We start from the raw sequence: 72089 nt of genomic DNA on the forward strand, positions 1-72089 counted from the left end.
CTCGCGGCATATTTAATTAACCAGCAACCAGCACCTGAAGGTCCCATGGCCCAAGCTCATCGGGGCGCCTTGGAAAGCCTCGCAATCCTTGGAGATAAACTAGTTCCACAGAAGGAAAAATCTGCGCTCCAAGCTACCGGTTCAAAGCACCGTTCGAGGGACGCTCGAGATGAAATTACTCATAGCAGGAACGATAGAGCTAGGCGAAGGCGAGCGGCAAGGGAAGAATACGACAGTGATGATTCTAAAGAAAGCCAGGAGTACGATGGCGAGATGAGGGGAGCCGATTGTTTAAGTTACAAGATCCGCGAGACAATGCCACCCAAAAGGTTCAAAGACGCCGCCAAATATGATGGGCAACAGGAGCCAAGGTCCTGGATAGACGATTATTTGCAGACCGTAACCTACGTAAGGGGAACCAAATAGCGGCGATGCAGTCTCTGCAGCTCTACTTGAAGGATTCAGCACGAGCCTGGTTAAGAGGTCTGCCGAAGGGATCCATCAAATCATGGGACGATCTAGTAGATGCTTTCATAAAAAAATTCCAGGCAACGTATAAAAGGCCAATCGGAATCGAGGAATTCCGTCATTGTCAGCAGAAGCCGAAGGAGTCGATCCGTACGTATATCGGGAGGTTTACCAAGCTCCTGAACGTTGTCGAAGACGTCTCTATCGACAGAGCAATCGACGCTTTCAGCGACGGCATCCGACGCGAATCTTACATAGAGGAGCTTGGACGTAAAAAGTCGAAGACCATAACCAAATTAATGGAGATCGCCAACAGGTAGGCTGATGACGAGGATAATGTACGAAAGCCTCGACCGCGCAGTGACGATGAAGATGACGATCAGCCGCGACACGATTCAGGTAGTCGAAGAGACCGCCGTAAGAGAAGAAAAGAGCGCGGATACGATGATACCAACATGGTAGATGAGATGATCGATACGATGACAGGCGGGATGATCGACAGGACAGCAATCGCGGGAACCGAAGTAACTACAAATCACGACCCTCAAGGATCCCAGAACTCCCTTTCGCCGAGCAGTTGAACGCTCCCTGTTACGTGCACGCTTATATCGATTCTAAAGATAATCAGAAGAAGTTGAGCCACCTACTCAGGGACTGTCGACAGTTCATCGAGATGCATAAGTTTATTCAGCAACAGCAGCAAAGCCAACCGCCACCACCACCTCCACCACCTCAGCACCAAGTTCAGCAAGTACAGCCTCGTAACCCTAACGAGTCTTTCCCTCCACCGCGGGGACATATGAGCATGATCCACAAAACTGGTGTTTCAAGAAGAGAGATGAAGAAGCTGACTCAAGAAATCAACCTGGCAGAAAGTACTATAGCAAACGTTCTAGAATATGCCGATTGGTCGTCTCAAAGTATCCTGTTCAGCAGAGCGGATCACCGGGGGGCAATCCCAAAGCCAAGACATGTTTCCTTGGTAGTTGAGGCGCAAATAGGAGGGTACAATATGAGCAAAGTTTTCATGGATGGCGGAAGTGGCTTAAATCTGATATTCGCAAACACACTCAAGAATATGAGAATTCCAATGAGGATGTTGGAAGAATCCGACATATGTTTTCATGGCATCCTCCCCACTTCACCAGCGTACTCTTGGCAGGGTTTTCTTAAATGTTGTCTTTTGGAAGCCTGACAATTTCAGGAAGGAAAAGATAGAGTTTGAGGTAGTAGATTGGGAATCATAGTACCATGCTATACTCGGGAGACCAGCTTATGCCAAGTTCATGGTTGTGCCGCATTATGCGTATCTCAAGCTCAAGATGCCAATAAACAATGGAACAAACATCACAGTCTATGGAACTTTCTCACGCTCGGATAACTGTGATTGCGAGTTTCAGAGGATTGCTGCAAAATTTGGGATGAAGCAAGAACCTGTCGACTTCCCCTCCAAATCGTTAGCACTCGACGTTAAGAAGGACGAGCGCGCCAAGAAATTAAAGAAGAAACCGGATGATCCTACGCCGAAAGTTTCGGCAGTTGGACCTTCGGCAGCTAATAGCAAGGCCTTTGTCAACGACGTAAAGGTCTCGCGCTTTCCGCAAGCACTTCTGATGGAATCATCAATGCCACCGAAGCCACCGGCTCTCTAGACAAGATCGAAGATAAGAAGAATCGTTCTCTTGGTGAAGATGGGCAGCACTATGCATTATTATTTTTCCCTTTCAATAAGACTTTTCAAGACACTTCGTTTTTAGCTTACGTTATTAATAAAGACTTAAGTTTTGTTTATCTGAAGTATTGCAGTAATGCGGGCCACCCGAACAAAGTTTATCGAGAACCTTTTTCGTATACTACAACGAACATTGGTTTACTCGAAATTTCACCTGAGATTGTCATCTAAAAAGCCTCTGAACTTACGAGTGCTACGAGGAAATACCTACGGGACTTTCACCCTTTGCTAGAAAAGCCTCAAAAATATACGAGCGCTGCAGATAGCAAGGGAAACAAATATACACTTACGAAAAGACCCATGACCGGTACTTTAAACTACAGAAGTACTCAAGAGCGACGGAGTCATTGGCAGGCTTAGTTTCATCGATTTGGTCGAGGGATGTCGCCAAAACATACATCGTCGGTTGAAAGCAAAGTTGCACTTACATCGGGTTTTACAAACTCGCAACATGAGCTGATCACTCAAAGAAATTTGCTGCCGACAAGCATACGTATACATCATAATACAGATGTAAAGCGAGTAATTAAGATTTACTCCATTCATACTAAACCCTTGCCAACGGCATTAGACATAATTACAAAAGGGAGGTACATATATACACCTTCCGACGAATCAGTTTAATTTTAAGCATCCGAACAATCAGATGCAGCAAGCATTGAAGTGTTTACTTTACAGCAGGAAGCATAGTTCAGGACTATTCTTTTGAAGCCTCCGTTTCTTCAGTTGCCTTTGAAGAGTCTTCAAGTCTTTCAATAACGATGGTAGCAGGAACTTCCACCTTCGGAAACAGAGGTCCTAAATCACCATCGGCATTTGCAATTGCCATCAAATCTGTGGAAGGATGACGCACGAGAACAAGAGCAAAAGCAGCTTTATCTCCCGCAATAAGCTACGCTCGAATCAAGCTTCGGATCTTCCTGGTGTTACTGAACTTTGACATCAAAGTCAGCAAAGTAGGAGGGACCTCGTTCAAAGGGAACAATGTCATCCAGATTATCCTTAACCCAGTATAGCACTTGTCAAAGAATCGATGGACCTGTTGTACCCGATCTTGAAACTTTGCGACAGTGGAAGCTTTTGATTGACTCCTCCAGAAAACCTCATCCACAGATGCAAGATGAGTCAACACATTCACGCGTTCATGAATACTCTTGTTCTCTTCTGATGGGTTCAGAGCTATGACTACAAGAAGCAATGAAGGAAGTAAAGCTAAGAGGATATCTTTATTATTACAGAAGTTAAGGAACAGAAAGTTAGGGCACTTAGAATTCAAACTTTCTGTGGCCTCGTGCAACTCAGTAAGAGCATATCGCTCTGCGTCGGTGGCTAGTTCGCCCTTCTTCTTAATAATAGCAGCCAAGGCATAAATACCACACATATCTTTCTCCATCTGGGCGATCCGAGCTTTCATGCGTTGGAGGCGATCACTTTCAGAAGAAGCACCCGAAGAATCTTCGGTAAAGGAGGGTACATGAAACACCTGCAAAGTCATTAAAAACACAATGGATTATATGGGTTCATCATTGGAATTCACTCCCATCGGGAGCATGCAATTAAAAGTATTATAACAAGAGGGTACTGGCAACATTGCCAATACAGAATTCGTTACAATCACAAGGTCCTATGATAGGAATTTTTTTTAAACAAGCAAGATTACAATTCAACGAAAAAGAAGTCAAGGAGCTTGGGTCTGATTTGACAAGCTTGGGACAGTGGTTGATTTGTTTGTCGAAACCAATTCAAGGAGTTGGCGAGGACACTTGAGCGCTGAAGTTTTATGAACACTTAAGTCAATAAGTCGTCCATCTTGTTCCTTTGGCAGTTTCTTGGTCATTTGTTCAATATTGGCTTTGAAGCCATGACCCATCATAAGCTGAAAAGCTAGGAGGGCGCCGTAGGTGCGTGAAGTCCGTTTGAATATACCTCGATAACTTCCTTCGTGTCGACAGCAAAGGCATCTGTTAGCTGTTCCAGAGTTTTGTTCTGGTCGACCTTGGGAAAAATCATCGAGTGCATCCTCGCCATGACTCCTTTATTCTTCTGGAGAAGGGCTTGACCAAGTTTGTGAGACTCAAGGGTCAACGACAAAGTGTTGGCAGGAGAATTATTCGGGAGCTTGTCCAAAGCATCAGCAGGGATATCGGCAGCTTCTGCAAAGAACGAAAAGGAAGAATTTGTTAACCACAAATTGAGTCAATAAAGGGAGAATAGGAAAGAAATCCAATGAGAATTACCGAGCAAGGCCAAAACAGATTGGCGAAGAAGATCATCCTTCTCATTCATTTGAGCTTTGGCAGCAAGCTTCGAAGTTTCTTCATCCTTCAGCTTCTCAAGTTCATCCTTCAAGGAATCAACATTTTGGCGGGCTTCGGCAGCCATTTTAACTGCGCCATCAAGCTTTGAAGAAGTAGACTCGACCTCTTTTTGCAGTCGAGCTTTATCAGTTTCAAGAGAAGTAAATTGGGAGGCGAAGACCTCCAGAGAAGAAATAACCGCTCGAAAATCCTAGGAAAATGAGAAAAGATGGCTATTAGAAAGCAGTGAAATAATTCTCAGAAAATTTATAATCTGTTGAAGATCCACTCGGGAGCTACCAGAGATGAACGTATTATCAAAACAGGAAAGGCTTACATGTTTCTCAGGAGGAGAAGCTATAGCCGCGGCAGTCGAAGGAATCTCCTTACCTTTGGAGAGGGAAGAAGCTGTTGAGACTTGAGCTGCTGGGGCTGTGGCAGGAGCCGAAGCCTCCAAGGCTGCCGGAACTGGCTTGCTGGTGCTCGTCTTGGCCTTCTTGGGAGGAGGTTCAATGAAACCCTCATCACTACAAGAATATGAATTAGACAAAATGAGAGTTGAATACAGATGAACTTCATCAAAATCTAACTTTGGAGTAAGTAGTAAGGACTTACAGATCAAAAAGATCGTCTTCATCGGCAAAGCCGCCGGACGATCTCTTTGAGGGTAACACGTCGGCCCTCTCCGCAGCTGCATCAACAAAGGCAGTGCGATCAGCGCCATCATCATGGATCTACCCTGCCGTATCACTTATGTCATCAGCGAGGGATTGAGTATCAGTGGAAGAAGCTTCAGGATTCATCGGATCGTCATTTTCATCTTCTGGATCTATATTTTCTTCAGCATGGGATTCTACAGGGATGGAAGAGTTTCTTTCTTCAGGAGCGTCATTCAACAAGTCTTGAAAACATTCGGGAGCTATGGGGATCTGTCGAAAGAATCGAGTAAGGATAATGGAAATTATAAGGTTGGAAGCAGCAAATTAAATACAAGCACGAAGGAGAAATTACCTCGGTCGGTGGATGGTCGACATCGAAAGGCGGTTGAAGGGATATAAGTGGAATCGAGTCTTCTTGGCTAAAATGAGTAAGGCGCCTAACTTCATCAAGCAGCTCCTTCTCGGATAATTCAACAACGTTTACTCTAGTCTCGTCCTTAGGGCCCGAATACAACCACATCGGGTGGGCCCTACACATAATTGGTTGGACCCGACGCTTCAAGAAAACGGCGGCTACCTCGGTACCTATCATGGTTTAGCCATCGGATTCTTTGATCTGAAGAAATCTCTCGAATAATCTATCGGCTGTTGGCTTTTCGTCGGGTGAAAGGATATTCTTCCAAGACCTCCTAGGCACGGCCTCCAGGAAATCAGTAAATCGAGGAAGCTAGGTGTCGGTTGCTGATGAATCTTTGATATAGAACCATTTCAACCTCCATCCTTGGACAGATTCCCTCATTGGAAAGTTAAAATAGTTAACCTCTTTACAGACGACAAATCCAACTCCGCCGATGACGAAAGACCCGCCACTGCAGTTATATCTCTTCACAAAGAAGATTTTTCTTCCACAAACCAAAATGAGGCTCGATGCCCACGAAAGCCTCACATAGGGTGATAAAGATATCAAGATGGGGGATTGAATTGGGGGTTAACTGCCACAATTGGATCTCATACACACGGAGGAGGCGCCGAAGGAATTCATGAGCAGGAAGGGAAAGACCCCGATATAGGAAAGATAAGAACATCACAGTAAAACCGGCGGGGGGATTGGGCCGCGAAGCCGCACCTGGGAGAATGACGTTCCCCTCGTCGGTAGAGACTATGCCGAGGCTCCGAGCCCTCTTCTCATCGCGCTTCGTGGTTGTAGAAACCGGCCAATCGCCGAGCGCGGGTCCAGCTGTGGAGCTTTCCGGCGCGGGCGGCGCAGGAGTTGGGGGAGGGGCATCCGACAAACCTCTCCTCAATGTGCTCGGTGAAGCCTTGGAGGCGGCGCCGCTAGTCGTGGCGCTGGCGGCGAGAGTGAGATTCCTCTTCTTCACCATCGTGAGATCTGAAGGAGGTCTAAAAAGCAGCGGTGGCGCAGCGGTTGTAAGTAAGGAGGAAGAAACGAGGAAGAAAGGATGCAAGAAGAAAGCGTGGAAAGGGTAAAATCTGCCCTCTGAGATTATAAACTAAAGGGAGTTTCAGATTGGGTGGCCACGTGTCGTTGCCTTTGATTTATTAAAGGATCTATTTTCATCATTGTGCGCGAAAATCGAGGAGATGTCTTGATAACTGCACAATTTCTGGTCATTTCCTAAACTGACCGCGCAGAAGTAGGGTGGACCTGTCATGTCACGTCCTGTCAATCAAACCGCAGCTGTTGCTACATCGCCAATGATGTCATCAGAAGTTTCGATTCCACATGGAGCATCCGAAGGAAGTTAAAGCTATCGAGTGGTTCTGCTTGAGTCTACACACATATGCAAGCATCCGTGCCTAGACTCGGGGGCTACTCCCATCAGGAGCGCTGGACGCACACCCGATATAATTTGGGCTCGAAGACTTTTATAATAAAGATTGCATCAGAAGTATCTGAAGAAAGGTTGAAATTTCCAAGTGATTTGGGCTAAAGTCTACACTCGGTTGCAAGCATCTGCCCCCAGACTCGGGGCTACTCCTATCGGGAGCACTGAGTGCACACCCGATAAAAGTTATGAACTCGAAGATTTTTGCGCAGTCCAGAATCATGCCCGGGGACTTGATTCTGTGTAGGGTAATGTTGTTTTACCATTGGCAGTTAACCGGTAAAAACCGGGCACGTTACTCAATATCCCTTACGTACTAAATCTTGTTTGGAAGAAATGAAGACCCGATAAAAGGAGATATATCGGATGACCATTTGAAGAAAATTTCGGCAGAAGAAAAACATTCGAGTAGTACAACTTGAGTCTACGCACGGTTGCAAGCATCCGTACCTAGTATCGGGAGCTACTCCCATCGGGAGCGCTGAACGCGCACCCGATAAAAGAAGATGCTATTGTTCCAAGGAGGTCAAGATTTATCAATTAAGGTGAATATTCGACAGAAGACATGCTTTAGTCCCTACCCGAAGTATCTTCGGCCAAGCACTCGGGGGCTGCTGATGTGGGCATTAACCTTCGGGTAACTAATGTTGCACGACCTCTTGCGGCCCAACCAGGGGCCCGTGAAAGCACTCGATGGCCAGGTGGGCCACTACATCGGTTTCAAAGAAGAATTCTTGAAGAACAAGACAAAGAGACAAAGAATACAAGGAAAATTTAGAACTAGGACTCTTTGTAACATAGTCTTACCCTGACAGATCTCTCGAGACCTGGCTCCCAATATAAGGGCCAGGAGAGAGGATGCCAAGGACACACGCAATCTTAGTAATCATAGCCACCGCAAGTCTAGAGCTAGGTCCCTGCAGAACTTAGTCTCTCGACGAGATCATAGCCGAAACCTTCGGCACCCCATTGTAACCCGATATTTTCATAATCGAGATCAGACAGGCAGGACGTAAGGGTTTTACCTCATCGAGGGCCCCGAACCTGGGTAAATCGCTCTCCCCGCTTGTTTGATAACCGATGTCTCGTGTCAGCCTACAGGAGATTCCATCTACCCTAAGCCCCTTACGGAGGGCATTGCCGAGGAGTACCCTCGACACCGCCCACGCGGCAAAGTAGGCAAGGGCAAGAACAAGGAAAAGGACGAGGAAAGTTCCGATGCGATGGATGAGGACGACGCTTCGCCGGATCTCAAAGAGGGTTCCGCAGCTAACAAGTCAAACCCCTTCTTCAAAAGGAGTGCTGGAGTATACCACATCTTCCTCGGAACTCCGACGGCAAAGGCCAACAAATCAGCTCTCCGGATCTTGAACGCCACGCTTCCGGCCGTGCCACCGTACGTCAAGTGGTCGGAAAGCCCGTGCACCTTCAACAGTACAAATCTTCCTACTATCGTCCCCAAAGAGTGCTATTCTTTGGTTGCGAGTCCCCGCATCGACGGGTTTGACTTCTCCAAGTGCCTCATGGATGGTGGAGCTAGCCTGAACATCATGTACCTGGAGACTGGAGAAGATGAACCTTACGAAGGAACAGCTCAAGCACAGCACCACTGAGTTTCATGGTGTGGTTCAAGGTTAAAAGGCAAACTCTCTTGGCAGCATCAAAGTCCCCGTGGCCTTCGGCAATATTTATAATTTCCACGAAAAGATGATCACGTTCGAGGTTGTGCCCTTCAAGAGTTCCTACCATGTCATTTTCGGCAGGCCCACCTACCACAAGTTCCACGCAAGAGCGTGATACATCTACAATAAGCTCAAGATTCCGGGTCCAAACGGTATGATCACATTATCCGGAGATTACAAGAAAGCTCGAGAATGCGAGGTAGGCGAAGCCACCTTTGTAGAATCTGTAATATCTGAAGAGGAGCTGCAAGGCTACAGAGTCGCGGTGGATCCGAGTGAGATGCATACCACCAAGAAGCAGGTCTCTGAACGGAAAACTTCATTCAAGGCCGCGATAGACACCAAGAAGGTTGAACTCAAGGTAAGCAACAGTTCCAAGCAAGTGTCTATCGGAGCTGGCCTGGACCCCAAATAGGAAGACGCGCTCGTCGAGTTCCTCCGAGCTAACATGGATATCTTCGCACGGCAACCTTATGACATGTCCGGAGTACCAAGAGAACTCGCTGTGCACTACGTCAACATAAATCCGGGTGCAAAACCGGTGAAGCAAGCTATTCGATGCTTTGGAGACAAGAAGTGCCGCGCCATAGGGATGGAATTAACAAAGTTACTAGAGGCAGGTTTTGTAGCAGAAGTTATCCATACTGAGTGGGTCGCAAACCCGTCCTTGTACCCAAAAAGAATTGTGAAATATTAAGAATGTGCATCGATTAGTCCGGCTTGAATAAGCATTGTCCGAAGGATCCGTTCCCCTTGCCGCGCATTGACCAAGTCATTGATTTGACAGCAGGGGTGGAACTTCTGTATTTTCTTGACGCGTATTCCGGGTATCACCAGATCCGGATGAATAAGTACGACCAAAAGGTGACCTCGTTCATCACACCCTTTGGATCTTACTGCTACGTCACCATGGCTTTTGGTTTGAAAAATGCAACTGCCACTTACCAACGTACGATGCAGCGGTGCTTGAAGGATCAAATTGGCTAGAACGTACACGCTTACGTCGATGACATCACGGTCATGACCCGGAAAGGATCCAACTTGATCAGCGACCTCACGGAAACCTTTGAAAATCTCCAACGGTACAAGATGATATTGAATCCGCTGAAGTGCGTCTTTGGCGTAACAGCCGAAAAACTCATTGGTTTCATTGTATCTCACAGAGGCATTGAAGTAAACCCGGAAAAAATCTAGGCAATTTTGTGCATCAAGAGGCCAACTTGTCTAAAAGATGTGCATCGACTAACTGGTTGCATTGCCGCAATTAGTAGGTTTGTTAGCCGTCTTGGCGAGAAGACGCTACCTTTGTACAAACTGCTGCGCAGACAGGCCGCGTGACCCTGCGTCTGGGTGGAGGTTTTGTCGAGCCCGCCTGGCAGCGACCCTGGCTCAATGCGTCTTCTCAGCCGCGCCAGTACTCACGATGAGGCGTCGCTTCGGCAGTCTGCGCCATGTTAATGATGATGCCTCGCATACCGAGCGGCCGCCGCTCACCTCTGCCAAAAAATTATGGCGATGCCACATGTCCGCGCCTCTCGGCTGCCACCGGTATATATAAAGATGGGTGCGCCCTCGTCTTCGTCATCCCCTCCTCCACACAAACCCTAGCCGCCACAACCATCATCGTAGCGCCGCCTCGCTCTTCCTGCGACGCAACTAGCCCCGTGAGGTACTCCATGGAGGGTCCAGGTGGCCGACAAGGTGGTCGAGGCCATGGGCTTGACCAATGAGGTGGAGCAGCTACGGCCCATGCTTGTTGTCGCTTGCACCGTCATCGCAGGAGGACCGGTGCTTCGAGTTCCTCCTCTGCATTAACCAGGATCCCCTCGACATCAAGCGGCTCCTGGACAAATTCGCCGAGTTCATCGACGATGTCGAGCCGGCCGAGTTGCAGGTATGGGAGGCCAGCTGCAACTTTTTTCGGTAGCCTGTCGAGGTCTTGTTTTGACTGGCAGTGCAAGATGTACCTGCACACCGGGTGGGACAAGTTAGTTCGTGACCTCGATCTCGAGCCCGGCTGCCAGCTCACCTTCGTCTACGAGGGAGATGGCGAGATGATCGTCAAGGTGTTCGACAACACATCCTAGCGCATACACTACCACACCGGCGATTCCGTTTCTTTGCAGCAAAGATGGCCACGGGACAACTGAAGCCACTAATGGAGGTTATTGTATGTTCTTCCTTGGTAGGAACAACAAGGCTATCATTGTCAGGTGGACTTTCCAGTTTGGGTGATTGAGAGTGCCCGAGAGTGTTCGTTCTTGGCAGCGAACAGAAGAAACTTGGGTGGCCAACACTGTTTTCTCATTTTGCAATGTTTTAACCATGTCGGAACCTATGTATTAGTTTGTGTAATGTTTGTATCTATGTTTGATGAAAAATAGAAAAAATAGTAGAAAAAATTGCGCTGGGCTGCTCGAGGCACTCCAGGCACAAACAGACGGATGGACAAAAACGGTCATTTTTGCGTCCGCGAGGTGGCACAAACAGACGTGCGGGAACAATTTAGGCATCTGAAATGCGTCGCGCCACTGGAGATGGCCTTATGAAAAATAACAAGCATGAATTTTGACTTATTTTGCAAAAAAACTGTATTTTTTGGTAAAATGACAATATCATTTACATACCAACTCGAAAAAATATTTAATAAATGAAAATTTATCTACGCGAAAAGTTATATCCGATTTCAATCAGGTTACCCGGTTAGCCAATTTTTAGATTCTCAAAGTGGCAAGGGGAAATATGAAAATGTTTAATAGATGAAAAATTATTTTTATTTATTTACTCAATATTATTATTACTTTATTACTTTTGTTTATTAAAGTAATTATTTGGAATTCAAAAAATATAGAAGTGTGACATTCTGACTAAGAGGTTAATATCATTAATATAATATTAATATTAATAACATGCACGAAAGGACTTGAAAGCGGGACAGAAGGAACTCAGAAGTTAAGCGTGCTAGTGTAGGAGTAGTTTGAGGATGAGTGACCGACCAGTAAGTTTGACACGAGTAAGTAATTTGAATAGTGATTGAGTGTAGTTAGAGACTAAACTAGTCAAATAACTCAAATATTAGATTTTCAAAAAAATAGAAAAAGTGAAAAAAATAGAAAAAATTCGAATGAAAAAAAAATACACAAATCGGCCAAACCAGGACTAAAGTTCCTCCGCCCAAGCGCGCGTCAGCCACCCATATAGAGTGCCTTTAGTTCCGGTTTGTAACACAACCAGAACTAAAGAGAAGGGATTTAGTTCCGATTTTATAGTTCCGATTGCAAAACCAGAACTAAAGGAACCTACCGGAACTAAAGGCTTGTTTTCTAACTAGTGTGCACCAGTAGGGATGGTACCCGCACGGCATGGGTGCGGGTGGAGCCACCCCATACTTGCCCACCACCCGTACCCATACCCGTCAAAGGGTACAAGTTTTTCCCATACCTACCACCCGGCAGGGTAAATGGGTACCCACGGGTTTAAATACCCGCGTTTACAACACATTAAATTGACCAAAAATAAGTAAGGAAATAAAACCATAATTTATAAAAACAACACATTATAAATATCAACACATAATTATGAACAAGAGCATATTATGAACTACAACACATCTATCTATTTTATATATTAAAAGCAGAATATGGGTTTATATTTTCGAGACACCACATTGATCCACATCATCTAAATTATTTAGACAGTCAGATGAATAATTTGCGGCTAAGATTTAATAGAAACATCAGAGTTACGTAACACATATAATTTAATTACGTGGCATATCATGCATAGCATGTCACGTATTTAATTCCTGCACTTAACATACTTGGTGCTAACTCCAAAACTGGCCGGGTGACTAAAAGGAGGTTCAAGGTGATGGGTGATTAAGAAAGTGTCAAAAGCTGATTCGTGATTACCGAAAAAAACTCATCGACTTAAGCTGATCGGTCATTATATAAAAAAATCCAAAGCTCATCAATATGTATAACATGATGGAGCGAAAAAGTTCGGCTGAGATCTACCATTTGAAACGAGAGCTCCAATACTAATCGATACATATTCATAAAAAAGCTGATCAATACATACAATCTGATTTCAGGTTCACCAGGCACTTGCGGGTTAGGATAGTGGAGTAGGCTACCCTGGATTAATAGGTAAAATAAATTACATGCTCTACAAGTACCAAGGAACATTTTGTTACAAATGTCAAATCAACCTTATAGCTATGTTTTGAAAATCGTATAAGATGCTTACTTTAGTTAGGAGAATCCTAAATTCATAAATTGTCCGAAAGATAGTGGTGTCTTCGACACACTCTTCGCAAAATGAATTGTCCAGCATCCACTCTATCGCCAAATCACCGGGAAAAAAAGAATAAGCCATGCGAAACAGTGGTTCCATATACTATTCAAAGGCTAAAATATGAAAACTCGTACAACTAGAAGGAGACATTGATGCTCTATTTCATATGACACCTTTAGTTGCTACAGAGGCGTGCATAATTCATATTTTCGCGATATTAATATATTTCACTTATCAAAAAAGACATTTTCACGATGAACATACTAATCTAATATACCTAAACTAAGCTAGGAAGATTAATTGTCAAAGGTACATGAACACCGCGGAAACTAAAATAGGTTCTTTTAGATGGGAAAGGGGAAGAAGAGGGAAGAGAAGATGTTAGAGGCAAATGGTATTCGGTATCAAAGAGGCAGCTAGGCTCCATCATGGACCTGTAAATTCCTTTATATTTAAGTTTATGAAGAAATGTAATTTTATATTTGTTTAGAAATTTCTAAATATCACATGGTCTGTGCCAAAGTAAGTCCTAATTAATTAGCTAATAAAATGTATGTTAAGCTTTCGTACCGATTTAACATCACATAATAATTAGTAGCAACCTCTCTCAGTGATCTTAATTTTATATAGCATTTTAATATCCTACACAAATGACACATAGGATAATGATACTATTTCTGGAAAGAATATTGTAGACCTTTACCCAAAAATAGCAGAGGACTAATGGTATTTTCTACACATGTGATATTTATTTCATGAGTGGTGGCTACAGAGGATATTATTTTCAATCGCACAATGTAATGACCATGAATCTATAAGTTCATGAACAATACTCCTCTATATATAAAACTAATAAATCCGCCATTTTATTTGCAAGAGTCACCTTGCTAGTTCCAATAAACAATAAGACTTGCCTATAAAGAGAAACACATTGGGATGTGATCATTTAATAATGATATGGACCGTGGCAGTCCCTTGACATAAGGTGAAGTGATCCTAGATAGGGATCTAATCCTAACTAACCTACCAGTGATTGTGCAGTATGGACACGTTAGGTTCAACCTAGGTACGTGAATGTGTGAATAGGGGGAACATTGGAATACTATGGCAGCCCGCTTATCAAATTTTGTATGGATAAATGGGTACATGGATATGGATTCTACAGTCTCATATATGTACCCGCTCTACCTGATGGGTATGATATTTTCTCATTTACATACTCATAGATAATTTTTTGTCCCATACCGGTACTAATAATGGGTTTTTAGCCAAGGAGTACACGAGTCAGTGGCGAGGCTCCCGGTAGGGCGAGGTCGGGCGTCCGCCCTACCTTGGCTCGCGACGAAGCGTTTTTTACCCATGTGCATCGTACGTATCGATCGACTGGGGGCGCTGGGCAGAGGAAAAATCAGGGGAAGGAAAAGAATTAGTGTACGTATCATGGATTTGACTATTGGGCCGTCCGGGCGTCCGGTCGTTTTGTCTTGGACCTACTGCCGAATGAGTCTGTCCTACTAGTAGCCTCAAACAGCTCCACTTCGTCGCTTCATCTAACCGCACGAGAGGAACCAGAGGACGGCAATCCCTGGTCGACGTGATACAAGTTGTTGGCGGCGGTGGCGTGATCTCCGAGCAGGGCAGATGATCGGCATACGGCCAGGCGTTGGTCGCGAAACGGAGGAGGCGGTGCTTTCCAAAGGGCAGCGGGCGTAGGTGGGCAGCAGGCCGACGACAGTGCTGAACGGCCGGCTGAGCTATAGATTGAAGATGAACATCACAGAAAGTGGCTAGAAAAGGGGAAAGGTAAATTTTTATTTAATGAATTTGGGAGGAACACTAGTGTTTGTAGATTTAGCATATACTTTGTGTCACTTTTTAGTGATTTGATGGTGTGCTACACGCCTACACCGACAGAGAATATTCAAAACCCTTAATCGTGGTGAAATTAAGAAAGATTTACCATTGCTTGGGACATCTAGATGACATTAAAGCTTTATTATCGATATGTTTGTAGGTTCTCCATCTGTTTAAATACTAAGCGATTATTGTTGTACTAAGTGATTATTATGTGTAAGATCACATAAATTATGAATTTGTCGACAATTTTGATTTTTTCATCAATTTTTTTTATATGTTATATAGTAGTGTTCGCCCGACCTTAGATTTTTTTCGTCCTTCGCCACTGACACGAGTCATGGGTATTCCTAAAATACGGTTCGTACGCTTAATGTAGAGGTTGAGGCTGCCCCGTTTTAAAAAGAAAACATGTCGTTGCACGTCAGTTTGCACGATCGATGAGATATCAACCGTACCTTTCAGATCCGCATTGAATATCCTAAAATTCCATAGCACGTTGGCGGCTTCAGAGGTACAAATGGAACATCGAACGTGCATATGGTCTCGTTGCTCAACCCACCTTATTACTTAGGATAACCATAATGCTAGTATTATAGCTAGTATTATGCACATTGGTCCCACAAAAATGCTGATGCGGTAGCTAATTAAAGAAAAGAGAGGAGATTAGAGTATCATAGCGCAAATAACGAGAAAAATTAATGCTATAGAGATAGTATCATGTAGTAGTATCATATACATGATACTTACCACTATGACCAGCCTTAGAGCATATCCGGCAGGCTGATTACAGTCATAAAAAATGATCGCCTATGTTTATTTATGTCGGGTTGCGAACATGAAAAAGGCTTTCAAGCCACGATTGACCGTTTACATTTGGAGATGCCCTAGTGGCCTGGCGCATTTTTTTCTGACCAGACCGGTAATGTGTTCTAGCCAAATACATCACAAATAGATCAATTCTAGCAATATTTAAGCAATTCAAACCATGGCATCAGTAACACGAATTACGCCTTACACAGTGGGCATAGTAGAGTACGAAATTAACTTCCCAAAGGGGAACACGAGGATCATGAGTAGGAAAGGTAGAAGGAGGCTATAGTGATGATGATGTAGACACGTGCGATCAAGCGTCCCGTGGTGGCCACTCTCACGGCTTGTTCGGCCTCTTGCTGGCTTTGCTTCAGATTGAAATTGGGGCGCCAGTCCCGTCGCTTGGCGGTCTGGACGTACTTATCCTCCAGCGTCAGCAGCTACTTCGGCACCTTCGCCTATTTAATGCGTCTGTCGGAGGTGGCGCGCTTTGACCCACCATGGGGGCTATCTCGTCGACGGTAGGGCGATGAGTGCGGTGGGTTCCTCGGCTTCCAAGGCAGCACGACAATGACGACGTCCATGGATGGGTAGGGGTTTTTTTGCCTCCACTCGAATATGATTTTTGGGAGTTACAGTAGTAGAAGTGACTTCGGTGCCACTGGCGGACGGGCCATGGGAGGACACTCGTGGACCTGTCGCAGCATTAGCGCAGACGCATTTTGACCTCAAATTTTGGGCCACGTTTGCGTCCGCGTGGACAGGCCAGTCAGTTTGCGTCGAGGGAGAGGCCGGTTAGTTTGCGTCGAGCCATTGGACTGGGATGCAGACCCATTTTACATTCGTTAGTGTCGGGACGCTGGAAATGCCCTCGAGCACCTCGACGCAAACAACCATTTTGTGTTCGTTTTAGTCCACATAGACATAAAATGGGTCTAGCTCCAGCCTAGCGGCCAGATATATAGTGACCAGTCTTCGTCAATAGTGATACGATCAGTGGTGATTTCATCAAACTCAAGATTTGTCGGCTCAGTTCCTCGAAGATGCTTATAGAGATATGGTGTGCTAGGGGAGTACGGAGCAGGGTGGCCAGGTACGTACGTAGCCCACCCTAAATTTTTTGATTTTTTTTATATTTAGTTATTTGGATAATTTTTTATCGCACATGAGCAGTAAAAACGAAAAATTATAAAGGTGTACCACCTATTATTGTGGGTCCACCACTGAGGTAGTGGGGTGTAGGTGTGTGCCTTCACACTTAAGGCCTCGTTTGGTTCTAGAGTATTAGCGGGGATAGGCGAGTATTATCCCGGCCCATTTCCGAATCCCCAGTTTTCCCCGATAGCCCATTTGGTACTAGAGTTTTGGCCCAAAAAAATCCCCGCCATCCCCGGAAAACCCCGTCCCCGATCCATTTTTTGCCTTGGGCTCAATCCACGACCCAGGGGTCGCGTATTATCCCCGTCCCCGATCCAAACCCTGCCGGCGGCGAGCGTACCGGCGGCGAGCGGGCACTACCGAGTGGAGGTGCACGAGGCGGTAGCTGCCGGAGGGAAGGAACATCTGCGGGGAAGACAATACCACATCACCGCTCCACATCGCCGATCCACATCGCCGCTGCCGCCGTTCTTGGGACCTGACCGGCGACGCCACCTCCTGGACTTCGGTATCCTCTCCGGTAACCTCCCCGTTCTCTCTCCCTCTCTCTTCCTGTCTGCCGGTCGAGGTAGCAGTAGGTACGTGGTGGTGGCGCCCTGCCTGGAATTGATACATGGCGTGAGTGGAGGAGGCCCCTTCCCCTGCGGCGCGCGCATGGCGGCGACCTCCGCACCTCTTCCTTGCTTCATGGTCCCTGGCCGGGTAGGACGTCCCCGACAAGGCTATGCCGGTCGATTTGGACAGAGTTTTAGGGTTATGAGAGGCTGCCACGCAAATTGAAGGGAGGAGTGGCCACAGCTGGGTGAGGCGGCCGCGCATCTGGACTGGTGTGTCATTCGCGGCGGTGGTAGCGATGGCGTGGTAGGAGGCGTCCCATCGGGGTCGAAAGGTAGTGTTCAGAGCAATGGTGGGGTACAGAATCATGCGCAGATAGATGTGCTTGGAGATGCAGGCAAGGGGGCTGGAGCTACTGATGCTACTGAAGGCTTGCAAAGGATGTGCTTACCCTGCTGGACACACTGCTGAAGATTGCAAAGCTATCCTGTCTTGCATCAACTAAGGTTTGAAGAATGGCCATTTGTCTAGCAAGCGTGGTATAGTGCCTAGGGTAGGAAGAGTTGTGCAACTGGTGGGATGTCCGCAGGATGAGCTTCAAATGCTTGTTGCTAAAAGTAGCAGGAAACCAGAAGAGGGGGACACTGATCAGCAAGTTACAGGTGTAGTGACAAGTGATTACTGGTAAAATTGATGCGTCGCAGCTTCGAGAAGCTTTCAACAGGCAGAGTTCCCTTGGGGAGCAGATTGAAAGTTCAGTACCCTCCATTTCATACTACTCAGCATATAAAATGGTGATTAAAGTTAAGTTAAACCTTGCCCAATTTGACTATGTAAAAGTATATTTTTATTTAAACAATTGAACAATATCATTAGTACCGTAATACAATATGTTATCACAACTTAAGATTTTATTATATATATAGATTGATATTTTTATCATAGATAGTTGGCCAAAGATTACAAAGCTTGACTTTAATCAAACCTCATATGCAGAGTAATATAAAATGGTGGGAGTATATGCACTATTTTACTATTTTTTACCAGTACTAAATGCTGTACTGAGTTTGAATTTAACATGTCCAGAACTTATTTCCAGAATTTAATATGTCACCCTTGTGATTTATTTCTCAATGTGTAGGCTACATGCTTCAGCTTTGAAATCCTGCCCCTGTTTTGAATAATATATGTGCAAAGTAGATGCTTTTGGTCATTCTTTTTAATTACTTACTCCCTGGTAGGTTGGCCAACTGAAATGCAAAGGCACTTAACAACTATATATGGTACCTATATGTTACATGGCATGGAGTAAATTTAATGTTATGCTAGTTGGATGCATTCAGCCTAGTTGGTTATTAAGATGATCGTTATTGACAGGACAATCTGGCATTTTCTGTAAATTTGCTGGTGTTGCGCCTGTGCTCTGAAGGTTACATCTATTAAATTGTGTTATGCATTTCTTGAATAGTGTTGTACAAGTTGGATACAGTCCTCCTAGTTGGTTATTAAGCTGATCGTTATCGACAGAACAATCTGGCATTGTATAGAGAAATGGTTAAGAAAGTACTAGTAATATATATGGTCCCATACATTTTTCGTCTCTCTGTGTGTGTAGGACATAATAATTCCGTATGTGTATCCACATGGAAGCATAATAGAGTATCTGTATCCACTGAAAGCATAATTCAGTATGTTTGGTGTTCCAGTACAAGTTACAGCCTTCCATTATGATTATCGTTTTCTAGTAGTACCATTAGTCCAGCACCACTATTTCCTGTCATCTAGTACTGTTACTACAACTTACAGCTAGAACACACAATGTACTCTTGTTTTTTTAGTTGATAGTTATGCTCGCACTTGCTTATGTGCACCTGACATCTAGTTCCCCGTTTCTTTCAGTATTCAGCTAAGCCAATACCTAATCCAACTCCTGGGTGATATTGCAGGACCTAGGGACAATGATACTGAGGCTCTCAAATTTTTTGTGTTGAATGAAGCTGAGAAAGCAGGAGAGGCAACGCTTCAAGATGAGTTGTAGTGTGCTGGTAGACAATGATACTCTGCTCAAGCAACTTTTGAGTACTGCTCGACCTGTTTAATTTTTGTTTGATCGAGTTGGCTTGTACCGTCTCCTTGCGTTTGTTGCTAACTTGGTATGTTACTACGTCAGATGCAAGAAGAATTTGTTGGTATGCTAACTTGCGTTTGTCAGGATGAGCTTCAGAGTTTGTTAGTGTGTTATTTGTCAATTTTAATGTATGCTGAACATCAAGTATGTTGCCATGTCGAGAGTTCAAGTCCAGAGTGGCCTATGATTTATTTGAAGACGGTTTATCACTTGATCTAGCTGATGTACTTCTTCAGGCCGTACTAGTGTTAATTTTAACATGTACTGAAACTCAAGTATGTCAAAATTTAGAGGTTTCGTGTGGGCCTATGACACAAAAACTGAATCTTTCCTTATGTTTGTTTATTTAATTGACATTGCCGTTGTGCACAAATCCCTGCACCAATCCCTGCCAACAAAAGCCAAATGGCAGTTTTTAGGAGTGGGGATTAGGGATTAGTGGAAATGGGGTTTTGTGGGGATAGGGTGAAGGGTGGGGATTCACCCAATCCGCTAGCGGATTATCCCCACTAATCCCCACTAATACTCCACTACCAAACAAGGCCTAATAGGGTGTTTATGAAGGTAGGTGTGTGTGCGTGCCTTCATAGTTCTTGAAGATGAGTTACTTGCATGTTTATCAGCGTCTATATTGCACTGTGTTTTTCTTTTTAAAAGACGTGACGAGACGACCGAAGGAGCGTGGTTAAAAAAGTGGTCGACTTTCATGAGCAGTGTAGAAAAGGTCTCGTACGTGCCAAATAGATAGCCATCGACCATGGGTCGTGATCCCACGTCCCCCGATGACTAGCTGCATCAAGCGGAGGACGGAAGAACCCAAAACCGTCAAACTCAGCTCACCGTCACAACAGCACGGTCGCCAAGTGCACAGCCCTGTTTGATTTCCCCCCAGCGCTGCACAGAGCACGTACAGATGCCATGTCCACACGCAGCAGAGAGGAAGCTTGGCACGCGTGACAATCCGTCCGCTGATAGCTCCAAGCATTCACGAACTGTCAAAGCAAGTCCCTGTCTGTCTCGTCCTTAAACCTTGCCCCATCTGGTCACCTCACAAATGACAAGCCTCGCGAGCTCGCAGAGAAATGTTCACACATCAAACTTACCTATAGCTATCAGATGATGTGCCGACAACGTCAGGTCTCAGAGTACGCACCTCAACAGATTTTCAGACTCAAATGCTTATGAGCATCGGCTAAATAGACACTGTGATGTCGTAATGTATAGGGTTATCAAGTACAAAAATGTGTGATGAATCGATGATACAGTGCGCGAGGATAAGCTGCCGCTGTAGCCGTATGTGCCACGATTCTGACAATAGTTGATCAGAAAAACTCGAGGGCACTTTTCCCCAGAGGGGGATGGTTACAAAAGGGTTGTGTGCTTGAAGAAGGTGTAGAACACGACCGCCCACGCCGCGAAGAAGCCCAGGAGTAGCAGCCAGATCTGCCACACTGCAGCAGGGGACATATCCTGGTAAATCTCTATGTTACAGGAACGCTGTTTACATATAAACATGCAGTGTTGTTGTTACCTCTCCAGTCGGCAGGGACGTCCAGCTTCGTTACCTCAGCTCCCCATTGGTGCGAGGTGGAGATCACGATCCTGAATTATCAGCAGGCACTCTAACAATTCAGATATAAATAAGAGCTTTCAAGTTTCAAGTTTCAACCATCAAATATCAGCTCACAGCAGGGAGTCTAGCCATTCAGAAATTAATTCAGAGTTTTCAAGCTTCAACCATTAACCTGTGACGAATCTGTGGCTACTGAACTATGAGCAAATACTTAACTGGTTACAACCATTAACTAGTTTTGCAGTGCCTCATATAAATTCCTGTTGTAGATACAGTAAGTGATCACTGTCATGCAGTTGGGTTCCTAATCTGGCCACGTATCAGTCTAGAGTCTAGACATTTAAGGTTTTGTCTTGCTTCTCGTTTCAGGGAATAATAATGATTATGATTACCTTTCGGTAGGGCAGAACTTAATAGAGGAAATTGGGGACCCAAGATGAACCTTCTTGATGAGGTGAGAAACTTGCATCGACTGCACATCCACAACACAACAGTCACCGTCGCGGCTTCCCCTAAATAAAGATGGAAAATGCATCCATATCAGTTACTCTTCACAGCCAAAGGACGATGATGCGTTGATGCAGAAGCCGCAAGAGATTTAGGCAAGCACGATAAATTTGATGATGACAAACTAGTACGACAAGTGGACACGTATGAGACATAAGCAGAAAACTTGGTGTCTTTTAATAAAATATTCATTTCTGAGCCTGATAATAGCTTAACAATAATAAGTTGGCCAAACAAACTGTTCTTTAGTTAATTGGACAGAATTCAGGTACTTGCGCTACTATATACTAGTGTATCTGCATAACGCTGCATTTCTCGTAGTGTACCAGAAATATCCAAATAAATATCAGTTGTGGTTCTTTCAGGTGGGTCATTTATCAGTATATCAAAAAATCTAGCAAAAAGTATACAGTCAACTGAAGAGAAAAGAAGAAGGAAAGATCAAGAAATTTTATGAATTCCGGGAAAGTAATCAATATAATCAAAAGCCTCGAACTTCAGAAATGAAGGTATGCCTAGAAATGCTAAATATATAAATATTTTGACAGTCAATAATATTGCAAGAGATCTCCACTTACAGTGCTAGATACTTTCCATCCAAGCTAACTGAAAGTGTGGAAACAGGTTTCCGCAGAAGTCTTTTGTATCCAATTCTCTTCCAGTTAGTTATGTCCAAAACCATAGTCAAAATGTCATTACCTATTTCATCAATAAAGATTTAATTAAATCTGTTCTATGATGCGTTTCTTAAATTATTGAACAGATTACCTCTTACAAGTGTGCAAAACAGGAAAGGTTTCTTTCCATTCCTGGAAAAGCAGCAACACTCAATGTTCTCATCCTGTAAAGCAGGACAGATGAAAAAAAATATGGTCAAATAACCAGTTCAGTTTTAGACTTTTAGTTATTGTAAAGGGGAAACTAAATTAAGCTAACACTGTATATACCGCTGATCTAGTTAAATTTACTAGTGGGACTCCCTCATCTATCTTCCATATTCTTGCAGAACCATCAGTGGATGTCGAGGCTAAGAACACTGAATCCAAGCTACATGAGAAAATCAGACACAATATCAGGATCAAAGGCCACCAATAAGATCTTAGTTAAGGGAATGGCATAGTCATTGCCCTCAATCAGTCATCTGTAACGAGGATATCATGTAGAAACTATCAACATACTACCTAAGTAAAGAAAAGGTTTCTGCCTTCATTCACCTGATGTCCATGTCTCGGAAGGATTTATGGGCTTTAGGTTCATCCAAAAGCAACCTGAGACTTGGCCAATGAAATATTCTGAGATGTCCATCCTGTTGTAGTGAAATTAAAATTGTAAATATTAGTTAAGAAATCAAAATTTTGTGATTTGCAGAAGCTGAAATTCAGAATCTAACGATATTCAGAAGAGTATAATGCGTTATAACTCACAGTCCAAGTTACACAAGTAAAAGAGACTTAACATGTGGCAGCAGGTGATAGATAATGAGGCATTAGCAAAAACAAACTCATGTAATAATACAATAAATATACCCAGAGAAAAGAAGATAGAATGGCCTGATACCTCACCACCAGTAGCAAACTTAGCACCGTCAGTACTGAATGCCAAACATCTTTGAGGCCCAACTGATTGGAGAGGTGGAGAATCCATCGCAATAAGGTTGATACTGAAGTCTTCAGAGACCAACTTGAACTGCCTGCAAGTGTGATATGATGTTGTGCTATCTCTAGATAGACTTTTCATGCTTAAATAAAGATTGAGAAAGATGGGAAATAGACTGGACTTGATATACAAGAAGAGAAAGGGAAAGGGTTCAATTTCTGATATCAGAAGCCTGAAGAATGTGTATGCTCTCCTACTGATTATTCCCTCGGTATAGTGTAACAGAACTTCAAATGGTTTGCAGGCAACCGCATACATAAATGAATGCAATTTCTGGTGCCAGAAGCCTGAAGAATGTCTATGCTCTCGTACTGATTGTACTCTCAGTAGTAATGAAGGCATGAAGCACAGCTTCCAAATGGTTTGCAGTCAATCGCATACAGCAGAGCAAAGCATGCACAAGAAGGACCAAAGCGACCAACACTGACCTGCAGCCTTTGGCGGTGGCGCAGACGAACTCGGCGCCGCCGGGGTGCACGGCTATGGCGCGCGGCGCGTCGTCGTCATCCTCGCCCATCGTGACACGCAGCTGGAAATCAAGCACACGATCAGAGACACGGTCACGCGTAGCAGCAGGCGCTGGAGACGGGAGCAGGAGCGACCGCTCACCAGGGGTTCAGAGGCGAGCGTGCACGCCCTGGCGTCGAACGTGAAGAGGTCCAGGATGGGCGGGGACGAGGCCGTGCCGGCGCGCCCGTACACCACCAGGAGGCGGTTGGCACCGCCGCCGCTCCGCCGTATCCACGCCGCGCAGGTCACCTTGCCGACGACCCCCCACGCCGGAGGCTCGTTGCCGCCGTCACCGCTCGCCATCGGGACCGGCAACCAACAGCCGCCACGGTGTTCGACACTGGCACGAGCTTCCCACGGGTTGCTCCTGGCGCGATTGTATATTTTCCTCGTCCCGCCGCGGCACGCGTTGGAGGAGCCTGGCTGTCACGGGTGGGCGGAGAGTGCGACGGAATCCTTTCGTCTGGAGCGGCGGGATATTCTCAGGCCGGCCGCACCTCCGCGCCGCCGCCTCTGCCAACTCCGCCCAGATCGAACCGTCGACATCCATGGCGGCAGGGCACCCTGCCCAGTTTGTGTCCTGTCCTGTCCCGCCGGCGCCGGCAGTTTGGTGGCCACTTCAGGTGGTAATTGGTTGGCGGCCACCTCGGAGTTCAGTTGCGATTGACTTCGGCAGTCCAACTTGATTCAAGAGTGTCTTCGGACACTTGTTTCAGGCTAAAATATGCAGACTTTTTTTTTGAAGAGTGTACAGTAGGTTTCCCCCACTGCATAATTTTTATTTATTTTGGTACTCCATAATAAAAAAAGTTGTACAACAAGGCCGGTGCTAGAGGATAGCACGTAAAGGTGGTAAAGAAACCAAGGAGCTATACAAACCTGAAATCTCGTTGGCGTGCGCGTGCCAAAACGAGGCGCCGAGCGGGCGGGCTCGTGGCCACCTGATCCTTTCAGGTGTGGGTTTGTCCGGGTGGTGCACGTGGGGTGACGTGGCTAGCAACCGTTGCTTCTCGTCGTGGGTCCCACATGTCGGTGACTGGGTTAGTGGTTTTTCACGTGAGAAATAACCAGCTACCGCTGTTCGAATTTCGGGGATCGTGCCCACTTCTCCCCCTCCGCAGTTTCTCTCCCCATTCCTCTCTCTCGGCAGCGGCGGAGAGGTTCCCCCAGCGCGGCGATGGCGCGGCGATTGGTGGTTGCCGGAGGAGGTAGGGGTTGGCGGGGTGGCGCTCCGCAACGGGGGCGACTGATTTGGAGACGCCGACCGCGGGAGCTAGTGCCGTGGCGAGGAGGCGGTGTGGAGCGATCTCAGCGGCGAGTAAATTAGCGCCGAGGAGGTGTTCCACCGCTGTGTCGCAGAAGTTCGTGAGCATCTACTGCTCCGGCGCCGCCGTGCACTTTCATGTCGCGGTAAGTACTCCCTCCTCCCCTGCAGCCTGCGCAGAATCATCGATTTGGTAGTAGTTAGCCTCTACCCGCAGCGAGGTGGTGCGGAACTCTAGGTTGAGGTCGACCGCGCCGAGGTGGTGCCGTAATGGAGGTTGAGGTCGACCGTGGCGAGGTGGCGCGGAGAGGTGGGGGGTGCTCGTCTTCCCCCGTTGATTTTGATGAGTACGTGGCGGATGTTGATGACGAGCGCGATGAGAGGGGTTGTGGGAGGTTGAGGTCGGCGAGAGGTCGTGGGCGAGAGGGGTTGTGGGAGTTTTGAGTGTTTGTGGATAAGTTAATGTCGTAGTTGTTTTTGTAATTTTTGTTATTGCTAATCCAGATGTGTTTGTTGCCTGTAGTGGTAGGAAACTTTCTTATGCAGTGTAGAAAACTTGCTTATGCAGTTATGCAGTTGTAGTGGTAGAAAACTTGCTTATGTAGTTGGTTTTTTGTTCCATTTTTTGTTGCTAATCCAGATCTGTTTGTTGGTTGTAGTGGTAGAAAACTTGCTTATGCAGTTATGCAGGTTTATAGTTTCAGGCTAGTAGTTGATATGGTGGATGTGTTTACATTTGTTTTGTTTTTCAAGCCTGTCCTTCATCCTATGTGCAATGGACATAATTATCTACATGTTCATATTTGTTGGTTGACTATGTTGATACAATTGTTCCTTGTCACACCTAAGCAGGTTCATAGTTTGAGATGATTAGGTGGATTAAACTTTTTAAGCCAACATTTGATTTCATACTTTTCTGTTGCTCTGGGTTGAAGGTCACCTAGGTTGTTTATTCATATTGAAAACATGAGGCCATGTCTTCCTAGGATGAAGTCTAAAACCAATCACGCTTTATGAATTAATTTAGTTTTGCTTCATTTGTGTATTGGAAAATAAAGGCTAGAACCTATACTTGAGTTTTCTTCTAGAATAAATGAAGAGTTGTATTGAATTTTTATAATTTTGGACTTGTTTTGTTGCTCAACTTGAAATGTTTGTTGCCTATACTGCTATGTTTTGTTGCATGTAGTGATATGTTTGTTGCATGTAGTGCTAGTAAAGTTGATATGTAGAATGAATTTCATTGTTTTGCATAGTTTGCTTTTATTTGGATTGTTATTGCTCAACTTGCTATGTTTGTTGCCTGTAGTGCTAGTAAAGTTGCTATGTAGTTTCACCTCTTCCTCTTTGTAAACTTCATGTAGACAAGGTTACCTACTTATCATTTTTTTTAACAAATAGGTGTGCTAAAATGGTAGGAACTGATCCGCCTGAAGCAGCTGGGTCATCTTCAGGTCAGCAGCAAGTTCAGGTTAGTTGTCCCTTTAATCTCTTGTTTTTGCTTTTCTGCAATTGTATTCAATTAAATGGTAGGGTCCTTTTTTCCTACAAAATTTTGTGTGTTTTATATGTGTGTTGACTTCCCAATGCAGCCTACTGGTCCTATTGCGATGAAACAGAAGGTTCCAGCATGTCGTGGGCAACCTCCAAATAGGAAGAAGAACAAGGTGGTACCAGAAAAGACTGGGGATGCTGGAGTTCAGAAGGAGACAGCAATAAAACAGAAAGAAAAGGAAGCTAAGAAAAAAAAGGATAGCACAGATGTAAGTTTACTATACTCACGATGCATCATTTCTTACACAGAGCATTTTTGTATAATTGTTTGTTCTGGGTAGGTTATTTTTGTAACATGCAGTAAATTTAAGAGTTGATGGGACTTTTAGGAGTAACTTTTTCTTTTATATTTTGTGCAACTTGGCTATGCAGGAAATAAGAAACAGGGCATCACCATCACGTTTCTTTGCTCTAAATGGTGATCTTGTTGCTGATAAAAGAATTGTCATACTTAAGATGGACCTAGGTGGTCTACTCAACATCGATGCATGCACTATGCCCGTTGATCTCAGCCAATGGGTGATGAAGTGTTACGATCATGTGAAATCAGAGTTAGTGATACCCAACAGGGGGAAGATACCAGTTGATATTGAAAGTGTTTCCAGAGTTTGGGGGCTACCGAATTCCGGGCTGAAAGTTTGTTATAAGATGAAGATGGACATCATCAAAATAATCAATGAGGAGTACGGTTTTCCTGGAACGAATGCTCCTGAAAAGACTGCATGGTTTAACATGATACAAGATATGAATGGTGCTGCTGATGACCGATTTCTCCGAGCTTGGGCTATCGTTCCTTTGGATTGCTTCCTTGCACCTACTACTGGCCTTAAAGTTAGCCCACCCTGTTACTTTGCTGTAAATGATATCAAGCTTCTTCCTCGGACAAATATATGCTAGTTTGTTGCTTATCAGATCGGGGTTGCTTTCAGCGCCTTGGGAAATAAGAAGTCTGTCTGTTGTTGCGTATTTCATTTAGTGGTAAGTGTAATTTTTTGCTATGATGAACACAATACAGAGAAATAGCATCTATGAGGAAATTTATTTGTTACATTCAAATATTTAGTTGCTAGTTTTGAGATATGACCAGCCTGTGTTAATTCATGTTTCCACTGTACTGATAACTGCAGTTGCTTTTTGCTACATCAATTTTTCCACATGTACTGCTGTTAGTTGCCTTGTTCAGGTCAAAAAATTGCCTCCCAACTATGCATTGTATAATCCATTAAGAGCTTTTTGCTTTTTATCAATAAATTTGTTGCCTTCAATCCATATTTAGTTGCTTAGAAATACAGTTTTTAAGTTGCCTCACATGAAGTTTGCATTTTTATCTATGATGTTTTTGTGTTAATTCAATTCTGTTTTGTTCTCCAATGCTTCCTTTGCCCCCTCACACACCCCCTTTTTTCAATGAACAGATGTTGTACCTTGATTCACTAGAAGTTGATGAGGTTATAAGTGACTGCAACCCTCGTGTTGATGTCTGGGACAGCTCTTTAATTAGCAAGGTGAAGAAGAAGGATAGGATTAGCCCTGGAGTTTTTGGCAAATTACAAGTATGCATTAGCCCATAAACTTATTTTCATTTTGCTAAGATAACTTTTTCATTTCTTAGAAAGTTCACGGTCTTCTTTTATTGCCCTTACACTAATACATTTTTTTCAATTATTTTTATGAATTTAAAAAAATCAGCTGAAGGAGAAATACAGGGACACTCAACAGGGTGGTCTTTTTGGAGGATTGCTAAAGGCTGAACAGTTTACTGCCTCTAATCTTCCACGAGACTACGACCAAAGTGTGAGCACCTAAACAATATGTATTTCTTAGCTATAGCATAGTTTTTATATCATTCTTTCCACATATTATAACTGATAAGAATTTGTTTCTTGTTTTCAATTGTTACAAAAGAAAAGAAAAATTGGTGCGTTGCTTTATGGCATGTGCTCTGAATTTGAAGAGTCAATGGTGAAGTTTGTCCAGGGGATTGACAATCTTGAGCAACGTACTACTGCTGGAAGCACTACCCGTGCCAATGTTGTACCAAAGGAAAAACCACAGAGGCCAAGGAAGAGGCAGTGTACGAGTCACGAAGAAGAGGCATCACTTCAAGATGATACCGATGACTCCGCGAATTCTGATGACGATGAAGCTGACAATCTGGTATTGAATGATGATGATACTGACGATGACAGAAGGCAAGTAATTAGCAAAACTCAAATGCAAAACATAAAACAATATAACAGGCAACTTCATGATCATTTTCAAGCAATTTTAATTACTATTACAGGCAACTAAAACTGCTTTATTAACTGCAATTTGCCGAATATTTTTTTCACTGCAACTATATTGTATGCAATTAAAAGAATAAAACAGGCAACTTCATTACCTTCTACAGCAATTTATTTATCAGTACATGCAACTAGAACTGCATTTAACTGCAATTTTCCAAATTTTCTTTCCACTGCAATTATATTGTCTGCAAGTAAACTAATAAAACCAGGCAACTTCATGACCATTTTCCAGCTTTTTTAATATCCATTACATGCAACTACAACCGTTCAAACTGCAACTTTTCCAAAAAAAATTATCTATGCATAGTTACTACCCACACAAATAAAAGCAAAGTTCTAATCAATATTTTTTTAGTGCCAAGTTCTTGATTCCCCTTTTTCGTGTCAACGGGGAAGAAGATGATGATGACAGTGAGAATGATAACAACGATGAAAACCAAGGCGACGATGAGGATGATGGGGAACAACGTGATGACGCTGATGGGGAGGAGGATGAGGTTGAAGGGAATGGGGACGATGATGAAGAGGAAGACGAACAGGGAGATGATGATGATTTTGATGTTAAAGGACGTGATGACTGAGATGATGACAGTGATGGTGATGGAGGCAACAATGCTGCAACTGGCATGCAGGGACGACAAAACGATGATATGGATGATGACGAAGCTAGCGATGATTGTTTGACCACTGCGCATTATTATCTTAATACCAGGAGTAAAAGGGGTAGTACAAGTTTAGGTGACAAGAGGAAAAAGAAGGATGATGCAGATGTTTTGCCAACAACAACAATGGAGGATGCATCATTGCCTGACTTGTGCAGAATTGAGAAAAAGAGTAAGCTTCAAGACACCCCTCCAACGGAAAAAATGTTGTTCTTGAGGAAAGGTCAGATATTATCAAAGAAAATGTGTCCAAAGAACATTCAACCCTCAATGATGCACATGAGGATGGATTGGATTTCATCAATGCCATGCAATGTAGCTCGGGAGCATACATGGAGTTTCTTGGTCCAACTCCTAGTCACAGGACAGAACATGTGCAACATGATGAGCCCACATTGGTTAAACATGCAAGTGCCATGAAAAACATTAACAATCAGCAACCAATAGACAGACATCCAACCAATGATGCGCGTGCACCACAGAATTTAACTACCATACTGGAGGCAACTACAGCTACACCACAGTCAGCTACTGAAGCTGTTCATGCAGCTTTGCAGGGAAAACATTCAAATGCCGGACTGAAGACAACCTCAATCACAGTTACTGCAACTTCCACTAGCATACAGGCAACTAATGCTGGAACTGAGGCAACTACAGCTAGGCCAGAGGCAACTGCAAATCCAAGAGCCTTACAAAGAACTTCGTCGGTCCATCTGCATCATCCACCACAGCAGGCAACTCCTACTACCATGCAGGGGAATACACTGAGGTGCCGCAGAACTCATGATGCCGGGGAGGCAACAGCACCTGGACCTGTTTGTACCTCACCAACTGTTCATGCAACAAGTGCTGCAAACAAGGCAACTACCAGTACATTTGGAGCAACTAGTCCTTTGGAACATGCAACTCTAGCCCTACAGGTGCCAGTTGTGCCCAGCAATAGGGTGCAGTTTAGTACTCCTACACGTCAAACATGCCCACTGCCATCTCCACACACAGCTCCTCGAGGGTCTTTGTCGCAGGATGAGGTATACAACTTGATCAACAAGAGCATCGCACCACCGGACATGCCCCAGCATATGCAGCGCAGCAAATCTGCTAAAACAAAGTGGAAGGAACAAAGCAATTATAAGATGAAACTCTCAAGGACCAGGTCTGGAAGTGAGCTTCAGGAAGGGTATTACAACGCGCCAACATTCAACCTTGGCCCGGAATTTGATTTGCCAGTAAATCAAAATGCTGCAACATGTGCATCCGCAGATGAAGATTATGATGCTTTGGCAGGAATTGATCCTGCAGAGATTGAGAGGGTTTGTATTGCGGCAGAGCAAGCATGCAGACCTGTGCACGAGCAACAAAGAACTGAACCGAATTCACTATCTCCAAACAGATTTCAAACACCTATCAAAGAAGCAGAGAACGTTGCAACTGAATCAATATCGGGTGGGTACAGGAAGCTCAACATTTCCTCATCAATTCCATAGGAGGATAATCAAGCTTCCACCTTGCAAAAAATCTCCATTTGTCAATGTTGATAGTACCAAACAGTTCAGGTGCACAGCTGAAGTGAACAAACTGTATGCTATGATAATCTAGTATGCAGGAAGAAACACTAGGCAACAGAATTCAGATGACAAAAGGTTTCTCCTGCCTACAACATGCACTAGTTTTTTTTCCATGAATCAATGATGCATGCTTAGTTGCAAAGACTTTTTATTGCAACTTATCTAATTTGGGTTGTCTTCTCCTTAAATTCTTACAACCCTCATATTGTGAACTTTGATGGCTACCATATTACAGCAAAGGAACTCGCAAACTCAATGAAGCCAGGTGGTTGGCTACATAGTGCAGTTATGGAAGTGGGAATTTAGGCAATCACAAACAACATGACACCATCATCTAACAAGGTCATCATGCCACTGAGGATAGGAGTAAGTGCAAGTCATATACATTAGGCAAACATTTTTCGTGTTGGACATGAAAATGGTGATTACTATTTTGTTTTTTGTTTCATTTGCAAAGACTTGGATGCAGAACCGCGACTTTAACCGCCCTGAAATGAAGGAGCTGTTAAGTTATGAAAGACGATTAGATAAGAAAGACATGGTATTACTTCCTTTTCTTTCTCCGGATTTTTTTAAAATTTCTTTTTGCGTGTATATGATTGGTGCTAATCATGCAATTGATGCTAAAACATGCCATTATGTACTTCATAAGCAACTTTTTTAACATAATAAGTAATTTCAAACCCATTCCAGGCAACACTCTTTTGTTTAAGAAGCAACTACTTTAATGACTCGAGCACTACTTATCACCAACAGAAACATTCCAGGCAACATTCTTTTCTTTGTAAAACAATAAGTAATTTCAAACCATACACATCCAACATCCTTTTACTACTATGTGCAATTTAGAACCAATTCAAGGCAACTACAGTAGCTATTTAATGCAAATTCATAATCAATATGTGCAACTACTAATTTTTTTAGACATGTTTGTACTTTTGGGGTTAAGATAGAATGAAATGCAACTTTATAACCAATATGGGCAACTACAACTCCTATTCATGCAACTTCACAACTAATACAGGCAACAAAACGCATGTCTTTCATGAAAATATTTTTAGTAACATTTTTTTCACTAAATTTTGCTCTGTTTATTTAAGCTCTAACCAAACAGTAATCATGTATGCCAAACTACCAGGTCATGATACCTGTCTGCGAACCACTAAACAAGAAGGCAAAAAATGAACCTCTTGTTCACCACTTTTGGTTGTTAACTGTCAACATGAGAGAAAAGAGGTATCAAGTGCTCGATTCACGGAGGACATTCAATGACAAAGCTCTAAGGGAAACTTACAAGAAGATCCACACTACTCTATCCACTCTATGAGAGGAGAACTACAAGAAGTCTAAAATCCAAATAGATGATTTCATGTTGCAAGAAATAGCAGTTCCAAAGCAAACCAATAAGTAATCAATACCACTTGTTTTTAAACTCTTTTTTATGCTTTTTCCACTTGTTTTAAGATTCTATGGTCTTTACTCACTGCCTTTTTATATTCTTTTTCTTCCTTGTCGCGTCTTATGGTGGTGCAGCCATGATTATGGGGTTTGCACAATCATGAACGCTGATGGCTGGGGAGGGAGATTACCACCAGAATATAAAGCCGAGGATATCCCAAAAATAAGGAAGTTGCTGATGCACAGTTGGGTTACTTCAGAAGATAACACAGAAAACTGGAGGCAAATTCTAAAGATTTAAAAAACAAGTATGCAGACATCAATTCCTTTTTTTGTTCTACTTTTATTAATGTTATCAATTCATGTTTTTCTACTTAGAATATAAAGCCGAGGATGTCCCAAAAATAAGGAAGTTGCTGATGCACAGTTGGGTTACTTCAGAAGAAAACACAGAAAACTGGAGGCAAATTCTAAAGATTTGAAAAACAAGTATGCAGACATCAATTCCTTTTTTTTGGTTCTACTTTTATTAATGTTATCAGTTCATGTTTTTCTACTTACATGTTATTATTCATATCCTACTTCAGTTTTTCATACTCGCCAGTACATGTGTGCTATCAATGTTTTTATAGTTGCTTCATTGTCATTGCAATTTGCTTGCACTAGTACTGTATTTTGCTTCGTTTTAACCTTAAAGTTGCCACAACACATAACAACAAAAAAGGTGTCATATTTCAGAGTTGCATACTAGACTACAATAAGGGAGGCAAGACTTTTGCAAATTTCAATCAGTGCTTTCTATTGTAGAAAACTAAAAGAGAAAAAAAAACTTGAAATCACACAGAACTACAAAGGACTTGTGTTCTGCAGTACTACAGGAACCTCATCTTGCAAGTTGCAGAATTGTGCTCGAAAGAACCACAGGTCTGGCACTGAACTTTTTTCTTTGGATGCAACTCAAGAGCTGAAACTGTACGGTGCACCTTAGTCCTCCCTTTAGTGGTTGTTTTTGCCGGGTCCCTAGGTTTAGTAGTCTGATCAGGTGCACTAGTGGATTGGACTGCTAACACAGGGTTCTTCTTCTTGAGCGACTTGTTCAAGTGAGATATCTCTGTTGCTGCAGCTCTCAAGTGTTTGTTCACAATGGCAGTAGCTGCATCTATTATACTACTAATACGGGCAAGTTTTGTGAATCCCATATTAAGGTTCACGTGCCGCAATTGCACTTGTGATTCTGGAGGCATAACATATGGCTGTTCAGCAACTGCTGCCGGCACATAACCACTCAAAGCACCTTGAGTCCACCTTTTTAGGATATACCTTTCTGGTATCTCATCAACACCAAGGTGGGTGAATATCTTTAAGATGTGGCAACAAAGTATACCATCCCTATCCATCTTGGAGCACTCACAGTAGTACGTCCCTTCTTCCTTATTAGCTATTACCAAGTAGGTCCTAGTACCATATTTTGCGCACCATCCCCTGTTTGGCTCATGCTTGTAAAAGTTGCAACCAAATGGTAACACATTGTACCTCCCAATCATCTCAAACTCGTTCCGAAACTTCAAATATATCTCTATGCAGTAAACTTTGAAAGCATGTTCCTCAACAGGGAATGGTGACCATGGACGAAGTTCCAAACAATTTGACCTATAATCATTACCCCCTTCTTTTACTAGTACATGAGTTTGCAACTTCTTTGTTTTCAAAGTCTAGTATAGACTTGTGTGGGTTTACATAGCATTTGAGAATGGCATTAAAGCCCTCACTTCGTTGCGTGGACTGCATGAATGAGAAATTGTGACGGCTGCGGCTTTGGAGCTGGCAACTCTTCAATAGATTTCTTGGAAAATTAGAAGGCACATGGCTGAATATAACATTTTGACCAGGCCCCTCAGAAGCAACAATATATCACATCAAAAAGGATCTCAATAAAGAAGCACATATGTGTGCTCATTAGGCTATTAGACATTCTCTATCTCAGTCTATCTTCAATTGCACTTTAGCTCATGGAAATGTAAATTTTCCTTTTATTTCTGCAGTTTCGCATATACATTCACCAGGTCTTGTATTAAATATTGTAAACTGCCTATGAGTTGGACGAAATTTGGCGCCTCTAGTGCCTCAACTTGTTAAAAAAAAGTTAGATGCCACCAATGACACTAACGACCTGTTTGGTGGCAAAAATAGAAATATCAGGGGTAGCAAATCCACATGTGACCCCCATCTTTCCATGGGGGAGTTGTCCCCACCTTTGTGTTCGTTTGGTAGCATGGAAGGCATGGCTTGGGAGGGCGGCCTGGCTCCCAATCGCCAGCATAGCAGGCTCTCGATCGAGGGGGCGAGCCAACGGTTTTCCATTCCAACCTAGGGACTAGTGGAAGCTACTCCCAAAGAAAGGCTAGAAAGGCCCAAGATATACCCTCGCCGTGGAGCACCAAATGGCTCTATGGGTCTTTAGGGTAATTTAGCCCCTTGGCTTATCACCTTGGGATAGGACGAGTATCCCCCAGGGTTCCCCTGGAACCAAACGAGCCCTAACGCGGAAATTTACCTCTCTATGCATTCCTTCATCTCGTGATTCAAAATGCCAAAGATTAGCACCACTATTAAATCTCTAACATAGGTCAATACTTCTAATTTTGCAGATTATGTAAATGAATAAATTTCAAATGAAAATTTGGAGAATTGTGGTCTATTTAAATCATTTCTAATTTTCTAGAAACTTAAATACACCTTCTGTATATGTTTTATCTAAATTGATTAATGGAGCTCCAAAGCTAAAGCGCATGTTGTTTATAACCTTAATGTTAAGTTTGTGTATCCACATCTTATGCATCATGTAATTATTTGTGAAGTGGTTTATGAAAGTAATATGATTATATGCAAGATAATTTAGATACATGTGTGAACTTGTTGTGCTTCCTAACTTATCACTTGCAACGGCGCATCTGATTGTAGTGTTGATTAGAATAGAAGGAATGTGTTGATTGTGTACTCTTAGTTAGTAACCAGAATATGTGGTCTTTGAACTCCTGCTTTGAGGAAACTCTTGCTTGAAACAAAAGAGCATGAGTCTGAATCTAGAACATTATTCTCATATGTTTACATGACCGATGGCGCCACATGCGTATATTTTATTTAATTTGAGTGGGGCAGCCTCCAGGTCCACCATAAGAGCATTTTGCACCTTTTATAGGTGAAATAGAGTAACAACTACTCTTAGTCTCTATTTTTTCTGTATCCACGTGAAACGGTGTGCTCCTACCATCTTCATCAATGAAGGAAATATCGGTGATTAACGCAGCGTTATCGGACGGCAAGAATCCACTGCCCATCGGAGGCGAACGGATAGACGGACTCCCCCCGACAGAACTACCAACTGAAATGTAAGTTGCCTTTTTCGATAACTTATCAAACAATTTTGCTGGGTAATAGCCCACAGCCGTTGGAGCACTGTTAAATCCATAGTGTATCCACCAATTTCCACTGTACTTTTCCTGCCATTTGGAAGGAAAAAATTTGAGTAATGTATGCCACACATTCAGCCACACGATATTAGAACCGTATGATATACATGCTTACAATTGCAAGTTATGCAAGAAAGAAATATTTAATTACCTTGAACACTTTAATTGTAATCCTTTGTCGGGTGCCATTAACATTAGAGACCGGGTGTATTGTAGCGCCTGGGGATATTTTTGATCCCTTTGCAAGATGGAAACCTGGACAATCCATGTTATAGCACCCTGTGCGATATGTGTCTCTCTGTTTCATACAAAGGGTACATGGTCACTACTCATTATGTACTGTAGCCTTTTGTACTACATTTAAAAGAAGATAGTTGAGTGAAAAGGTAGATACATACTGTCCAAATAGTGAAGAAGTGAGTATGTGAATCCCCATATTTCTTCGGGTCAACCTAGGGAGAAACTCAACAGTTGATAATAATGGCATTGAGTAAGTCCAAAATAATGGTGATAAACTAGCTAAAAACTTTACATGCCCTAATATATGCAAATGATAACTTACTTGCCATCCAACCCAAATCGAATTTTCATCTGTTTCTCGGTCACCCTCCAAGTTACTAATCCAGATCGATGTAAAGATATGACCATCGCTTATATTGTGACCATACACATCCATTGTAGCAGCAAGTCCAAAATAGCTACCCGGATGCGTCCTATGTGCCGCGAACTATAGAAGGATGAAAGTTAACAAGCTTTTATAGAGAAGACAGGAAATATTGTCTTTTTAAAGACTGCATGATGGAAGCAACTCACATAAACGATGTCATTCCCATTTTTTGATGAAAAACCTTGTCCATGCCATGCCTGAAAGACTTCAAAGTGAGTATGTATTCACACTACTGATCTTTCTTTCTTTGCATGTCAAAGAAAACTATAGTTTCAAAGGCAAAACATCTGTTTGGTTGGATTTGATAAGCAGACAATGAATAGTTATACAATATGGTCTAACTATCACATGTATATGGTGCAAAGACTAGAATACAAACTATAATGTGTAAATAAAACCGTTCATGTATCATACGTCAAATAAACCACTCGAGAAGATTTTGTTTTCATGTCGAAGAGAAAAACCCATCCACGGGTAGCCCAGATTTTTTAAAGAGAACCCCTTAAAAAATGCTGCAATTTTATCAAACCCTTTGGATCCTACATTACAAAATTCCACTTCATCACTATATGATTGTAGCTCATCTCATAGTTGCATCTCTCCATGATATCCCTCCTATTGACAATAAAAGTTGCAAACCCCCAAAGACTCTAATAATCCCTCGGATAAACAATCCTTTCTATGCTCACCACTATGTCTCCCCCTGTAGTTCGAACAAAATACTTATATTTGTATGAAAAATCGATTTACTTATGAAAAAATGTTGATCATGTATGTATGTCCATAAATAAAAATATATACCTTTTGATTGGTAGGATTTAATCCACCTCCATGGATCCGACGAGCAATAAGAATAGCATATATGACAAGAAAATGTAATCTGATGTTAAGTTTAGACATGATGAGATGTGGACAAATTACAAGGAGCAGCCCTTTATATAGATCAATATCTCGTATCCATTTATTAGAGAAGATGTGAATTATAAATCTCACAAATAAATAAGGTACCATTGATTCTTCCTAAGTCTAGCACTCAATACACAATGGACGAGGTGTAAATAAAAGTTAGTAAATGTGTCTTGAAAAACAAAACTGGAAAGGCAAAAAAAAAACTCTAGGCATGCGAAAGGCGAGAGAAAATGATTACAAAGCGGACGAGTTTATTATGTGGAGTATCTTCTATAGCCAATCATTTTGAATGATGTGATATTAGCATGCAATGTGTCTGCAAAATGTCCATAGATTTATATCTTCAAAACACATTACAGTTCTAGTTGCCATTTATTATAGAAGATGTGAGTCTCAAATCTTCCACAAATATGCCACATGAATGTACCAATATTTAGTATAACTTGTTTATGTCTGTGTCTTGTAGTACATAAGGACAAGATGTTACTGAAAATCAATAAATGTGAGGACTGAAAAGGTATTCGGGAAAATAAAAGCTTTACGTAATTCCATTTTTCTAGCCATTCATTACAAAGATTTTAGGTATTCATGAAAACAAAATCTTTATATTTATTATTTTCTAGGCATTCATTCCAAGATATGTGAATACCAATCAGATCTTCACTAATATGCGCACTTAAAGATGTGATTTGGCATTACTTTTTGAATAAAATTTCATTTTCATACAACTTACTATTTCACAAATATGTACGTAATCGACGCTCTTGAGCGTTAAGAAATCTATTTGAAAATGCCAAAGCTTTGTTTGGTTATATTAATAAAGCAGAGAGTATAATTACAAATGATTGATACATGTAAATGTATCTATGAACTGTGGTGATTATTATATGATATGCATTGACAATTGCTTGTTCTATGATCTTCCCAACATGTTTTAAATTGATTTCATGTATTTCCATAAAATATTTGATATTTAACTCCGGGAGGCAGATCAAAAACCTCTTTTCAGTGTTTTTGACCTTTTAGAAGTTACGAGACTCGAAATGGACATAGATCCAACTAGCAAAAGTAGAGACAAAAATCTCAACAAGGAGGGACAATGGGCCCCTGGCGTGCCCCTACCTTATCCACGCCACATAGTCACTTCTGGCCTTCCCGGCTCCGTTTTCGCCTCAATCTTTCTCGTGGCTGCGTGTTTTGACCTAACACAATCCACATATACCCCCTTGGTATTTTTACTCATGACGTACGGAGGCGGAGATCAGAGACATCAAAATAATAACACAATAGTCTATCGATGGAGGAAGATCGGAGGGGGAACCTCTGCCCAAATTGACTCTAGTGGTCTCTTCTCCTTCACCAACGCCTCCATGTCGCTCTCCACCAAGAGATAGGTGTACTTTGTTGGAGATATGCCCAAGAGACAATAATAAAATGGTTATTATATATCTTTGTGTTTATGATAAATGTTTGCATACCATGCTATAATTGTATTAACCGAAACATTGATACATGTGTGTTATGTGAACAACAAGGAGTCCCTAGTAAGCCTCTTGTATAACTAGCTTGTTGATTAATAGATGATCATTCATGATCATGAACACTGGATGTTATTAATAACATGGTTATGTCATTAGATGAATGATATAATGGACACACTCAATTAAACGTAGCATAAGATCACGTCATTAAGTTCAATTTGCAATAAGCTTTCGATACATAGTTACCTAGTCCTTCGACCATGAGATCATGTAAATCACTTATACCGGAAGGGTACTTTGATTACATCAAAGGGTGGTTATAAAGGTGGGATTAAGTATTCGGAAAGTATGAGTTGATGCATATGGATCAAGAGTGGGATTTGTCCATCCCGATGACGGATACATATACTCTGGGCCCTCTCGGTGGAATGTCGTCTGATTAGCTTGCAAGCATGTGAATAGTTCACAAGAAATGATATGCCACAGTACGAGTAAAGAGTACTTGTCGGTGACGAGGTTGAACGAGGTATGGAGATACCGATGATCAAACCTCGGACAAGTAAAATATCGCGTGACAAAGGGAATCGGTATCGTATGTAAATGGTTCAATCGATCACTAAGTTATCGTTGAATGTGTGGGAGCCATTATGGATCTCCAGATCCCGCTATTGGTTATTGGTCGGAGAAGAGTCTCAACCATGTCTGCATAGTTCACGAACCGTAGGGTGACACACTTAAGGTTTGATGTCGTTTTAAGTATATATGGAATATGGAATGGAGTTCGAAATTTTGTTCGGAGTCTCGGATGGGATCCAGAACATCATGAGGAGGTCCGGAATGGTCCGTAGAATAAGATTCATATATAGAAAGTTACTTTCCAAGTTTGGAAATGATCCGGTGCATTTATGGAAGCCGCTAGAATGTTCTAGAACCTTCCGGATGAAATCACCATGGAAGGTGGAGTCCCGGTTGGACTCCACCAAACCCAACCAGCCAACCAAGTGGGAGGGTGGAGTACATGGAAGACTCCACCTCCTTGGCCGGCCAAAGAAAGGGGGAAGGCGAGAGTCCCTGTCCCTCTAGGTTTCATCCATAAGGAAATTTTTGAATTGGGGTCTTATTCAGATCTTTGGGCAAACCCTTGGGTGTTCCACCTATATAATGAGGAGGAGAGGGAGGGGGCTGCCTATAGTTGGCCGCACCACCTAGGGCCCCCCAAGGCCAGCGCCCATGAGCCCCCTCTCCCAAACCCTAGCACCACTCCCTCCTCCACCTCTCTCCCGTAGTGCTTAGGCGAAGCCCTGCCGAAGATCTCCACCGCCACCGACACCACGCCGTCGTGCTATCGGGATTCCGAGGAGGATCTACTACTTCCGATGCCCGCTGGAACGGGAAGAATGACATCATCATCAACACCGAACGTGTGACCAAGTACGGAGGTGCTGCCCGACTGTGGCACAGTCAAGATCTTCTACGCGCTTTTGAAAGCGGCAAGTGATCGACTACAGCAACAACGAGATCTAATCTCGTAGGCTTTGGAAATCTTCGAGGGTTAGTCTCATGATCTTCTCGTTGCTCCCATCTTCTAGATTGCATCTTGGCTTGGTTTTCGTTCTTGCGGTAGGAATTTTTTTTGTTTTCTATGCTATGAATCCCATCAGTGGTATCAGAGACGTATCTATGCATAGATTGGTTGCACGAGTAGAACACAATGGTTTTGTGGGCGTTGATGCTTTTGTTGTCTTTAGTTGGTGTACTTTGCATCTTGCGGGATGGTGGGATGAAGCGGCCCGGGCTAACTTTACATGACCGCGTTCATGAGACTTGCTCCACGCTCGACATGCAACTTGTATTGCATAAGTGGCTTTGCGGGTGTCTGTCTCTCTCACCATAGTGAAGATTCAATCTACTCTTTCTATTGACAACACTAGTATCACCGTTGTGGTTCATGTTCGTAGATAGATTGGATCTTACTCGAAAACCCTAAACCACGTAAAATATGCAAACCAAATTAGAGGCGTCTAACTTGTTTTTGCAGGGTTTGGTGATGTGATATGGCCATGATGTGATGATGAATATGTATGAGATGATCATTATTGTATTGTGGCAACCGGCAGGAGCCTTATGGTTGTCTTTATATTTCAGGTTGTAGTATTATTTCAAAGTAGTTGTAATAGTTGCTACATGTGGTGAACAACCATGAAGACGGCGCCATGGACCTTGACGCTACGTCGACGATGATGGAGATCATGCCCGTTGATGATGGAGATCATGTCCGTGCTTTGGAGATGAAGATCAAAGGCGCAAAGACTAAAGAGCCATATCATATCACATATAAATTGCATGTGATGTTAATCCTTTATGCATCTTATTTTGCTTAGATCGTGACGGTAGCATTATAAGATGATCCCTCACATTAATATCAAGATAATAAAGTGTTCTCCCCTCGTATGCATCGTTGCTACAGTTCGTCGTTTTGAAGCATCTCGTGATGATCGGATGTGATAGATTCTACGTTCACATACAACGGGTGTAAGACATGTTGCACACGCGGAATACTTGGGTTTGCTTGACGAGCCTAGCATGTACAAACATGGCCTCGGAACACAGGAAACCGAAAGGTTGAACACGAGTCATATGGATGATATGATCAACATGTTGATGTTCACCGTTGAAGCTACATCATCTCACGTGATGATCGGTTTTGGTGTAGTGGATATGGATCGTGTACCACTTAACAACTATGAGGGATGTTGTATTAAGTGGGAGTTCATTAGTAATTAGATTAAAACATGAACTAATTATCATGAACATAGTCTGAATAGTATTTTGAATTAATTTGTAGAATTGGCATCCGTTTTCTACCATGCGCTAGTCTTATAATTGAGATAGAAATACTGTTAAATCTGACAAGTAACTTTACGGACTGGTGCCGTATTGTCAAAGAATCAAGAAATGATTAAGTCCTATTGCAAACTTTTAGTAAACCTCGCATTGTTGATTCAAAGAGCAATGGTTTCAATTAGTACCTAAAGTCATCTTGTCTCCTTGAAACTTCAAATTCAAATCCGTTTGAAAAGTAAGGAGCTGGAAATTTTTTTTTTAGAAATAAGCAAGGTATGAGATATATGTGATATCTAAGATCTTATTGCAAGATGATAGAACATAATTTAGTGAGATTACATGAACTCATAAGTTTTATGGGAATGTACGAAGGTTGAAGACGCCAGGCGTCCCAATCCTCCAACTAGTTGGGCACTAACGATATTCGCATATCCATGAAGTGATCATCCTTAGTATGCACCGTTGCTAAGACTCGTCGTTTCGAAACACCACATGATGATCGGGTGTTATAGATTCTACGTGTGCATACAACGGGTGCAAGCCAGATTTGCACATGTGAATACTGAGGTTAAACTTTACGATCGTAGCATGTACAGACATGGTCTCGGAAAGTCGTCATGATATGATGGATAAAATTATGAGTGAAATTGTTCATCATATTACAAAAGTTACTAATAGTGAAATCTGGAACACTTGTCATATGATGATCAAAGTAAGAACCTCAAGGTTATTGGTATTTGACCAATGGACCTAGAAGTTATTGAAGGTGAAGTGTTTTCTGAGAGTGAGGAAAGCTAAAAGAGAAACTACAAAAGATATTTTGGCAGAAAGAAAGAAAAGACTAGAAAGTCTAGCTCAGGTGTATATAGATGATATACATGTTATGGATGTATTCCTTGTTTGGTCACATTATGAAATTCTTGGGTATTTGTACCAGATTGATTGGTATGAGATGTCATACAATACAACGCAATACAAGAATATGATGGCCTAAGTGACTGATAAGGAATATGGTAATAATGCACGTCTGGAACATAATAAAGTGTTATTATATTTGTCGTTGGCATTCTACCTAGCCCTTAGAATCTATACCTAATAATAAAGAAAATAAGGTTTCTTGTTCGTCCAACACTTTTTTGGACAGATTTACCCTCCCACCAAAATATAAATACAAAAGTGTTTCTGCGGTTTGGTCCTTCAGGTTTCCGTCGTCTGTCTGGTACGTCCGTCCATCGGTTCCTTATTTCGTATCGTAGTTGCTCACCGTACCGTATTAGGTTTGGTCTCCCGGTCCTATTTAAAAAGAGTCCCAAAGAAAATTCTATAGAATCGCTCGATAATACCCGCTCGATCATCAGGGTATCCGTCGAATTTGGGCTGGCGAATCTCTAATCGATCGACTTTTCGATGGGATCCGATTGAGGCCTTTGACGGTTGCGCCGCCGATCGACTTTTCTGATGGTGTCGATCGAGGCCTGACACAGTTTTGCCGTCGAGGGCTTGGTGATCGCTCTTCACCTGGCCTTTCTGGTGGGGGCGTGGACCAAGGATCGGTGACGTTGTGAGGAAGTTCTGGACTCTGGAGAGGGCAAGTCACCTTGGTTCGATCTGAAAATAAACCAGGGCCTTACCGTCGAGTTTTGCGTCCTTCAAAGAAAAGGAAGCGACTGCGTTGGCAACCATGAGGAGACGGGAGTAGGGGAGCGGCGGCGGCCATCAGGAGTAAACATGGACACGCAGCGGCGGCGGCGCAGCCTGACAATCCTAGATGGTGGCCTCCTTGGTGGTGTGGGTGAGGATGTCGAGTTGCAGGATACTGAGTCCACTAGGCGATCATGGACTCGCCGGTGCCGATCCAGTGGCCAGGCGGCTTTGCCATGGTGACGGTGGAGACACGACCAGCGAAGCACCTTGTGCTCCAGAAGCATGCTGCATAGGCCTCGGCTTCCTGGTCGCCCTGGTCGCCGACGTGGTCGTGTCTGTGCGGTGCATCGATCTCTTGCTGCTCGTCGCCTAATGGTCCGAGTTGTGTGATTACCGATCTCAAGTTTCAAGCGGAGGAATTACGTTGCCGGGAGCGAGACTGCGTTGGCTACTAGCGAGTCATGGTCACGTGAGCTGTCAGCTGAGTACGTACTACTCAGTCACAAAATAATTATATCTGCAGCATAATCTTGTACAATACATACTGGCAGCCGCGAGTCTGGAATTTCTCAAAACCCGATATAGTAAAAAGTCCATCTGTTGGAGTTCCTGTTAATTAGAGGAAGCCAATCAGTCTATTATTCAGAAAGGCAAGTCTTTGAATTCAGTAATTCGAAGAACTAGATGAAACAAGCACTTTGCTTAAAAGATCAAGATTCTGAAGTGGATGCACTTCATGACAACGTCAGATCTTTGAGGATGAGGTAACTAGGATCAAGGAAGATATTGATGAGACAAGTGAACGTCTTCATGCTGCAGAGAAAGAAACTGACTAAGGGCCGAGGTAAATGGCTAGGATTAAAGCTACATGCAGTAGAAAAAAAAAAGTAGAGAAACTGAACAACTGCCAGATTACGAGAACTTATAAGTTGAGAAATTACGGCCTGACTGAGATAAGAACGGGCTAGCCAAGAAATTTGAAGTTAGCAATGATGAAGTTGACAAGGCCAAAAAGGCAATATGGAAGGTCAGAACAAAGTTTTGCCAGCTACATCAGAATGTGTGTAGAAGAGGTTATCCAAGTTTAAATGGATAAATACTTGGTCCTAAAGTTCATTGGCGGGATCAAGACTGCAGGCGCAGAAGCACGTAGACCAGCACAAGTATGATCCAGCATTGGAGAAGATCGTACTAGACTTGCTAAAGGATTGTGCTATATATTCTATTTTTCAGAGATGCAAGGCTTCACACATCATATAATACGACAGTGAAGGAAGAGTTGGAAGGTTTGGAGGATGACATGCAATTTGCTTGGTGGGCTGTTGCGAGGGCGACTATCTGATGACCAACTACACGTCGAATAAAGATCAAGAGATCAGTGATTCTTAGAGCATCTCTAGCAGAGCTGTATTCCTCCGAACCGAAAACGCAGGTCTCTCGAACTGTTCAGTTTAGATGGTTTTAGTCACGGTGCAGATTAGAATCCTAACTCGCGACCTGAAAAACCGAAAATCAAACGTTGCGGGAAAATATGTTGTGATGATCTTCCGAAATTAAACTCATTCTTGCTTCGATCGAGCTACATTCGTCAATAATTTACATATAACTAGCCAAAATACGGGGCAGATCGAGCTACATTCGTTAATTTGATACCTAAACTACTAGATTAGGTCCCGGTTTGTCACCGGGGCAGTCCTTGCGACGGCGGAGGATTTTTCCGCGCCGGTGACTCCTACGCGACGACGAGTGCGACCACCTCGAAGGGCCGCCGCCTCTGCCGAGCTCCTGCAGATGAGTGGCGGCCCGTCTGCCTCGTCGTCGTCGTTGTCGTCGCCACGCGGGGGAAGCGCCGGCAGCGGCGGGCTTCATGAGCTGGTGGGGGGCGGGCCTCCTCGGCTAATCCTTAGCGCGCCTGAAAGCACGTGGCCACTTCCGTGCCGCCCGCTTCCAAGCGCCATCGGAGCGCACCCGCCTCGCGGTCCGCCTCCGACCGTACACCCGGCGGACGCGGAGCTAGGTTCCCGCCGCCGATTAGGCCCCATCCCCTACCTACGCGTCTTGCGCGGCCCATTGCGTACGAGGGGTGGTGGCGGCAGAGGCTCTCTGCCGTGGTAGAATTGCTCGCCGGAGAGGAGGGGGAGCGGCTGCGGAGCAAGTGGTAGCGGCAGAGGGGAGTAGGGTTTGGAAACCGAACCCCCCTCTGTTGCCCCTTTTAATACGGGGCGGCCGCCGAGTTTCTCGGGCCCCCGAACTCATTTTACGGGCCAGACCACGAGTTTGGGCTCCGTTCTGGCCCACTTTCGGCTTGAACCCGTAAAGTCGCCGGACATTTTTGGATTCGGCCGTTTTACAGGCTCTATCAGAGTTGCTCTTAGAAGTCGTCTTCTTTATTTCTCCCGTTGCAATGCACGGGCATATTTCCTAGTTTATAATAAAGAACTTAATAATTGTTATTTTGCTCTGGTCAAATGAAAACAATGAGTTGTTCAATTTATGACATTACTCCATGTACGATGGATAAGTTATTATTAATCTTAATGGTGAAACACACATACATAACACTGACGCTAAAATGCCATAAGGCAAATGATTTGAATTCCACTTATTTGTGGAACCGCCATTTAGGTCATGTTAGAAAGGAACGCATGAAGGAACTCCATGCAAATGGATTTTTGGAGTCATCTGATTTTTGAATCATTTGTCGCTTGCAAATCTTTTCTAAAGAGAATGACTGAAATACCGTTCATAGGCCAAGAGTTGAACGGGCAACTAACTTAGTGGAAACATACATGATGATGTATGTGGTTCACTGAGCATTGTTGTGTGCGGGAGATTCTTCTAGTTCATGAAAACTTCCAACAATGAATTGAGTATATATATGTGGATATATTTATTCGATAAGGAAGAAGTTTGAAAATTTTGAATGGATTCAAACAAATTTCAGCATGAAGTGGAAATCATCGTAATAAAAAAGTCAAATATCTATGATTTGATCATGGTGGAAATATTTGAATTACAAGTTTTAGCGAACATCTAAGAGAGTTATGAAATTGTTCTACAATTCACGTTTCTTGGAGTATCATGGTGATGATGGAGTATCCGAGAGATGTATCCAAACCTTGTTGGATTAATGATGAGATAAAATAATATGACGCCATTATATTTTTGTGGATTATGCTTTAGAGACTACCACTTTTACACTCAATAGAGCATCATCATAATCCGTTGAAATGACACCATACAAGTTATGGCATGGGTATAAACCCTAATAGTCTTTTCTTAAATTTTGGTATGCATAGCATAAGTAAATAAGTTTACAACCAAAATCGAATGAATGTCTTTGTTTTGATTGGGAATTCTTTCCACTATGGAGACAAAGACAAAAGTGTTTGTCGATGTTTCTTACTTATTTCCAAGAAATTGTTTCTTGCGAAGTATTTGAGTGGCACGACAATAGAACTTGATAAGGTTGATGAACCTAAGCATGATGATCAGAGTAGCGCAGCATCAGAAATGGTTCTGGAAGCGGCCTCGAAGATCATAGCTCCCATGTCTACAAAGTGTTATAGTCATGGAGATCAAAGTACCTATTGAACCTTGTAGATATTGTTTACTTTGTGATTAAATAAATGATTTGTTGACAAATGATTGATTTTGAACAATGATAAACCAACTACATACAAAGAAGTTATGCTGGGCCCTGACTCTGTTAAAATGGCTAAGCGCCATAAAATCCAAGATAGATGAATACTTTTGAAAGTAAATGAATCTATAAAATTGATGGACTTTCATAGAAATATCATTGAAGAAGCTCGACTTGTCGAAAAGTTGTTTACGACAAAGTTCAAAGAGTTGACTCCGATAAGATTAGATCTTCCGTAGCGATGTTTATAGTCTATGTGGATTATTCTAGTAAACACTACATATTTCTTTTATGAGATATGCTAGTAGGATGGAAAAATACATTACTTAATAGAAGTGTGTATTAAAGGTGTATACAAGATACAACCAAGAGTTTTGTCGGTTCGTGGAATACTAGATAGGTATACAAACTTCAACTAGATGAAGTGAGTATCACGGAGTTTGAATCTTCACCGGATGAAATGATCAAAGAGTTATGATTTCATCAGAGACGATGAAGAGGCTTGCATTTGCAAGAAATTAAGTGGGAGTGCTGAGACATATTTGTAATACTTTATGCAGATGACATATCGTTGATTATAAATAGTGTAATTATATAATTGATTAAAAAAGGTTTCATTGAGAATTAACTTCAATGAAAAGATATGAACTAAAACATATTTAGTGTCAAGATCTATGAAGATGGATTGAAACACATAATAAGTTTAAGTTAAAGTACATAGGATAAATATTAAAGTAGTTCAATATAAAAATATAAGAAGGTGTTCTTTTCCATGTAAAGGTTTAACAAGACTTGAGTGTATTTGACACTCGATGAGTAAAAACACATGAGTGATTTTAGATCACGAATAATATGTACAAAATCAGATGTCCTGTGCTCTAAAAGGTTAGGAGCATATACCAGAATGATTCATGTGATGATCATTGGACAACAGTAAGAATATCCTTAAGTTCTTTAGAAGAACCAAGGATATATATATATATATATATATATATATATATATATATATATACTACAAAGCAAAAAATACGCGTATCTACGTATGGTGCCCGGACACCATGGAGCACCAGTTAGGACACCATGGTGCCCGGACACCAAACGTATATTTCGTACATACCTGGAGTGTACGTATCTAAATTACACATACCTAAGGTTTACATACCTAACATATACACATACAAGTTACACATACCTAACATTTACATACTTAACATACACACATGCAAGTTACACATACCTAACATATATATACACGTATCAGTGTACGTACACCTTAGGTATGCAATACCTTAGGTATGTATCACACTACTAGGAAAAGGCCTACCGCCGGCGAACCTAAAAGGCCCATTGCCGACGCACCACGAGCCCGCCGGTGCGAACGCGCCGGTGATAAATGGCCACTGCCGACGCACCAGGCAGTGCGCCGGCGATATGTCAGCTACTGCCGGCGCACCATCCAAGCTTCGCCGGCAAAGCCAAATTCCACCGGCGCACGTGCAGCTGCGCCGGCAGTAGGTCTTCCAGCACTGGCGCATGCCACGTGCGCCGGCAGTAGGGCATTTAGGTGCGCCGGTAATTATATTCGAAAATTCATTTTACAGCTTTTTTCTAGCATATTACAATACATATTTGACAGCAGTATATATTTACAACGCAGTTCATATTTAGACAGCATTACATGCAATATGAGAAGCACATAGAGAGCCAAGTTTCATTTCGGTATCAATACACAATTACGCAAGTCTCATTCCGGAATGTGTTGATTCATACAACACATGTGCATATGCAACACCGAACGACGAAGTTTCACAAAGTTAGAAGTCTCGGTACATAGTCGTCACAAGTATCGTCATACACCTCACAATGTAGGTCCTAACCTAAACTACAATCACATAGAACATGACCAACATGGTCATGATGACCATCATCACGAAGGCCATGGTCTTCATCCGGTTCCTCCTCATGTCCCTCATCTCTCCCGCTAGATAACGGGCGTATCTTCCTTCCGCCTCCACCCTAGTGGGGTATCCCTTGTAGCTGTTGCCGCTGAAACGGTGCACCTGTCTCCGACAGTCCTCCCAGTCGTCGTAGACTCCAGGAACCCTCCCCTTGTACACGACATATGTCATCGGCATCTCCATTCACAAGACAAGTAAAACGTTAGTACCAATGCAATGAACAAGTGCCAACTCAAATAAGAGACAAGTAGTATGAACTAAATAGCATGTGCCTCATACTTTGTTGGTTGAAATAAATAATAACATACAGGGATGGGGTCAGTGAGGCTAGGTAGGATGCACAATAGATTGATATTTGTGGCCATCACACCAAGCCTCACTGGCCCCACCCTGGAGTGTACAAGTGACCGAACATTTTAATCATCGGCCAATGCAATTAAGAAGTGCGAACTCAAATAGAAGACAAGTAGTACGAATTAAATAGCGTGCCTCATACTTTGTCGGTCGAAACAAATATTAACATCCAGGGATGGAGTCAGTGAGGCTAGGTAGGATGCACAATAGATTGATACTTGTGGCCGTCGCACCAAGGCTCACTGGCTCCACCCCCGAGTGTACGAGTGACCGAACATTCTAATCATCGGCGAACTCCAAATACGAGGCAAGTAGTGGTCGAGTAAATGCAAATAATTATTAAGCTATGTACGCCATAATCTTGAAATATATAGCAAAGTAAATGAAACTATAGACACATGTTCACATGCACATTCATACAACTAAATAAAAGCAACTAGTCGATTCTATGGGAATATATAGCAATTATTACAATACGGAAGTTCAAGGACATATCGTTCAAGCTTTAGCAAGTGTTCCCGTCGTAGGATCAGGTTGTACGCCTAGGGGGGAATGGACGGCAGCCCTCAAGCGAGTTGAACGGCCTCTCATCACGCGACATCTCCAAGCGGAGTTCTATCTCGTCATTAGGTGGTAGACCGTAGCCGTAGAAGAACTCGCCAGACCTATTGTTGACATCCTGCAGGATTATCGTGCAAATGAACTGCTGGATGCGACCCCAGTTCTTTCTAATCTCTCTATCAGGGACATCCGCCATGTTTGCAAACCTGTTTCTGAGATTCTCTGGCAGCAACATGTCATCTGCGTACTTTATGTACTCCTGCATCTGAAGGATGGCGTACCACGCGTCCATCCCATTGTCGGGCGTCGACTGCCTGAGGCAGGGGAAGTTGATTGTGTGGGTTAAGACCAAGCCTCCTCGGAATTTCCTCTCTACTTTGAGGGAGCCTGCCTTGTTGGCGAAGCCGGTGAGAGCATCATTGAGAAGGGCCTTATGTGGGTGTAGTCTTTCTTGTGGTCCCTACCCGAGTCGAGATAGACTGCATGCGAGTGTTGCGGGTGCACGACGATGAGGGTGCAGAACTTGTCTCTGCGGAAAACACACGGATTAACCTTTGGAAATGCAAATGGAGATATAGGATAGAATGGTAATGGGGGACTAGCGAGTGATTACTTACTCGGGGAAGTAAGGGATGAGAATGGCGCCCTTTTTAATGTTCGCCAGCATGAAATCCTCGACCTGCTGGGTGGCAATCGCCCGATCCCCAGCGTTGCAGATGATGCTCTCCCGCATATAGAAGGGGTCCATTATCGCGATGGTCGGCATCTCCTCCTTAACAATCTGGGCAGACAAGCTAAGAGCAACTAGGCGAACCACACTAAAGTGGAGCGCTTGCATGCGATAGATGCTGAAGATGTCGTTGAACCGGATGAAGCACAAGTCCGCGGGGTACTTCTCGACGAAGTTCATGCCAGTTGGCACCTTCGCCACCAAGAGAGGGTAACCAGGATCTTTTGATTTGAGAAGAAGGTTCTCCACATGCAAGACAGTCTCATGCAAGCTCCTCATATCCGGGGTGAGTTTCTTCACGACATGCTCCGGCAGCATCGGTTGACCCAAGTGATGCAGAGGTCGCCAATTGTTTGGCAACTTGTCAAGGAGTGGGACCTTGTCCTTGGATTTGGCCGCCGCCGCCTTGTCTTGGGCGTCCTTCTTATTTTGCCTCTTCCTCTTCTTGGGTTGTACTGATGGACCCTCCATCGCCGTAGTGGCCGTAGCACGGAGTGTGTTTGGGCTCAACATATTTTTGACGGCGGCGGTGGCGACCTCCTCAGGATTTTCCTCCTCAGCCGTTTCTTGAGAATCGAACAGCTTCTTGGAGCACACATATTTCAAGGCCGGCGCATCCTCATGGACAACTTGTGAAGACGTAGGAATATCCCATTGGAAGTTGTCACGTTCGTATTCATCGGCCTCTGGCGCAGCTGGCTGTTGTGGTGGGGCGCTGACCTCTGGCGCAGCTGGCCGTTCTGGTGGGGCGATGACCACGGGCGCCGCTGGCTGTCGTGGAGGGACGCTGACATGTGGCGCCGCAAGGTGCTTGTCTTTGCTTGCCGTCGGCCCCGAGTAGGTGTTGATCCGAATTAGGGTCTTCGGCCATAGCAGTACCCAACCCTTCAGTGAGGCCAGATTCAACGGGCTATCGTCATCGGCACCATGCGGTTGATTAGGAGGAAACAAATCCTCATAGCCCGGTAACGCCCGATCCACTTCAACCCGGTAAACGTCATCCGCCATATCTCGTGTGTGCCACTTCTTATCCAGGGGCCGAAGGATGGACCCCCTCGCGACGTCTTTGAGTTCGTCGTTTACTCTCATCAGGAAGGTGCATGGCGTTGAGAGCGCCTGCGAGAACATGTGTATGGCGTTAGAGAGAGGGCAAGGATGACGAAACTAATATATTAACTTGATGTACACATTAGTTAATTACCGTGAGGGCGTTGAGCTCGGCTAATGTCGACAGGCCAGCACATGCGGCGGCGGGCGTGCAAGTGACGGAGGGGCTGCTACCCGGCATGGACGGTGAATCCCTAGCACCAGCGACATTGCCGGCGGCCAGAGGAGTCTCCATTATAACATTGTCATTGCCGGCGGCCGGAGGAGTCTCCATTATAACATTGTCATTGCCGGTGGACGGCGGCGCCATCGAGTTGCTGCCGTCGAAGCTAACCACTTGCATTTCCGGGGGGGGGGGGGGCCTTGTTTGCTACCCTCATACCACGCGCGTAGAGCGTTGAAATCTGCTTGGACTGAAGCGGCGACTTCATCTTTGACTTCAGGTACGAGTGTAGCTTTGAGTTGCGGTACCAAACCAGCTTGGACTTGGGCTAGGATTGAATCCCTCATTTCCTCCGCCTCCCGCTGCTTCTTCTCATTGCGCGCATTTTTATCGGCCGTAGACGACAAGCCGTAGTGATCATGCTTGTGGCCTGTACCGGCGCCAGCCACACGGCCTCTATGCGGCCTTCTCGTAGGTGAATGCTCATTGACGATGTTTAGCGCCCGTACGAGAGGCTTGTCCCATGCTACCCTGCCCGTCGACGCCTGGGACGAGGAGCCTTCGTCACCTTGTTGAGAAAGTCTTTGTCTTTCTTCTTCCTTCGGAAGAAACGTGAACCATTTAGAAATGTTGCTACTATTATATGAACGATACTTGATCTAATAAAACCGGTAAATTGCTTACCAGTTTTTTCTCCAACGACAGGACCTTCTGGTCGTTCGTGAACCAAATTATGTCGGTTACGACCTTGGGGTCCGTGACAAGTTCCCCGGTTAGTTTCTTCTTATGGTACCGCGACCTGATGAATCTTCTTTCAAGCGGGTCCTTGTACTTGAGCCAGGGGTTCTCAATGCCGGCATTTACATACGCCTCATCCTCCTTCGCCCAATAGGGCTCCTTTCCCTCGTACCCACGGCTCCCAAGGTTGTGGTTGCCGATGTTAAGCTCCCGTATTTCCTTCCCCCACAACTTGCGATTCTTCGTCGCTTGTAGCTCTTCATTGGCCACAAAAGCATCAAAGTCCGCCTGGGAGACATGCGGAAAGGCAGAGTGGACCTCTTCGAAACCTTTGCCGTCAGCAATCATCTTCCGCACCATGTACTTATAGCTGCTGAGGTGTTTGGTGAACTTCAAGAGGGCTTGTGAGTTCACAATGTTCTTGGATTCATCAGTGGAGGCGTAGTCGCCTAGGAACTTGTATCGTGAGTGCAACCTCGCAATGAGCTGGGCTCGCAAATGCGCTTTGCTCTCAGCTCGGAGATCCGTCTCGTTGAGATTGATGACCTCTCGGAGGATACATGCCAGTTGGTTGCCGTACCCCTTGGCAACATCCTTAGGCTCCACCGGCAAACCACTGGCGGGGTCCACCTCTTTGATTGTGTCTCTGCCGGTGCTGACCGTGTTTTGGCGCCTTGCCTTCCGCGGCCTCTTGGCTCCACTTGTCCCGGTGGCAGTACTCCCGGCGGCGCCGCTAGGATTGTCGCCGCTTGTCTCGCCGCCACCCCCGGCGGCGCCGGTTGCCTCATCGCCGCTAGGCTCGTAGGTACTACCCCCGGCGGCGCCGCTTGCCTCGTTGCCGCTCGGCTCGTCGGCACTACCCCAGCGGCATCCTCCATCTCATGGTCCTCGTCGCCGCCAACACCAGCGGCCTCGGCATCCTCCTCCGTCCTAAAGAAGTGCCTATTGTAGTGCTCCTCTAACTCTTCTTGAGACGACATGGTGGCTTGCACTAATAGAAGATGAAAGAGTTAGAATTCACGGAAAAATTCGGCATGACCTTTGCTAAAAATTGGTCATGCCGAGTGCTAGAATTGCCGGAACGGAAATGAATCGACATTCCGGCACTCAATAGCAACTCAATCCCTGTGTAACAGAAATGCAATTCACATATATGATACATAGCAAAATTTCAATTGATATAGCATTTGTGAACACTTGACAACATCAATTGATATAGCACATTTTTTCAAACCAGCGAATAGCACTTGTTCTTTTTTCAAACCAGAGAATAGCACATACTGCAACCTCTACTTCTATAGCATTTTAAATCCCTGGCACCTACTGAGAACCTGTGTAGTACAATAATTAGGCAACCTGAATGCATCACCAGAACTCCGTCGATATCACTGGTTGAACTAAGCAACATTTTAATTTTAAACCAGTAGCTAAACCAGTAGTAGCATTTAGTCTCTGTCAATTTATCCACTATTAGTCTCTGCCAATTTATCCACTATTAACTAAACCAGCAGCAAGAGAGCAACATAAGCTTAATTTCATTTTCTTAACCAGAATTTGTACAGAATTTACAGAATTTGTACAGAATTTACAGAATTTAACTAAACCAGATGTTGCTATATCTTGGCATTTACAGAATTTGTACAGAATTTACAGAATTTCAGCCAGCCCACATGATGAACCATAGCATAAAAGCATCTAAACTAAATTTCGAATTCAGAGCCGAAAAATAATCTTTAGTAGCAGCAGCATTGCATTCCTATTTTTTATGTACCCCTGGATCAGTAGCATGCATTTGACCAAAAGGAAGCGAAGTAAAGTTAATATAGCAGCAACTATATATGAACCACATTAGTCTCTGCTATATAGCAGCAACTATATATGAACCAAGCTACTGCATTTTCCATTTCATCTAAACCAACATAAATCAACTAAATTAACCTAGCTAGCTACTGCATTTTGCATTTCATCTAAACCAACTAAACCAACTATATAAATTTCTTACCATTTCATTTTGCATTTCCTACTGCATTCATTTTCAACCAAAAAATTAGTTTCAAACCAGAGAGCAGCATGATGCAATTTCATTTTATTAACCAGAGAGCAACATGAGCTTAATTGTTTCATTTTCTTATATATATGGCAGTGGCATATATATGGATCATTTTAAAATTGGTTTAGTTTCAAAATACAGTAGCATACAAACCAGAGAACAAATTCACTTTCTAGCATACACTAGCATACCATTTCATATAAACAAATCTACTGCATGCTTTTCATTTTCTTTTTTCAAACCAGAGAACAAATTCAAACCAGAGAAATAGCATGTGAACCAGAGAAATTAAAATAGCACATGTGAACCAGACATTAGGCATTTTCATTTGCATTTGCATTAGGCATTTGATAGATGGATCAATCATGTTGATGTCCCTTGTTTCGTTCCATTTGACCACAATATTGCAGAATCTTTATTTCAAAATCTTTATTTGCAACCAGTAGCATTTCAAAATCTCTAGTGAGCATGAGCATGAGCATGAGAATTCTCCCTAACTAGCAGGAACCCTAAAGCATTTCAATTTGCAAACAGAGACTATGAACTCCAATGAACCCTAACTAGCAGGAACCCTAGCCGGGAGGGGGGAAGGTGGAGGGAAGGGGAGAGGGGAGGGAAGAGGGGAGGGGGAAGGTGGAGGGAAGGAGAGAGGGAAGCTCACCGATGGTGACAGTAGCGATGATGGTGGCCTCTCCTCTTCCTCCTCGAGGTGCAGCGGCCTCCTCCTCCTCGATGTGCGGCGGCCTCCTTCTCGGGTCCTCCGCGGCGGCGTACAGGGAAGGTGGTGGGGGCTGGTGGAGGGGATGGTGGAGGACGGTGGCGGTGCAGAATGGCGGCGCTAGAGAGGGGGGAGTTGGGGTGGCGCGCACGGCTCCTTCTTCTCCAACGACGGCGGCGCTCGATCTAGGCAGAGGGGGATTTGGCTGGGGAGAGGAAGAGAGAAAACGGTTAAGTCCGGAGTATAGCCGGATCCACCTTATTGCCGGCGCACCACATGTTTGGTTCGCCGGGGATAATTAAACCCCCGATGAACCAAACAGGTGGTGCGCCGGCAATAAGGTGAGTCCGGCTATAACCTGGGACTTGTCCCCCAGCCCTGGCTGGCCATTTCCTTTTCTATTTTAATTTATTTTTCTTCTTTTCTTTATTTCTTTTATGTTTCTTTTATTTTCCCACAAATCCTATACTATTTTATTTCCTTCTCTTTTCAAGATAACCAAGCAATATGAGTTAATTAGGCATTACAAAAAAAAATTGAGTTATAGGAAAACAAAGCAAATATGCATGAGTGTTATTAATTATGCAAAAACAAAAAGATATATGTGAGTTACATACACACAAAATATTGACCAACACAATATTAATTAGTCATACATAAAATATTGGCCATGACCATATGAGTAGTTATGAATTACACAAAATATGAGTTATAGATTGCAAATAAAGTTTTACATCATCGATTGAGAAGAGTGTTTCGCTTTCTTCTTGCTTTTCTTGCTCGTCGTTGAATAATTTAGCCCCGTGTCGTGACTTCTTCTTTTGAAGGGTCGACCTGACCTCGGTAGCGTGGTCCTGCTTCTTCTTGTGGTGTATGTTGTGTCTTCGTCCTCGGATTCTTCCATCATTGGGTCTCCGACTTGTCCTTCGAAGTCTTCCTCGTTGGCGACTCCATCCATTCCGACGATGGTCCTCTTGCCTCTCCTCACGATAACACGGCTAGGCCTGGATGGGTCGGTTATGAAGAAGCATTGGCGCACGTGTTCTGCCAGTACCCATGGCTCATTCTGCGCGGTGGCGTTCGTGGACTTTGATTTGTTGGCTTCGGGTAGAAACATGGTGGTGAAATACCGGTCTTCTTTTGTGACACTCTTAGCCCATCTGATACGGAACATCGGCACTTTCTCCCCAGCGTAGCTAAGCTCCCAGATTTCCTCGATTCTTCCGTAGTATCTAGTCTTTACGTCACCCGTCCAGGAATCCATCGTTACCCCTGAGTTCTGGTAAACACTGTTCTTGTCTTTTTCTTCCGTGTAGAATGTGTACCCGTTGATATCGTACGCTTGGTAAGTCATGATGTTGGGCGCGGGGCCATGTGACAAGGCCAATACTAGTTTATCCTTGTCAGAATCCATTGGTGGGGGATTAGCATCAATGTGGTCTTTGAACCAGCGCGCGAAAGAGGAGTTGTGCTCTCTGTATATTTCTGCTTCCGTCATCATTGGCTTGCCACTGTTCTCTATCATGGTTTTGTGCTCTTTCAACCAAGGATCGATCAAGTCAATGTGTTGTAGCGCTACTAAGTTGGCCCTGTCAAAGTCGGAAGTCCGACCAGACATGTGCACGTGCAGTTTCTTCCTTCCATTTTTGTGGCCTACTCCCTCGAACCTGCGGAGGTGCTTGTTTTGAGGCAAACCAACAGGATCCTCGATGTCTAGATAATTCGTGCAGAAAGAGATGCACTCTTCGGTGAGCCAGCCCTGGACGATGCTTCCATCCGGATGTGACCGGTTACGAACGTATCCTTTAATGACCCCATTCATTCTTTCAAACGGCATCATGTTGTGTAAGAATGCCGGCCCTAGACTGACGATATCATCCATGATATGGATCAACAGATGGACCATCACGTCAAAGAATGCAGGCGGGAAGTACATCTCCATCTCACATAGGATCACCACGATCTCTCCCTGGAGCCCTGCGAGTTTCTTCACGCTTATCGACTTCCGAGTTATGACGTCGAAGAAGTTACAGAGCCCAGTCAGCGTTGCACGGACATGGTCATCCATTATACCTCGGATTGCAACCGGAAGAATCTGCGTCATCATCACGTGACAGTCATGAGACTTCATGCCGCTGAAGTTTCGTTTCTTGGGGTCCATGTATCTGCTTATTAGCCCGGAGTAACCGAAGGGCACTCTTACTCCTAGAAGGCAATTGAAAAATTGATCGACCTCGGCCGGACTAAAAGTGAAGCAGGAGGGGGGACAGTAATAGTCTGGCTGCGTAATCCTTTTGCGCTTCTGACCGCCGTCCGCCTCCTCCTCCGTCTGTCCCTCTTGGGCCGGCGGGATCTGAAGCTCTTCCCTGATGCCCAAAACTTTCAGGTCGTGTCCTGCTTTCGGCCCATCTTTGGTCCGGTCCGGCATGTTGAGAAGAGTGCCAAGCAAGCTCTCGCACACGTTCTTTGTAATATGCATGACATCAAGGCAGTGAGGTGTATCGAGAATTTTCCAGTACGGCAAGTCCCAAAACACGGACCTCCTTTTCCATACACCAATGAGCGGCGTCGTTTCCTTTTTCTTCTTCTTCTCTCCAGGCTTTTGACGAATCTTTCCCAGCGCAGGGCACTCCTTCCAACCTTTCAGTAATGTATCGATCTCTTCGCCGCTCTTCTTACGTGGAGGTCCTCGGGGTTCATTTGTACCATCGAACAGATCTCCACGCTTTCTCCACGGGTCAGTCTTCTGTAGCCACCTTCGATGCCCCATGTAAACTGTTTTCGAAGAGCCGGGATCCTTACCAAGCTGCAAAAACATCGTCTCTTCCATGCACCTGACACATGCCTTGTGTCCATGGCACACCTGGCACGAAATGTAACCGTATCCGAGGTAGTCCTGCACCGTCGTGATCAGCGCGGCTCTCAAAGGGAAATATTCTTCCGCGACGGCATCCCATGTATCTACCCCTTCCTCCGCCCACAACGTTTCAAGCTCCTCCTTTAATAGTTCGAGATACATGTTGATATCGTTTCCTGGCTGTGTCGGCCCTTGAATTAGCATACTCATCTGTATGTACTTCCTCTTCATGCACAGCCAGGGCGGGAGGTTGTAGATCCATACAGACACGGGCCATGTGCTATGTGTGCTGCTCTGGTTTCCGAACGGATTGAATCCGTCCGTGCTCGCACCCAACCTGATGTTTCTGGGATCTGCCCCAAAACTTCCGAATTCATTGTCTAATGCTTTCCACTGGCTTGCATCCGAAGGGTGCGTCAGCACTGGGTGCGCAATCCGCTCTTCATCATTCAACACTGCCTCCTTTCTTTCTGCGTGCCAGCGCATGAGCTTTGCTTCCTTGCGGTCCGCGTAGAACCGTTGAAGCCGGGGGGCGAGCGGGAAGTACCACACAACTTTCCGAGGAGCTTTCTTCTTCCCTTTCTTGTACCGTTCAGCTTCACACACAGGACATTTGGTCTTGTCCATGTGCTCCTTGCGATACATGATACAGTCGTTGATGCAGGCGTGATACTTTTCGTGGGGTAAGTCGAGAGGGCACGTGATTCTCTTGGCCTCGGCTAGACTACCAGGACACGTGTTCCCGGCAGGAAGGAGATCTTTCACGTATTCCAGGATGTCGTCGACGCTTGTGTCCGTCCATCCGTGTTTCGCCTTCATCTGCAGCACATCGAGAGCTACTCTCAAGCGAGACTCCCCCAACCCACGACCTGAGTCGTACAACGGAGTATTCGAGTCTATCTCGAGTTGCTCAAGCTTTGATTTCCGCTTGCCGCCTTTCCTCTTTTCGAGAAGCAGATCTTGAAGATGAGGGTCCCGCACGACTGAAGCTAGCGGCACCTTTTTGTCGTCGTCAAGGTTATTGTCGTCGTCAAGGTTATCGTCCTGTGCGACAAGCTCTTCATCGTCATCAATATCATGATGCTCTCCTTCTTGCCGGCCATTATTACCACCTGCTGCCGTCGCCCGATTGACCTCCGCGCCATCATCACTCATCCATTGAGTGTGTCCATGCATGAAACCATTAGTGAGCAGGTGCCCCTGCAATTTGCCTGAATACGGGTCAAACCATTTCCCTCGTTTGCATCTCCGGCACGGACACAATACCTCCGTGCGGTTATTTTCATACATGTCGATGATCGCGTGTTTCAGATATCTCATCACGATGCTTTCACTCATCTCGATAACCATTATCGCCTGCATGGTAAGATTACATAATTGATTAGAACCATGCATCCGTCGGTAGTTTTCACGGAAAATTTCGGCATGACCTTCCTACACGGTAGGACATAGGAGCGCTAGAAATGTGCCGAAATGGAAACTTAAAGAATCAACATTTCGGCGCAACGTTGGCAACTCATTTTCAATGCCAACACACACAAGCACAAGCACAACATATATATATGCCACACACGAGAGCTTTGCTTCAAATGTCCAACATACGTCGATTTCATTCCTCAATTTGTTCATTAATCACCTATTTGTTTGATATATTCGTCAACGAGATCGAGACGTCGCGCCGCTACCACGGCGTATGGAAGCCGACTTTGTAGATCTAGATCTAGATTGAGCGGTCAATGCGGGATAGTAGATCTAGATCTACATAGGGGGATGTGGGAGATGCATGTAGGAAGGGAAGATTTGGTAAAAAAATATGATTTTGTTTGGTCAAATTGGCTAAATTTGGGGTAGAAATGGGCAAAAAATAGGTGGGTTGGGAGAAGGGTCGGGTTGTGTGGAGGAGTGGAGTGGTAGTAGTGGGGAAGTGGTTGTTGAGCAGAAATAACTGCCCAGGTTACTGCCGGCGCACCAGGGCATGGGTGCGCCGGCAGAACATAGCCCTTTCGGCTATATCACCCCCGGGCCAGGCCCAAGAATCATTGCCGACGCACCAGCACAGGGGTGCGCCGGCAATAGCGCTTGTTCCGCCGGCGCATCCCTGGGCTGGTGCGCCGGCAATGATTCTTGGGCCTGGCCCGAATCGGCCGCGGCCATGCCAGGATTTATCCCCGGCGCGTCTTTTCAGGTGCTGCGCCGGCAGTAGTGCTGCATCGCCGGCGCGGCTGCAAAGTGGTGCGCCGGCAACAATTTCCACCGGCGCACGTCCTAGGTGGTGCGCCGGCACCACTTGCCTCCACCTATAGGCTTTTTCCTAGTAGTGTCACTTGAGTATGCATATCTTAGGTATGTATACCTTAGGTATGTGTAACTTAGGTATGTATACCCTCAGGTATGTGTACTACAAAGCTAAAATACGTGTATCTACGTTTGGTGCCCAGGCACCATGGAGCACCAGTTAATTTACCTATATATATATAGGGTTGAACTATTCTGCAGCCGGTGCTCAGAATATTATTCTGAGCACAACCCGACCCTATAAGGAGCGTAATCCAGGAAAACCACCAAACCGGTTCAATCAATGGAAAAAGAACACCACCCAACCCCGACGCCATTTTCCCCTTCTCCCCACCTTTTCTCCCCCGTCGGCCAACTACCGCCTCAACTCCCGTCGGCCGACCCCGCCTCCCTGATGCGGCCCTGGATCCTGCCGCCACCGCGTCCTCCCAGTCCTCCACGACCCCTCTTCCCCGCGGCCCCACCGGTGCCCTAGCCGCCTCCCCCTGGCAACCGCCGCGGGCGCCTCTGCTCCAAGATGCCGCTGCCTTCTCCTTCAACCGGAGCCGCCGCCTCCCCCAGCGAGGCCGCCCGACCTTCCTAGAGCCACTGGCGGCCTCCTCCAGCCCGACCACCCGGCTCCCCCAGAGCCGCCGGTGGGACTCTGCCGGCCTCTCCCAGTCCGCCTTCACGGTCGCCCGCCCATCGCCAGAGCGAGTCCAACGACGACTAGGTCCCCTGTGAGTCGACCTACTCTGCATCGCCGCCGCCAGCTTGTACTGCATGCATCCCTGACCTGTGCTGCCTGCATCCCCGACCTGTGCTGCCTACGACCATGCAGGCCCCTTCCACCTCCATCCCCGGCAGGTCCAGCACCCCTCGAGCAATTCGGCCGCCTCTCTGCAACATGTTTTGGATGGTGTCTTGAACTGCCTGCTCCGGTGTATCGAACTGCCTGTTCTCGTGTACTCAACTGACGCATCCGACTCATCCGGCCGCGAGCTGCTGATGGCTGCCGTGCCGCCCCTCAATACCAGCTTGCCTGCAGCGCGCATTCAGCCCGCTAGTTGATGCTACTCTACTGCTTCTGCTGTTGTGAACAAGGTGTTGAGATGAACTAAACTTTAGTGCTCTACTTTGATCTCTAATTCTTGCTGATTTCTAGCTGATAAATGCAATACACGTATCTGTTGTTGATGTGTGGCAGATAGAAAAGAAAATTAAAACTTCAGTCTGCTCATGTGAGAACCTATTTCTTCAATAGTTCAAAATCCCCCGATGGACGTCTCTGTTTGCGCGCTTACATAGGAATTTTGATTTTTGAAACTGACATGGCTTTGTTCCTTTTTGAGTCCCTCTTCTGATCTGCAATTCTGAAGATTTGCACTCATTCTTCAGAAGCATCAACCGCTAAATATGGTGAAAATGTAGCAGCACCGGCACTGTTTTTGCGTGTGGAAGTTTATGCGTGGAAGTTTATGCGTTTTAAACTGTCAGTACACTGTAAGGTTCCAGTTTGAAAGTAACAACTTCTGTTCAAGTTCATACTTGTGTATTGATTCCAACACAAAAAACACAGGTTGCTTCTGACCATGTCGTTGAGGAGGAGCATGTAGTGGAGAACATGGTCGCCAGCAACAACGAGCTTGCATCTCAAAGAGGTCGATTGTTCTTCAAATGCCGGGTAGCGGGCTGTAGACAAAGGCGAGGACGAGGTGCTGAGACAACGATGACGTTTCGACGATGACGGCATCCAAAACAGTATGCATCATCTGGCCCGTGCTTGGCTTGTGTGACTCTGATTTGATCGTCAAACAACAGTTAATCGTCAGTTAGCACCTCAGATATTATTACCTGGTTGTTCTTCTGATTTAATCGTGAGTACATAGCAGCACATGTTTTTTTGGGATCCTTTTTGGCCGCTGACACCTAGTAAAAAATCCATCTTTTACCAAGTTTGATTGGCGTGTCAGCGGTTGCATGTAGTATGGCCGTGTTATAATATGGCCATGTAGATGTGAGTTTATTTCAGCACATGTCAGAGTTGAAGTTTGTTGCTTTTGGCCGTAGTGAAATATCTCAAGCACCACCGCACCTTGAAGCTTCAAGAGCACTCTCTTCCCACTTGTTTTTCTTGGAGCACTGCCCCATGAATGTTTTGGAAGTACAACATAAATAAAATCACAAAAAATTAGCCATTTGGTTTGAAACATCCTTAAAAAAAGTTCCGCCGAGAAGCACACTTAGTAAATATCCGGAAGATTAAACCTGCTAGCTGGGAAGTACACACCCTGTTCGGATGTACGAGAGAGTAATTACAAAAACATTCACAAAGAAGTACACAAGCCAATATCGGAAATTACACCACTTCGCTCTCCATAAGTACATACGCACGTAAAGTGAAGATAAAAAAATCAACATGAAGAACACATAGTACACGTCGAAGAATACTTGACGCTGAGAGGTACACCCATTCGGCACGACCAAGACACCCACTTAATATGAGAAGTACAAGAAAACCAAAATGTACAAAAAAAAAGAATCTTGTCATCCGCAGGGAAGTTCAAATACTTGAGCCTGAGAAGTACAACCATTCAGTGCGAGCAGTGCACCCAGTTAAGATAGGAAATACGAGAAAACTGACTAAAAACAAATGCAGAAAAAAATCGCGTAATCCACAGAGAAGTGAAGTGCTTCTGAGAAGTACAAGCGCCTACTACACGAAGTACAAGCGGTAACTAGGGATGTACAAAGTGTCCAAAATAATCCCATGATTGATGTACAAGCGGTAACGAGAAGTACAACCATTCGACACGAGTAGTACAACCACTTAATATAGGAAGAAAAAAAACCGACAAAATTCAAATGTAGAAAAAACTAAATAATCCCGTCATCTGCGAGGAAGTACGAGCAGTGATTCCGAGAAGTGCAGGCGGAGACAACAGGAAGTACAAGCGGTAATTATATGAATTAAAAGTGTTCAAAGAAAATACCCTCACATAAGTTCACATAGCAAAAAAACAATAATAATCCCATCACCCGTAAGGAAGATCATATACTTGACAATGAGAAGTACAACCATTCGATACGAGCAATACACCCACTTAATATAGGAAGTACAAGAAACACGACAAAATCCAAATGTAGGGAAAAAAATTAATCCCGTCATCTGCAAAGAAGTACGAGCAGTGCTTCCGAGAAGTATAGCCGAAGACAACAGGAAGTACAAGCGGTAATTACATCAAAGAAAATACCCCCACATAAGTTCACATAGCAACATTGTGAAGTTCAAATTTTAAGATCCAGGAAGTACAGAATCTCTTAAAGAGAATATAGAGACAATCTAAAATTATCATTTCAAAGCACACATGCTAGTTTTTATAAAACACACTAGTATCAAAAACATTTTAGGAAGTACAACCACGAAGGCCAGGAAGTACAAGGACATGTCGCGGGAAGTTCAGATGTGCATGGTTGTGCTGAGCATTTTGTGTGGCCATGGACCTCAAACGGACACCGTATGAGAAACTTAGTCATTTTACTGAACACTTTTGTGAAACAGCGCCGAGAAGTACAACCTCATTTCCCTAGAAGGGCAAGTTCGTGTCGAGGGAAGTTCAGTGCTCTGTTTTTACGGGGCGGAAATTTATTGTTCAAATCTCATCGATTTGATCACCAACCACTTCAATCATTGTCACCAAAAGCTCTATATGGTAGGGTATATGTCTAATTTCATTACCTACAACATTTTACAACAAATAAATGTATCTAATCCATCAAATTCAAATCGTTATCCCACAAAATATACTGGAAACATGATTTCAAAACTTCTAAAATTACTTTCAAATCATTCGGAGTTGGCAAAAATGGTAGATACAAAAAGATGCGCCATTTTGAGATCTTTCCAAACGTATATCATTTCATTGTTTAACTATATCGCATTGAAATCGCGGGGAAAATCATTCGGTGCCCGTCACATAAAACGGGTGGGAAGTAATTCGACTTATTCTATTAAACTGTAAAGAATTAGAGAAAACAATTCGAATAAGAAAGTTGCGCCTAGTCCATAGCTTTCCAACGCCATATCATTTGCATCATTCTGACAAACGGTTGAAACAAATCATCCAAATTAATGTCCGCCCGTTTATTAGTACGTCCAAATTTCGGTATTTTCACAATGATTCAAAAACTATGCGGATTTTGAAAAAACGTAAACATGAAAAAGTTGCGAAATTTCATTATCTATCCAACGGTATATCATTTGAATAGTTTCGATAAGCGATTCGAAAATCAAACTAAAAGTTCGTTTTCTGGCCATATAGAAGTGTTTTCGTATTTTTAAAATTAAATTTAAACCGTGCATAATCTGAGAAACTTGTGAACATGAAAAAGTTGTGGTTTTTCATTATCTATCCAACGGTATATCACTTGTACAGTTCTGACAAACGGTTGGGAAACATGAAGCAGAATCAGTAGCTTTGAAGAAAATGGGAAGTTCAGGTATGTTCGACAGAAAAGTCAACCATGTTCTCCGGAAAGTACAAGCTTGTGTCCAGGGAAGTTCAAGTCGGTGCTCAGAATATTATTCTGCAACCGGTTGCAGAATAGTGCTGGTATATATATATAGTTTTATATGGGGTAATGACAAACAAATCGTTGTAAGGTGTTACACCGATATTAGTTTGGTCACATATAAAATATCAATTAGGCTAAGTGTTGATTAAAAGGTAGCACAATGAGCTAGAAGATGTCTATGCTAGATTTAGATGAGTTCTAAATATTGTGACGGATTCTACAGAAGAAGGCAGAATATGTCATTGTTTTGACAATGATTGAGGATGTTAAGTCGAGAAGTTCTTTGAGAACTTGGTATAGTTCCGATAGTGTCATAACTTTGAAGCTATATTGTGTGTGACAATATTAGTGACATATTTCATACCGCAGAATTAAGGTTCCACTAGAAGACCAAACATATTTAATGCGACTCATTTGGAAAATGAGTGATGCGTGAAGACGCAAATGAATTGCAAATACATACGTTTCTGAGCATGTCAGATCCGTTGACTGAAACCTCTCCCATAAGCAAAACATGATAAGCACCAGAAGGTCAAGGTGTTATATCTTTACAAATGTAAACTAGATTATTGACTCTAGGGCAAGTGGGAGACTGTTGGAGATATGCCCAAGAGGCAATAATAAAATGGTTATTATATATCTTTGTGTTTATAATAAATGTTTGCATACCATGCTATAATTGTATTAACCGAAACATTGATACATGTGTGTTATGTGAACAACAAGGAGTCCCTAGTAAGCTTCTTGTATAACTAGCTTGTTGATTAATACATGATCATGGTTTCGTGATCATGAACATTGGATGTTATTAATAACAAGGTTATGTCATTAGATGAATGATATAATGGACACACCCAATTAAGCGTATCATAAGATCACGTCATTAAGTTCAATTTGCAATAAGCTTTCGATACATAGTTACCTAGTCCTTCGACAATGAGATCATGTAAATCACTTATACCGGAAGGGTACTTTGATTACATCAAACGCCACTGCGTAAATGGGTGGTTATAAAGGTGGGATTAAGTATTCGGAAAGTATGAGTTGAGGCATATGGATCAAGAGTGGGATTTGTCCATCCCGATGACGGATACATATACTCGGGGCCCTCTCGGTGGAATGTCGTCTGATTAGCTTGCAAGCATGTGAATAGTTCACAAGAGATAATATGCCATGGTACGAGTAAAGAGTACTTGTCGGTGACGAGGTTGAACGAGGTATGGAGATACCGATGATCAAACCTCGGACAAGTGAAATATCGCGTGACAAAGGGAATCGGTATCGTATGTAAATGGTTCAATCGATCACTATGTTATCATTGAATGTGTGGGAGCCATTATGGATCTCCAGATCCCGCTATTGGTTATTGGTCGGAGAAGAGTCTCAACCATGTCTGCATAGTTCACGAACCGTAGGGTGACACACTTAAGGCTTGATGTCGTTTTAAGTAGATATGGAATATGGAATGGAGTTCGAAGTTTTGTTCGGAGTCTCGGATGGGATCCAGGACATCATGAGGAGGTTCGGAATGGTCCGTAGAATAAGATTCATATATAGGAAGTTACTTTCCAAGTTTGGAAATGATCCGATGCATTTATGGAAGGCACTAGAATGTTCTAGAACCTTTCGGATGAAATCACCATGGAAGGTGGAGTCCCGGTTGGACTCCACCAAACCCAACCAGCCAACCAAGTGGGAGGGTGGAGTCCATGGAAGACTCCACCTCCTTGGCCGGCCAAAGAAAGGGGGAAGGGGAGAGTCCCTGTCCCTCTAGGTTTCGTCCATAAGGCAGTTTTTGAATTGGGGTCTTATTCAGATCTTTGGGCAAACCCTTGGGTGTTCCACCTATATAATGAGGAGGAGAGGGAGGGGGCTGCCTACAGTTGGACGCACCACCTAGGGCCCCCCAAGGCCGGCGCCCATGAGCCCCCTCTCCCAAACCCTAGCACCACTCCCTCCTCCACCTCTCTCCCGTAGCGCTTAGGCAAAGCCCTGCCAGAGATCTCTGCTGCTTGTGACGGTAAAGCACACGTCCGTTGGGAACCCCAAGAGGAAGGTATGATGCGTACAGCGGCAAGTTTTTTCCTCAGTAAGAAACCAAGGTTATCGAACCAGTAGGAGTCAAGAAGCACGTTGAAGGTTGATGGCGGCGGAGTGTAGTGCGGCGCAACACCAGGGATTTCGGCGCCAACGTGGAACCTGCACAACACAACCAAGATACTTTGCCCCAACTTAACGGTGAGGTTGTCAATCTCACCGGCTTGCTGTAACAAAGGATTAGATATATAGTGTGGATGATGATGTTTGCAGAGAACAGTAGAACGAGTATTGCAGTAGATTGTATTCGATGTAAAAGAATGGACCGGGGTCCACAGTTCACTAGAGGTGTCTCTCCGTAAGATAAATAGCATGTTGGGTGAACAAATTACATTTGGGCAATTGACAAATAAAGAGGGCATGACCATGCACATACATGTTATGATGAGTATTGTGAAATTCAATTGGGCATTACGACAAAGTACATAGACCGCTATCCAGCATGCATCTATGCCTAAAAAGTCCACCTTCAGGTTATCATCCGAACCCCCTCCAGTATTAAGTTGCAAACATCAGACAATTGCATTAAGTATGGTGCGTAATGTAATCAACAAATACATCCTTAGACATAGCATTGATGTTTTATCCCTAGTGGCAACAGCACATCCACAACCTTAGGGGTTGTTATCACTCCCCCAGATTTAATGGAGACATGAACCCACTATCGAGCATAAATACTCCCTTTTGGAGTTACAAGTATCAACTTGGCTAGAGCCTCTACTAGCAACGGAGAGCATGCAAGATCATAAACAACACATAGATAATAGATTGATAATCAACATAGCATAGTATTCCATATTCATCGGATCCCAACAAACACAACATGTAGCATTACAAATAGATGATCTTGATCATGTTAGGCAGCTCACAAAATCCAGCAATGATAGCACAATTAGGAGAAGACAACCATCTAGCTACTGCTATGGACCCATAGTCCGTGGGTGAACTACTCACACATCACTCCGGAGGCGACCATGGCGGTGAAGAGTCCTCCGGGAGATGATTCCCCTCTCCGGCAGGGTGCCGGAGGCGATCTCCTGAATCCCCCGAGATGGGATTGGCGGCGGCGGCGTCTCTGTAAGGTTTTCCGTATCGTGGCTCTCGGTACGGGAGTTATTATCGACGAAGGCTTCTTATAGGCGAAGAGGTAGGTTTAGGTGCGACGCGAGGGACCCACACAGTAGGGCCGCGCGGCCAGGGGCTAGGCCGCACCGCCCTAGCGTGGCGTCGCCTCGTCGCCCCACTTCGTTTCCCTTTCGGACTTCTGGAAGCTTCGTGGAAAAATAAGATCCTGGGCGTTGATTTCGTCCAATTCCGAGAATATTTCCTTACTAGGATTTCTGAAACCAAAAATAGCAGAAAATAGCAACTGGCTCTTCGACATCTCGTTAATAGGTTAGTACCGGAAAATCCATAAATATGACATAAAGTATGTATAAAACATGTGTGTATCATCATAAAACAAGCATGGAACATAAGAAATTATCGATACGTTGGAGACGTATCAGCATCCCCAAGCTTAGTTCCTACTCGTCCCGAGTAGGTAAACGATAACAAAGATAATTTCTGAAGTGACATGCTATCATAATCTTGATAATACTATTGTAAGCACATGTAATGAATGCAGCGATTTGAAGCAACGGTAAATATAATGAGTAAACAATTGAATCATATAACAAAGACTTTTCATGAATAGTACTTTCAAGACAAGCATCAATAAGTCTTGCATAAGAGTTAACTCATAAAGCAATAAATTCATAGTAAAGGCATTGAAGCAACACAAAGGAAGATTAAGTTTCAGCGGTTGCTTTCTGAAGGAGATATGCCCTAGAGGCAATAATAAAGTGGTTATTATTTATATCTTTATGTTTATGATAAATGTTTATATATCATGCTATAATTGTATTAACCGAAATATTAGTACATGTGTGATATGTAGACAAACAAAGAGTCCCTAGTATGCCTCTTAACTAGCTTGTTGATTAATGGATGATTAGTTTCATAATCATGAACATTGGATGTTATTAATAACAAGGTTATATCATTGTATGAATGATGTAATGGACACACCCAATTAAGCGTAGCATAAGATCTCGTCATTAAGTTATTTGCTATAAGCTTTCGATACATAGTTACCTAGTCCTTATGACCATGAGATCATATAAATCACTTATACCGGAAAGGTACTTTGATTACACCAAACGCCACTGCGTAAATGGGTGGTTATAAAGGTGGGATTAAGTATCCGGAAAGTATGAGTTGAAGCATATGGATCAACAGTGGGATTTGTCCATCCCGATGACGGATAGATATACTCTGGGCCCTCTCGGTGGAATGTCGTCTAATGTCTTGCAAGCATATGAATAAGTTCATAAGAGACCACATACCACGGTACGAGTAAAGAGTACTTGTCAGGAGACGAGGTTGAACAAGGTATAGAGTGATACCGATGATCAAACCTCGGACAAGTAAAATATCGCGTGACAAAGGGAATTGGTATCATATGTGAATGGTTCATTCGATCACTAAAGTCATCGTTGAATATGTGGGAGCCATTATGGATCTCCAGATCCCGCTATTGGTTATTGGTCGGAGTGAGTACTCAACCATGTCCGCATAGTTCGCGAACCGTAGGGTGACACACTTAAAGTTGGATGTTGAAATGGTAGAACTTGAATAAGGAATGGAGTTCGAATATTTGTTCGGAGTCCCGGATGAGATCCCGGACATCACGAGGAGTCCCGGAATGGTCCGGAGAATAAGATTCATATATAGGAAGTCATTTTATGTGAATTAAAATGATCCGGAAGGTTCTAGAAGGTTCTAGAAAAGTCCGGAAGAAACCACCAAGGAAGGCGGAGTCCCGGTGGGACTCCACCTCCCATGGCTGGCCAACCCTAAGGGGGAGGAGTCCCAAGTGGACTCCCCAAGGGGGGCCGGCCACCCCCTCCCAAGGAAGGTGGAACTCCCACCTCTAGTGGGAGTCCTAGCTTGGGTAGGTTTCATGAGTTATGGAAGGTTTTGGTTTGGGGTCTTATTCGAAGACTTGTAGACCAACTCTTGGGTGTTCCACCTATATAATGAGGGCCAAGGGGAGGGGGCCAGCCACCCCAACAACACCAAGGTGGCCGCACCACCTAGATGGCCGGCGCCCCCCTCTCCCAAACCCTAGCGGCCTCTCTCCTCCACCACAACCCGCACGCTTAGCGAAGCTCCACCGGATTTCTCCACCACCACCGACACCACGCCGTCGTGCTGTCGGATTCAAGAGGAGCTACTACTTCCACTGCCCGCTGGAACGGGAGGTGGACGTCGTCTTCATCAACAACCGAACGTGTGACCGAGTACGGAGGTGCTGCCCGTTCGTGGCGCCGGTGATCAAGATCTTCTACGCGCTTTTGCAAGCGGCAAGTGAACGTCTACCGCAGCAACAAGAGCCTCATCTTGTAGGATTTGGAATCTCTTCAAGGGTGAGACTCGATAAACCCCTCGTTGCTACCGTCTTCTAGATTGCATCTTGGCTTGGATTGCGTGTTCGCGGTAGGAATTTTTTTTTTGTTTTCTATGCAACGTTATCCTACAGTGGTATCAGAGCCGTGTCTATGCATAGATGGTTGCACGAGTAGAACACAATGGTTTTGTGGCCGTTGATGCTCTTGTTATCTTTAGTTTGAGTACTTTGCATCTTTGTGGCATAGTGGGATGAAGCGGCTCGGACTAACTTTACATGACCGCGTTCATGAGACTTGTTCCTCGTTCGACATGCAACTTGTATTGCATAAGAGGCTTTGCGGGTGTCTGTCTCTCCTACTATAGTGAAGATTCAATTTACTCTTCTATTGAAAACATTAGTATCAACGTTGTGGTTCATGTTCGTAGGTTGATTAGATCTCTCTCGAAAACCCTAAACCACGTAAAATATGCAAACCAAATTAGAGACGTCTAACTTGTTTTTGCAGGGTTTGGTGATGCGATATGGCCATAATGTGATGATGAATATGTATGAGATGATCATTATTGTATTGTGGCAACCGGCAGGAGCCTTATGGTTGTCTTTAAATTTCATGTTGAGTAGTATTTCAAAGTAGTTGTAATAGTTGCTACATGGAGGACAATCATGAAGACGGCGCCATTGACCTTGACGCTACGCCGACGATGATGAAGATCATGCCCGAAGATGATGGAGATCATGTCCGTGCTTTGGAGATGAAGATCAAAGGCGCAAAGACAAAAAGGGCCATATCATATCACATATGAACTGCATGTGATGTTAATCCTTTTATGCATCTTATTTTGCTTAGATCGCGACGGTAGCATTATAAGATGATCCCTCACTAAAATCTCAAGATAATAAAGTGTTCATCCTTAGTAGCACCGTTGCCAAGACTTGTCATTTCGAAGCATCTCGTGATGATCGGGTGTGATAGAATCAACAAGTGCATACAACGGGTGCAAGACAGTTTTGCACATGCGGATACTAAGGTGGCCTTGACGAGCCTAGCATGTACAGACATGGTCTCGGAACACGTGATACCGAAAGGTAGAGCATGAATCATATGGTTGACATGATGAACACTTTGAGTGTTCGCCATTGAAATCACACCTTGTCTCGTGATGATCGGACTTAGGTGCGGTGGATTTGGTTCGTGTGATCACTAAGACAATGCGAGGGATATTGTTTTGAGTGGGAGTTCACCTAGATTTTTAATTATGTTGAATTAAAATTTGAACTCAATTTGTCATAAACTTAGTCTAAACTTTTGCAAATATATGTTGTAGAGAT

At 44.0% G+C, this 72089-nt stretch overlaps 2 protein-coding genes and 1 long non-coding RNA gene across 3 annotated transcripts; 1 reads left to right on the top strand and 2 right to left on the bottom strand.

Moving 5' to 3' along the window:
- Window positions 1–16912: 16912 nt before the first annotated feature.
- LOC127292357 (uncharacterized) lies at window positions 16913–19695 on the top strand. The gene is made up of 2 exons (XR_007845110.1): window positions 16913–17326; window positions 19308–19695. It is a non-coding gene; the product is annotated as an uncharacterized lncRNA (long non-coding RNA).
- A 987-nt stretch (window positions 19696–20682) lies between these two features.
- Window positions 20683–24411, bottom strand: LOC127292358 (SEC12-like protein 1). The gene is made up of 10 exons (XM_051321735.2): window positions 23835–24411; window positions 23654–23754; window positions 23127–23259; window positions 22784–22875; window positions 22517–22616; window positions 22338–22410; window positions 22148–22268; window positions 21455–21574; window positions 21021–21091; window positions 20683–20940 (listed from the first exon to the last, which is right to left on the bottom strand). Exons 1-10 carry the CDS (start codon window positions 24036–24038, stop codon window positions 20852–20854), a joined length of 1104 nt encoding a protein of 367 aa, XP_051177695.1. The 5' UTR covers window positions 24039–24411; the 3' UTR covers window positions 20683–20851.
- An 8927-nt stretch (window positions 24412–33338) lies between these two features.
- Window positions 33339–33863, bottom strand: LOC139838918 (uncharacterized). Its single transcript, XM_071828935.1, has one exon. It carries the CDS (start codon window positions 33861–33863, stop codon window positions 33339–33341), a length of 525 nt encoding a protein of 174 aa, XP_071685036.1.
- Window positions 33864–72089: the final 38226 nt, after the last annotated feature.

The sequence above is a fragment of the Lolium perenne genome, chromosome 4, assembly GCF_019359855.2.
Source record: "Lolium perenne isolate Kyuss_39 chromosome 4, Kyuss_2.0, whole genome shotgun sequence".
Lineage (NCBI taxonomy): Eukaryota > Viridiplantae > Streptophyta > Magnoliopsida > Poales > Poaceae > Lolium > Lolium perenne.

Coding starts and splice junctions, on each gene's coding strand:
- LOC139838918 (XM_071828935.1), bottom strand. CDS start 33,863: ATGGATAGGGATGGTATACTTTGTTGCCACATCTTAAAGATATTCACC.
- LOC127292358 (XM_051321735.2), bottom strand. CDS start 24,038: ATGGCGAGCGGTGACGGCGGCAACGAGCCTCCGGCGTGGGGGGTCGTC. Junction 22,876..23,126: donor AGTTTGCTACTGGTGGTGAG/GTATCAGGCCAT, acceptor TCACTACAACAG/GATGGACATCTCAGAATATT. Junction 21,575..22,147: donor GATGGAAAGTATCTAGCACT/GTAAGTGGAGAT, acceptor ATCTTTATTTAG/GGGAAGCCGCGACGGTGACT.